General features: G+C 42.6%; 1 protein-coding gene across 1 annotated transcript; it reads left to right on the top strand.

Moving 5' to 3' along the window:
• Nucleotides 1-43,272: 43,272 nt before the first annotated feature.
• LOC147641520 (FAD/NAD(P)-binding oxidoreductase family protein) lies at nt 43,273-45,962 on the top strand. Its single transcript, XM_086785270.1, has 5 exons — nt 43,273-43,582; nt 43,651-43,949; nt 44,571-44,781; nt 45,223-45,747; nt 45,793-45,962. Exons 1-4 carry the CDS (start codon nt 43,331-43,333, stop codon nt 45,745-45,747), a joined length of 1,287 nt encoding a protein of 428 aa, XP_086641396.1. The 5' UTR covers nt 43,273-43,330; the 3' UTR covers nt 45,793-45,962.
• Nucleotides 45,963-72,089: the final 26,127 nt, after the last annotated feature.

Genomic DNA, 72,089 nt, shown 5'->3' with positions numbered 1-72,089 from the left:
GATTCTCCATCAACATGAGAATGTCCTGCAGAAATGTCAGGCATACCAAGGGGCTCAACCACTTTCTCTTTTCCTTTACGTGATATACTAATCACATTTGCAGGGCTGGTATTATGACGCAGCCTGCCACTCCATGGTCTATCAATAGACCCACTAGATGAGGACTCTCCTGGTCCACTCAAAGACTGTGATTGCTGCTGACCTGCATTCTGTGCAACCACACTTCCACTCACATCAGCCCCAACAGCTTCTTTTTCAGCAGCATACCAGCCGCTCATCTCATCAAAGACAACATCCCTGCTTACCCTCAACTCACGTGTAGCAGGGTTATAACACCTGTATCCCTTTTGCTCAAGGGAGTATCCAATAAACACACATTTTTCAGCTTTCGGATCCAGCTTAGTTCTCAGCTCATCTGGCACATGCACATATGCAATGCATCCAAAGACTTTCAGATGAGACAAATCTGGTTTTCTGCCAGTAAACCTCTCCTCTGGAGTTACATCATGTATGGCTGCAGTTGGAGTCCTGTTCATGATGTATACTGCTGTAGAAACAGCCTCAGCCCAATAGCAATGCGGCATATTCTTCTCTTCCATCAATGCTCGCGCAATCTCAGCAATGTGCCTATTTTTCCGCTCAGCAACTCCATTTTGCTGCGGAGTATATCTGCATGTAAACTGTCTCCGAATACCATTCTTCTTCAAGAATTCAGAGAACTCATTGGAGAAGTACTCTCCCCCTCCATCTGACCTTAGGCACTTTACATATTTCCCTGTTTGCTTTTCAACCAAAAATCTGAAATTCTGAAAGTGAGTGAACACCTCACTCTTCTCCTTCATGAAATATACCCACACTTTCCTTGTGTGGTCATCAATGAAAGTGACATAGTACCTGCAGCCTCCCATAGACACGGTCTTCGTAGGACCCCATACATCTGAATGCACAAGATCTAGTGCATTTCTGCTCACATATCTGTTACGTGGAAACACATGCTTTGTTTGCTTCCCAAATTGGCATGCTTCACATATTTTCTGCATACCTTCCACTTTAAATTTTGGCAGCCCTGTCACAATTCCTTTTGTCTGCATAGACTTCAATCTCTGCACATTTACATGACCAATCCTTTTATGCCATATGTCTGTGTCTGCAACAACTCCTGAACCATTTGCAAACATTGCAGCACTCATTTCAGGCATGTCTACATCCAACGTAAACATTCTGCCCACTCTGTTGCCTTTTGCAACCAACCTGCACTTGTCTTTAAAATCTTCAACATAACATCCATCAGGGTTAAACCGAACCTGCAAACCCTGCTCAATCATCTGGCCAACTGAAACCAGATTCTTTGTTATGTTTGGTACATGAAGTACATCTGCAAGGTACTTCACTTTGCCATCCTGCATAGACAATGGCACATCTCCAACGTGGGCAATTGGATGAGCAGTGTCATCCCCTGTTTCCACAAAACCTGGTCTTTCCGGGTTTTTCATCTCCTTGAACCACTCCCCATGACTCGTCATGTGGTTCGAAGCGCCTGAATCCACATACCATACATTATCTTTTTGTGCTGCATCAATATTTTCAGACATGGCGTTCACGACATGCTGCATAACAAACAACCTTTCATTATCCTCATTATTTCTGCTTGAGGATGCATAGTTATTTTGCTGCACTTTCCCATTTTGCATGTCAGCCTGCTTCTTATAACATTCTGACTGCACATGTCCTGGCTTCCCACAATAGTAGCATTCACGTGCATCATTATATTGCCTTTGCCAATTTCCACGGCCTCTTTGACTCCCCCTGCCTCTGAATTTGCCTCTTCCACCTGCGTGTTGTTGTTGTTGTTGATTCTGGGACTGTTGTTGTTGCTGCTGCTGCTGGCCATAATTCTGATTACCTGTTCGGCCACCTCCTTGACCGCGTCCACGGCCTCCTCTACCTCGTCCTCTTCCTGAACTCGTGTAGAAGGCCTGTTGCTCTGAACTGTTTTTGCTTTGTGAAGACTGTTGGTCTTCACCCAAGCTCTTCTCTTCGATAATCAGCATAGACACCAAATCTGTAAAGTTGGGAATGTTTTCCCGAGTCTGAATAGACGTCTTGAACGCCTTGTATTGTGGCCCGAGACCACGTAGACAGACTTCCACCTTGTCATCATCATCTACTGACACACCAATAGATGCAAGGGATTCCACAATACCCTTTATCTTCAACGCATAGTCATTCACAGACATGCTCTTTTTCTCCACAGTATGAAGTTCATTCTTCAACTGTATCTTACGTGCCTTGGTATTTGTTTCATACAGCTTTACCAAGGTGTCCCACGCCTCCTTGGGGGACTTGGCATCCTGAATGTGCCCAATCATGGTGTCCTGTATACTAATGGAAAGCCAATACATTACTTTCCTGGCTCCTTGGTTCCAGTCTTTAAACTCTTTCACATCTGCAGCAGTCGGATTTATATCCGGTATCTCCGGTGCCTCTTCATGTTCACCTTCTATGTAGTCCCAGTAGCCTTTTCCCATCAGGAAATTTGTTAACCTGAACCTCCAAGCATGGAAGTTATTCTTATCCAGCTTCTCAGCCACAATCTGTGTTATGCCATCATTAGACATCTTGCCAAACACACAATTTTACCAGAAAACTGCACTCTGGTTTTTTTCTGCACAACCTGCAGTATTTTCTGCACAGCGGTACTGTTGTACTCTCAAATGTCACAACCAGTGACTTCAATGCACATACATACACCCAATGGCAACTGTAGACCTCTTGCAGCACCCACAGTGTCTGCACAGTCAATCTGTCTTCCTGCAGTTCTTAAAACAGAGTTCTGCAGAGAATCGATGACTTACCCGCAGTGCTCGAAATCGCCTGCTTTCTGAAAAACGGAGGTCCAGACGCGCCCGAAACGCGTTTTCGGCCCGAAAAATTCAGTCCGTAGGACAGTCCGTAGGACTGTATAGTTGCCCTATAGCTTCACTCCCGCGAAGAAAGCTCCTCAATCAGAGACCGTTTGCCGGTGCCTCCCGTAGAGCTCCCGACAAGGGTGTAGTCACCAACACAATAGGGAAGAGTAGTTGAAGCTCTTACCCTTGTACCGCTTCCTGTGGTTCTCTTGCTTGCAGCTCAGCCCTTAGCACAAACCAGGCTCTGATACCATGAAAAGATGCAGGGGGGAAGAGAGCTTGAGCTCTTGCAAGCACACACACACACACTCACAAAACCCTAATAGAGAACACACAAGGTGAGAGGCTGAAAATCTTCTTCTTCTCTACTCAACACTCAACACACCATATACAAGAATAAGAGTACACATAATATGAAAGGTACTCAACCAATACATACACAGGTTCTCTATAGTGTGAACCCGACTAAATGAGCTGGCGCTATAACTATGCCAGTCTCTAGAATGGCTGTCACACAGCCTGTCATCCCACTGGCCGCATATCTCCCATGATCTCACCAACCATGCCAGTGGTGTAAGTGTGGGGCCTATCCCCCAGGCGGGTCATCAGTGGCCACCGCCTCACTAGACGAGCTCGATATCTCAACACCATGCGAATCTGGAATGGAGTTGGCTCTGCATTTCCGTGATTCCTAGCTTTTTGGTCCAGCTATCTAATATTATGTTCTTTCTTGATCCTCCATCCAGGATGACCCTCGCCACTGTCTCCTATCGGATCTTTATGGTCACCTCCGGGATCGATGTGTCACAGTCTTGGACTGTTTCCACATTCCCTCATTCTGCTACCGGATTCTCTATTTCTTGCACAAGCATCTGCACCAATCTCTCATTGGCCTGAAGCAGCTTTTGCATGTAGTTGGGAACTAGATTTAACATTTGGTCTAGTTGGTCTAGTGTGATGTTTAATTTCACAGAGTTGCTGCTTTTTTCCTTGTGTCAAGTGGGCATTCTCTAGCCTCTATACATTCTTTCTTCTTTCTCCATTGCTTTCCTTTCTTTTTCATGATATTCCCTCGTCATCTTTCCTATCTAGGCTTCTCCCGGATTTCTTTTCATTTCCTTCCTCTCAAGATACTTCCATTGCTCTGGGCTATAATTGGCTCCAGTTGGCACCTCAGCATCCTTTCTCTAGTTGCTCTATCATAACACACTGGCTTCCTTCCTGCTGCAATTTCTTCCCTCCTTTTAACCAAGCACGTCGTGTCTAGATCCTCATCAAAATGCTCTCCCAAGAGCGGGTTTTCCTGCATTTTTCGCCACACCATCCCTTGTGCACTCTGCACCAACTTGGGGATTTGCTCACGAACTCTCTGCTATCTTGCCCACTCTTCTGGCTTCTTCTTCTACTTCTGTTCCAGCTCAGGGTTCCTACCTATCGACGTCTTAACTAGCCCTTGTGATCTTGTCATAACCATCACTTCTCGTGGCTTTTCTTGTTCTTTTCCTGCCTCCTAGTCCACTTTTACCATGTTTATGTTGAAATATACAAGTGAATAGGGTGTGTGCGGGAACAAGCCCTTGGTTAGAGGCTGTAAAAGAGAATGTGTAAATGTGAAAGAACCTGTGAAAAGGTGAGAAGAATCTACTAGGAGAGAATAAAGGGTAGCATGAGAAGATTTAGGAAGTGTGGAGATATTCTGGGAGATATTCTGGGAAAAGTGGAGAGGTGGAGTGAATCAAGGAGAAATCAGTGGGATTTGATGCTTGGATGTAAACTCTATAAATTGAGGCATTGGCCTAATGAGAATTTGCTGGTTTTTTATTATCCATGCCTACATTAAGCTATTTTCTAATTACTCACTAATTCTCTCTTAATTATTTACTAATCACTTTGTTAATGATGTTGATTCTAGTATTTGATCCACCATAGCTCATCACATTGCTCTAATTTCAACATGGTATCAGAGCCATGCCTAGAATCCATCATTTTGTGAGCCCATTATCTTGCTAATTATTTTGCTAATTAGGATTAGTAGAAAATTATAATTTTTTCTCTTTTTTCAACTAGGCTTTGCACCCTCAGCTGGTGGAGGAGCTCTAGCTCCTTGCACACATCACATTAGGACAAACCCTTCTAGCCCAAGCTAGCTATCTTATTGCTCTTCAAGCTCATCAAATCAGCGCAACAAACCGCCGACGCGTTTAGGAGAAATCGCGATTTTCTCAGGCATCTATTTCTGGGAGAAATTTGCAGATCTCTTCTTCATCAGTTCAAATGGGTCTAATTCCTCTTAGCCCCAAGTGTTTTTAAGCATGCTCTACAAGCTGGTGAAGTCAGAATTCAATTTCATCAAGTTTACAGTGAGATCCAAGCTCTTCATCAAATCTGCAGGTGACTTTGGTAAAACAAAGATTAAGCTTTCAATATTTGATCAAATCTTGTGTTTATTGGCTTAATCCTCTACTAGACTCATTGCTATTGATGGCTTTGAAATCATTTGAGCTCATTTGAAGTCTAAGGCACCAGATCTGGACTCCCCGCATACTCTGTTTTTTGCACACAAACCAAAGGATTAATTTACTAATCAATGATTAATCAATGCTAATCATTGTATTTTGGTACAATTGAGGGTTCAAATTACCATTAGGTATCTGATACAGATCCCTAACTTCAGATTGTAATTCGGAGTTGGTTTGATACTCTAACCATTCCGTACAAATTGGTTATCCTTGATTTAATGTAATTTCTGGTGATTTTATGCTGATAAATTTGTTGTAATCATCTCTTAAACACCAGATTGAGTTGTAAAAGGGTAGACACTGCCCTTGAATCTTGAAATTGGATCAAGAGGTAAGACCCCCTTCACATCACCATGAGTACAGCATAAGAAATAGCCAAATTTAATGGGGAGCAGTTTTACACATGGCAAACAAAAACCATGTATTTGCTCATGAGGAAAAATCTGTGGGGGCTAGTTGAGGGAAGAGATGAATGTCCAGAGAGAGGGGAAAATGAGTGGAAGAGCATGAATGAAAAAGCATTGGAACTTATTGCACTCAATTTAAATGATGAAATCATTCATCACATCACAAGGATACAATGGGCAAAAGATGCATGGGATGAACTCAAAAAATTATTTGGCACACAAGCTAAAAATTCAAAGATAAATCTGTTAATGCAATTCTACAAATTGGACATAAAGGAAAGTGAACCTTTAATCACACACTTGAACAAATATAAAAGCATTAAGCAACAGCTGGCAGCTATTGGCAAAAAGGTAGAAGATGATGAGGCACTAGCAGTGCTTCTAAAGAGTGTGGACAAAGGTGAATATGAAAATATTGTAGCAACACTAAAGAATGTACCTGAATTGAAGCTACATGAGATAGAAGCAGCTCTACTAGAACAAGAGAGCAGAGGCAACGAGAAGAAATGGCTCGACTCAACAGCAGGAGAAGAAAAAGCATTCTTCACCCGAGGAGGATTCTCTTGAGGACAAGGACGAGGAAGAGGCAGAGTAGGAGGAAGGACCTTCACTTGCCACAAATGTGGAAAGCCAGGACACATGGCAAGAGACTACTACAGCAAACCCAGTGGAGAAGGAACGACATTGGCAACCTTCATGGAGGCTCCAAAGGAAGTGGAGTCGGATCATCTTTTCTGAGAGAGAGAGAGAGAGAGAGAGAGAGACCCCACAACCCAATGTAACCTGCCCCAACAAAGTAAAACCACCTCTGAGCCACCGATGATGTAGGCCACGTGGTAGATAGATGTATGTGTGAGCACTTTAGTCAAGGTCACGGGCAACTATAGTAAGCCTTGGACACATAGAGAGAGAGAGTGTCAAGGACTATGAGTTTAGGGACTTGAGGCACTAGTCGCGGGCTATCAAGTAAGAGAGAAACTTGGTATAGGGTCCAGGGGTGCTAAGTTAACTTGAGGGGAGGTGTGCTAAACACTGGTCGCGGACTATCAAATAAGAGGGAAACTTGGTATAGGGTCCAGGTGTGCTAGGAGTATTCACTTGAGGGGAGGTGTTGAAATATACAAGTGAATAGGGTGTGTGTGGGAACAAGCCCTTGGTTGTTAGAGGCTGTAAAAGAGAATGTGTAAATGTGAAAGAACAAGTGAAAAGGTGAGAAGAATCTACTGGGAGAGAATAAAGGGTAGCATGAGAAGATTTAGGAAGTGTGGAGATATTCTGGGAAAAGTGGAGAGGTGGAGTGAATCAAGGAGAAATCAGTGGGATTTGATGCTTGGATGTAAACTCTATAAATTGAGGCATTGGCCTAATGAGAATTTGCTGGTTTTTGATTATCCATGCCTACATTAAGCTATTACTCACTAATTATCTCTTAATTATTTACTAATCACTTTGTTAATGATGTTGGTTCTAGTATTTGATCCACCATAGCTCATCACATTGCTCTAATTTCAACAGTTTACAGCTGCATCAGCTCTTGTTGGGTTTGCCTCCATGTGTGGCCTTGCCTCTTGTAGTTCTTGCTATTGGTAATGATGGCACTGGAATATGGGGTAGTCATTTTGTCTATGCCCTGGTCCATCGCAATAAAATCAGGCTCCCCTCTACCCAAATCTTCCACATCCTCTTCCATATGGTCTATTGTTTTCAGGACTCGTTGGATAGCTCGGACTTGCTACTGCCTTTCCATCACTCTTGGATTCCTATTCCAAGTGTTGTAAAAACACATCTCTAAAATGTGGTTGTACCTTCTGCAGATAGTGCATAGCTACTGCGTGGTTTTCAATTGGCACTCCTCCTTTGTATAACCCTGATTTTTACACCTTGTGCACCAGACGTCCCCAGCCTGAGTCTAGATCCTACGTGTCCTCTAGGAGGGCGACCCTAAGTTCTTCTTAAACATCTACTGCCTGCTTCCTGCCTTTTATTTTCCAGGGCTTTCACTCTTCAACATCCGACTGCGAGACTGGATTCTGATTCTGAGGTGTCTTCTTCTTTGGAATCCAAATTGGAAGTTTCTTCCTCCTTCTTCTTCCTTTTATCCTTCTTTTTCTTCTTGGGGTCTTTGCTTGTTTTCTTCAAGATACCCTTAGCTCTTGGTTGCTCCCGCCACCACTTATTCAAAGGTGAGGGTATCCAAATCATACAAGGCCACTGCTATTTAGAGCTTTTCCCTTAGTCCTCTCAAAAATCACTGACTTAGAGTGGTTGGAGCAAGTCTATTAGGCTAATCCAGATGCATTAGCAGTGCTCAAAATTCATCTGCACAATCCTCTGTTGGCCTCTTCTTTTGAGTTAGCCTTTGCAGATTTTTTAGTACTTTTGTTATGGTCTTGTGTTTCTATCTTAGGCACTTCCAACTAGTTCATGAGCTTTGCAATTTCGTCTCGAGTTGGAATATCTCATGGCACCTGCCTGCTATCGTCTAGGTTAAATTTTTCATGCATTTTAGAGCAGTCTCCTTCCAGACGCCCATACTCTTTTGACCCATTTCTTCTTGGATTCTTTTCTGCAGGTCCTCCTTTGCCCTGTTTCCCTTTTTACCCAGCCTTGGAAGTCTTCTAACATTTTTCCCTTTGTCCGCACTTCTCTACGTACGCATTCCTCATGGCATCTATCCGGTCTATTCTTTTCTTGAGGTCAGCATTGGCTGTTGTTAGGCGACATTCAGTTCATTAATTGTCATTTTCCCCCCTTTTCCTCTTGTCACCCTTGTAGGCATAGCTTCCTCTACCTCCTTTTTCTTCAGGGCCTTTATCGTCTTTCCTCCCTTTTTTGTTGTGCACCCAAGCATGCCCTACACCCATCCTTTCACCAAAACAATGTCAGCAGGATCACTAGTGTGTCCGGTCAACACTTATGTGCTTCTAGACCACCCATAAGAGCAGCGACTAATGCAACTACGCCCCATGTAATAAGTCAATGCTAGGTTGTTGTGCTACCTGTCTACCTAAGCTCGGGGAGTTAATCACAATTACAAGTAGGTTAGTTTCAGAGTCTGTCCTGAATCTAGAAAGAGGAGTCCACATCCTGAATCAAAAAGAGGAGCCCACATCCTGACAGGACTACACTTAACACATGAATGCAAAATAGACAAGGATATGCAGAATGAAACAAAATCAAGACAAAGACCATCCCATGTGTCATTCTTGAGTAATAGTTTGAATCATACAGTACAATGCCTTAGCAAGAGCAGTTGGAGACAACACATGTTCTCCTATGATTTATCATTATATGGGCTACAATGGCAAAGGGCAAATATGTAGCCGTAGTGTGTAACTATGTGTGCACACTCTTTATGAGTGTAGTAGCTTATTTATGTGTGTTTGTGTGTGAATAGACTCTAAGGCTTGGATAAGATATTATGCAAGTCTAAGCTTGGATAAGATATTATGCAACTGTGCAAGTTTGTAGGATGCTTCTTTTGGGAAAAACTAGTCCAAGTTTGATTGAGTGAAAAGATAAGGCTTCATACCTATAAAAGTATGTATTTGGTGGAAGTTTGAATACCAATAAAATCCTTATTGAATCGTGCAATTTGCTTTTCCTTGAGTCTCTCTCTATAGGTCATTTTATATATAGAGAGATCATTTTATCTCTCTCTCTCTACCCACGATGGAGTTTCATCCTCCATAGCCTGTTCTTGTGCTAGCCTCACAAGCCTAGAATTGAGCAAGAGTTTGCACATCTTCCCTCTGCTGCCAGATGAGTTGTGGGCTCCCTTGACATTTGTAGATGCGCAATCCTACGCAGCTATTTTTACCAATTTTGAAAGAGAAACACAGTGTAGTAGGAGGTGACATAGCTCTCGTCACCGTCCTGTCTCCCCATTTCGCCAATCGCTAATGAAGCTATGGCCACCCCTACAAAATTAGCGTGCTGCTAAAGCTGTGATTGACATGCCCCTCAATCACAATTATCGCCAATTGTGCTGCGGCCTTCTGCCACCCCTGAAGCCGTCCACGACCACCGGATAACCGGCGCCCACATGACGTCGCATGAAAAAGGATAAGGTGTTTTTCTTTTAAAAATCTTTGTAAAGGTTAAAACCTTTGTGGTTTTGAAAGGTCTCTTTACATCCGCTTGGGGGTTTACTATATATAAAACTTCTATATCAAGTGAGTTCAACTTACTTTAAAAACCCCATTATCTGTGAATTTTTTATTAATAAAACACACCCTTTTTTAATTCAACCTATGAATAACCCTTTAAATGGTACCCTTATGTATGTAAAAAATGTGTTAAAAAGGATTTTAAAAACTCCTTCTGTTGAACCCACATGCTACGCTTACATATTTACGAGTGACTCCCCCTCCCCCTGGTGCACGCCCAACGAGTACACCCATAAGAGAAGGTTCACACGTTGCAACTCTTGGTATCCCATTCACATGCTACAACTCCTAGTGTTGTCCCTACAACTGTCACCTCTTATGCAGAGCCTTCACTATGCTCTTATCGTGGTAAGCCATTAAAAATATTTATAAAAACAAAACTCTTTGTAACCCATAAGCTACAATTAAAGCTTTTAAGGGGGGGCTCATTATTTCATCATCACGTGCATTTATGTTTTTAATGTAAATGGGATAGACACTGGCTATTAAGGCTAAGACCCCCATCAATCATTTGTATTTTCATAGATTTTTTAATCAAGGGGAGAAATTGTGTGAAGTGATCTAAAATTCTATAAAGGATTCAGACACTACTCTTGACCTATAAAGATTAAGAATTATCCTCATTCATTAATCACGGGCACTCAAGAAAAATTTGATAAATCTGAAGGAGAAGGCTTCCACACCTAGCAGGTGAAGGTCAAATTCGCCCTTATGAGAAAAGGGATATGGAATGCGACAAACGGAAAAGAGAAAAAGTCAACAACTTGAGAAGGAAAAGTTGCTTGGCTAGTCAAAGACAAGAAGGTCCTTGCTATCATAGCCTTAGGATTAAGTGACTCATTCATCCATCATATTGATGGGTGTGATACATTACATGAGGCTTGGATACATCTTGAAACTGTGTTTAGTACACAAGGAAAGTGCTCCAAGTTTAGCTTGCTAATAAAGTTTTTTGATCTGAAAATGAAACTAGGGGACTCTCTCTCCTTACATTTAAACTCCATGAAAAACATGCTAACACAATTGGCAAGTATCAAAGCTACCATAGACGAAGACATCACAATTGCAGTCTTACTCAAAAGTCTTCCAAATGAAGAGTATAGTAATATTATTACCACTCTTTGAAATCTACCGACATCAAAATTGGTAGATACTGAAGCTTCTCTCTTAGAGGAGGAAAGAAGGGTCAAGCAAAGAAGTTCCAGCTCTAACTACAATGAAGGGGGGGGGGGGGGTATTTCTCGAAGCATAAGAAAAAGTGCTACACTAGCACCAGGATTCTCCAAGGGCTTCACCAACAACAAAACCAATAATGGATGTGGATTTTGTGGTAAGAAGATTCATAAGGGAAAAAAATGTTTCTTGAAGCAAAAGACCAAAGCTTTGATTGTTGAAGATAATCAAGAAGAAGATCATAAAGTGGAGGCCTCACCAGAAGAGGCCAATCTTATGGTTGACTCAATGACCTCTTGGCCTGACATTTGACAAGCAACCTCCAACCAATCCCTAGGCATTAGAACATCTGTTGTAGGGTTGGACAACACATGTCCTCTTGCTATTTATCATTGTATGGGCTCCAATGTCAAAGGGCAAATATATAGCCATAGTGTGTAACTATGTGTGAACACTCCTATGAGTGTAGTAGCTTATTTATGTGTGTTTGTGTGTGAATGTCTTGGATAAGATATTATGAAATTGTGGAAGTGTGTAGGATGCTTCCTTGGAAAGAATGAGTCCAAGTTTGATTGAGTCAAAAGATAAGGCTTTATGCCTAGAAAAGTATGTATTTGGTGGATTTTTGAATATCAATTAAATCCTTATTGAATCGTGAAATTTGCTTTTCCTTGAGTCTCTCTCTATAGCTCATTCTCTCTCTCTCTCTCTCTCTCTCTCTCTCTCTCTCTCTCTCTCTCTAGAGTTTCCGCCTCCATAGCCTATGCTTGTGCTAGCCCCACAAGTCTAGAGGATCTTTGCTCATGAACTGCTCACTCAACTCTCCCATATTCCTATTCAGTTAGTACTATTCCTCTCATTCAGGCCCAAGTAGACCCACCTGCTGGTGCTCAAACTATCCAGGCGAAACACACTCTTGCTCTACAATCTCAACTGGGTAGACCAAGTCATCTCTATCCTCTAATCCCCTATCCAACTAATCCCCCTTTTCCCCTTTACAACTACATGGGTGCTACTTGTTCTTCAAGAAACTATTAAAAGTTTGTTTTACAAAACAAGAGGGCTGCAATCTTGGTGGGCCAAACGAGCTGATTGGCCACCAAGATTCAAGCTAGACTAGTTAAGGATAAGCTAGACTAGTTGTTAAGGATAACATGCAAGGTAGCATGTTATCCTTAACAACTAGGCCAAGTGAAACTCTCCGGACTCGACTCTTGCATGCATCTTTCTTCTCTTCTTTCTCTCTTGTGTGCAAGGTAGCATGACAAGCTAGACTAGTTGTTAAGGATAGCATGTTATCCTTAACAACTAGGCCAAGTGAAACTCTCCGGACTCGACTCTTGCATGCATCTTTCTTCTCTTCTTTCTCTCTTGTGTGCAAGGTAGCATGACAAGCTAGACTAGTTGTTAAGGATAACATGCTACCTTGCACACAAGAGAGAAAGAAGAGAAGAAAGATGCATGCAAGAGTCGAGTCCGGAGAGTTTCACTTGGCCTACCCTATGAGGGTTAACTTCTTGATGTGAAGCCACTAGGGGCTCACTCCACCTCTTCCTGTGTCATCCAAGAAGAGATCCAAATGCTAGAGAGCAAGGAGGGAGCTATGGAGAGCTTAACCTCTACTTCATGCAACTATCGCATACAAAAGGGACATAGTAGATAGAAACGATAAGGTCGAGAAGAGAAGAAAGGAGAGCATTACCATCCCTACCTACATGTACACCAACAATCTAACATGCAAGCAAGAAAGAACACAAGCGAACATGCAACTACAAGCTTAAATGAGAGAGAGAGAGAGAGAGAGAGAGAGAGAAGGCAAACTCAAGTGAGACAAATGGGATTGTCCCTCCTCATATTCTATAAAATGGTTTATATACATGAGCTCATATGTACAATGTTTGGCCGCCCATTTATAATTGGGGGTACAAAACTAGTCTTCCTAGTTTCTCTAGCTCTATGTTCATCTATTCCTCATCTCATGACCGACGTTACACAAGCCGTAAGCTCAGTTATCCCATGTCTCTTTTACAATCAACGCTTTGGGCAGTTCAAAAAGATAAATTTCAAAGGTGTAGCTATGTACAAGGTAATGTTAACTAGTGTGGTTAACATACCCCCCTCCTCAGCTGGCCGGATAGAGCAAACAGGTTCTGATGAAACCCCAGCGCAAAGTTGGAGTAGAGGACGCTCGATGGAAGACTTTGTAACTCATCCAAAAAGTGGTCTCCATCATATCTTCGAAAGTTTGTAGGCACCAAGCACGCATCCACATAATGCGCTCGTATAGTATCCAAATATTTGCTTGAGAGTGGGCTCTTATAACACGGCCCAATGTAATAAAGGAGCTTATGCTCCACCTTGTGATTGTTTTTCATCAGGGAATGCATAGTGTGCCCATTAACCTATTTCATGAGAGCTTCACCCAGATGAGAAAGCTGGGTTGGGTGCTTTGCGTACTCCTTGAAGCGGCCACCTGCAGGTCACCTTCTCCAGATAGAGGTGTGACGGAGAACCTCTGCAGAGGAGTTAGAAGAGTCAAGCATGGTGCTAGCTAGTGGGTGAGTGTGAAAGCTCAAGAGAAAAATTGGCAATAGTTTGGCTAGGGGAAGAGCTAAAAGTGAGGAAATGAGGGGGTGGGGTCCTTATTTATAGGTTTGGCAGAAGGGTACAATCATGGAAAATCCAGGGATTGGCCGTGGCACTTGCAAGGAATGGTTGTGGCAGTTGAACAGTGGAAGCAAATGGGCGTGGGGCAGGCTAGCAAACGATTGTGGCAATTCCAACGAACGACTGCGGGCTTCAGGAAACAAAAGAGGAATGGGCGTTCGCTCATGCAATCAGAAAGGAATGGCCACAGAAAGTCCAACGAACAGCCGTAGCATCAACAAATCAATTATTACGAATGGGCGTGGGATTCCAAAGTGAAGATGGGAACATGCGTTTGCTCATGAAATCAAAAGGAACGGTCGAGGGCTTCAACTTAGATTTGGAATGGCCGTGGCAAACTTCTAATAGTGTGACAAGTCTTGGGTAGGTTGGAGCAGTCGAGGCACTTCTGGAACGGCCATGGCACTTTTGAACCTACAAAGGAACGACTGTGGCAAACTTGGAATGCCCGTGGTATTTAACTTCCATACATTTGTTTTTTGTGTGGGCACCCTGGAGAACAGGTTTTATACCCAAAGGCTATGTTGCCAACACCCCATTATGGGTTTTATATTGACCAGTGACCACGTGCCCAATTTTCCAAAATAAGGAGTCGATTCCAATTAGGCGATGGAAAGGTAGTGGGTATCACTTCCTTGAGGGATTCTAAAGCAGTTGGTGTTGGAATTAGGGTTGCAGGAAAGCACACAAAGCTTGGAGAAGAAGAAGCAAGAATGCACACAACACAAAGTGTATTAGATTGTGTCAATGTACAAAAGATAAGTTAGCCCTAGAAGGATGGGCGTATATACAAGCCGGGGGAAAAAACCTCCTGAAGAGGGAAAAAGTGTCCCGGCGGTCCTAAGTGTGTTCACACACATCACTGCCTCTATATATATGGCAGTGATGTGTGTTCACACACATCACTGCCTATATATATATGGCAACAAATCCCCCCTGGGAGTGATGGTGTGAACGAGAGCTGGCCCTCATGTATAGGGGGGTGCCATGCCCGAAGTAGATCAGTCCACAAAGGGGAGCAAGCCCAAAGCTTTGTGGAAAGCTTCGAACTTTTCACGAGAAAGCGCCTTTGTGAAAAGATCGGCAAGGTTGTCCTGTGTTGGCACATAGGCCAAGCTGATCTCTCCTGCTGAGAGTCTCTCCCTGACATAGTGATAATGCACCTCAATGTGCTTTGTGCGAGCATGAAAAACTGGGTTTCTCGCAACTGCCAATGCGCTCTAACTGTCAGTGAAGATAGAGGTGGCAGACTCCTGTCCAACACCCAAGTCAGCCCCATAAGCCGTCTGAGCCACACACACTCAACCGTAGCTGTGAAAGCTGCCCTGTACTCAGCTTCACAACTAGAAGTGGCCACAGTAGGTTGCTTCTTGCTCAACCAAGATATGCATGAGCTACCGAGCATGAAACAAAAACCACTTGTGGACACTCTTGTGTCATAGCAACCAGCCCAATCTGAGTCCGAAAAAGCATGTAAATCTGGCGGCAACGATCCCCCCTTGGGATAAAACAACCCAAGATGTATGGTGCCACTCAAGTAGCGAAAGAGGCATTTAACTGCCTTCCAATGCTGAGACCCTGGGCTATGCATAAACCTGCTCACCTGTGAGACTGCAAACTGAATGTCCGCGGCCTCGTAATGCATACATAAATGAGGCAACCAACAGCTGTCTGATAGAGTGTGACATCAAAGTGATCTCCAGCATCGTGAAGACTCAACTTCAAACCTGTCTCCATTGGAGTAGCAATAGGCTTGAAGTCTTCAAGGCCAAATCTCCGCAACAATGTCTCAATATACTTTGTCTGACACAAAGCAATACCTCCATCACACTGCTTAAATTGTATCCCCAAATAATGATGCAAATGCCCCAAATCTGACATCTCAAAAGAGGCATTCAAATCAGCCTTAAAATCTGACATCTCAAAAGAGGCATTCAAATCAGTCTTAAAATCAGCAATATGACTCCCATTTGGTCCTGTGAGCAGCATGTCATCGACATAGAGAGCAATGATTAGATGTACACCATCCACACGTTTAACGTACAAAGTTCTTTCTGTTGGACTATTCTAAAACCCATGTGCAGTCAAATATGCATGTATCTATTCATACCAAGCTCGTGGAGCTTGCTTTAAACCATATAAAGCCTTTTTCAACCTGCACACTTTGTTTTCCTGCCCTCTTTGAACAAAACCACGAGGCTGCGATACATACACCTCCTCATGCAAATCTCCATTCAAGAACGCAGTCTTTATGTCCAGCTGATGTACATTCCAACCATTATGAGCTGCCAATGCACAAATGCTACGAATGGTAGTCATACGACAAGTGGGAGCAAAGGTCTCATCAAAATCAATGCCCTTTTCTTGAGCATAACCCTTTGCAACAAGTCTAGCCTTATAGCGATCAACACTGCCATCTGGCTTTCATTTCAACTTAAAAACCCACTTACATCCAATGGCCTTTTTACCAATAGGCAAATCACACAAAGACCATGTACCATTCTTCATTATAGCATCATATTCACTTTGCATTGCAGCCAACCAATTTTTTGAATTTTGTGCCTCATCAAATGAAAGAGGTTCTTCCTCTTCACACATACTAGACACAGCCAAAGCATAACAATCTGATGTATAAGAGGCATGCTGAAAACTTGAACGAGTACGACTAGTCATAGGTGCATCAATCTTACTATCATGCAAGGTTTGCACTAGCCATTTTGGCATACCTCTAGCCTGCTCATTTTCAGCCCTATCCTCATGAATTACATCCTGTAAATCTGCATCAGAAATAGACTGATCCATGATATCGTTTGAAATCTGCATAGGCTGAATATTTGCCTCATTAGGACTTACATTTGAATTTCCACCTGTAAAGAGAGGCAACAGCGTATCAAATACATCCCGTGAGCTCACACCTGTCTCTTTGGTACATGATAACAAAGGCTGCACAGCATCTTCCACAAAAACAACATCTCGACTAATCAAGATACGCTTTGACTGCGGATGATACAATCTGTAACCCTTGCTCTCAGCACTATAACCAACAAAAATGCATTTGACAGCCTTATCATCCAATTTTCTGCATTGTTGCACAGGCACTAAAGCATAGGCCAAGCAACCAAAGACACGCAAGTGACCAATAGAAGGCTTCCTACCATGCCAAGCTTCGTATGGAGTAATAGACTGCAAGGCCTTAGTGGGACACCTGTTGAGTACATATGCAGCACACATGACAGCCTCAAGCCAAAACGCATGTGGCAAAGCTTGGCTCTTGACCATACATCATGCCATCTCCATAAGTGACCTGTTTTTCCTCTCAGCAACACCATTTTGCTGAGGGGTATACGGCACTGTACATTGGTGTTTTATCCCACGACTAGCCAGAAATGCATCAAACTCTTTAGACATGTACTCCCCCCCTCGATCAGAACGGAGGGTGCCCACATTACAATTGGATACATTTTCAACCATAAGCAAAAACTGTTTGAAGCACAAAAACACTTCGGACTTTGCCTTCAGTGGATATACCCATGCATGCCTTGAGTAATCATCAATGAAAGTCACAAAGTATAAGTGTTTACCAAATGACGGAGTTTGCATAGGCCCACATACATCACTATGTACAAGTTGCAATTTGCGAGTGGCTCGCACAGAACCATTCTTTGGAAACGCAGAACGCTGCATTTTGCCCAAAATACAGCATTCACAAACATGTTTCAATGGTGCCTCAAGAGGGGGCAATGAAGCAACCATATCAAATTTCTGCAAACGCAGCAAACTAGCAAAGTTCAGATGACCAAAACGAGCATGCCATAGTTTTGCATCTGAAACTGCCTTTTCATCAGAAACTGCATTTGCTGAATCTTCCACACACTTGTCATAAGAATTGATCCTATATAGCCCACGAAACAAGGTGCCAGATACAATAATCGTATCACTAGAAGTCAAATCATGAACAGTACATCTGTCATCCACAAATTTGACTACAAGTCCAAGTCTAGCAAGCGCAGAGACAGACAATAGATTCATCTTTATCCCTGGCACATACAAAGCATCTGAAAGTGTGAAAGCGCTACCATTTGCAGCAGTAAGCATAATTTTACTAATGCCCTTCACTGGGTAAGAAGCATTATTGGCACATGTGATAGTATTCCCATTAGGGACAGCCTCAAGAGAAGTGAACATATCACGATGCGAGGTAATGTGCTTTGTAGCACCACTGTCAAAATACCATACATGAGAGTCAACAGAAACTGCCAAACATGCATCATGTACAGATGGGTCATACTGGCAATACACGCTAAATGCCCATTCTGTATCCTGCACAACATTTGCAGAATCTGCATTTGTAGAAGCATCCGCTATTGTGGCTGCATTTGACTCTTTCTTCTTTGCCTCTTTAGCCTTTAGCTTAGGGCAATTCTTAATGACATGATCATTTGCCTTACAATAGTTGCACACCTAGTCTTTTTCTTGCCTTTATCAAGAGCCTTCTCAGACTTATTGTTGCTACCTGTGGAAGGAGAAGAAGTTGCAGACCTACTAATAGGAGAAGAAACAGTGGAAGGGACTACCTTACCACTTCTTCTCTGCTGCTGGGCAGCAATAAATGCTTGATCAACTGCACGCTGCCTGGCCTTGTTTTGCCTGGACTGTGCTTCTTGCAAGAGCTTGTTGACTAAAGTATCATACTTGACAGCATCAGGTCTGTCAACACTATAGAGAACCCTAGTATGTACCTTTTCATGTGTGTACTCTTATCTTTGTATATGGTGTATTGAGTGTTGAGTGAAGAAGAAGAAGATTTTCAGCCTCTCACCTTGTGTGTGCTCTATTAGGGTTTTGTGAGTATGAGTGTGTGTGTGCTTACAAGAGCTCAAGCTCTCTTCTCCCCTCCATCTTTTCATGGTATCAGAGCTTGGTTCATGCTAAGGGCTGAGTTGCAAGCAAGAGAAGCACAGGAAGCGGTAAGAGGGTAAGAGCTTCAACTACTCTTCCCTATTTGTGTTGGCGACTACACCCTTGTCGAGAGCTCTACGAGAGGCATCGGCAAACGATCTCTGATTGAGGAGCTTTCTTCGCGGGAGTAAAGCTATAGGGAATCTATGATGTCCTATTGGACAAAATTTTTCGTTGGCGAAAACGCGTTTCGGGCACGTTACGACATCCGTTTTTCAAAAAGCATGCGATTTCGAGCACTGCGGGTAAGTCATCGATTCTCTGCAGAACTCTGTTTTAAGAATTACAGGAAGACAGATTTGTTGTCCAGACATTGTGTGTGCTGCAAGGAGGTCAACAGTTGCCATTGGGTGTATGTATACACATTGAGGTCACTGGTTGTTGTGACATTTGAGTGTACTATAGTACCGCTGTATAGAAAATATAGCAGTTTGTGCAGGACAAACCAGAATGCTGTTTCTAGTAAATTTGTGTGTCTAGCAAGATGTCAAATGATGGCATAAACGAGATTGTTGGTGAGAAGCTTGATAAGAACAACTTCCATGCTTGGAGGTTCAGGTTGACGAATTTCTTGATGGGAAAGGGTTATTGGGACTACATAGAAGGTGAGCATGAAGAGGCACCGGAGATACCGGAGATCAATTCGACTGCTGCACATGTGAAAGAGTTCAAGGAGCCAAAAAAGTTATGTATTGGCACTCTACCAGTATACAGGACACCATGATTAGTGGGCTCATACAGGATGCCAAGTCCCCCAAGGAGGCATGGGACATCTTGGTAAAACTCTATGAAACGAATACCAAGGCACGAAAGATACAATTGAAGAATGAACTTCATACTATGGAGAAAAAGAGTATGTCTGTGAATGACTACGCATTGAAGATCAAGGGTATTGTGGAATCCCTTGCATCTATTGGCATTTCAGTAGATGATGATGACAAGGTGGAAGTCTGTCTACATGGTCTTAAGCCACAATACAAGGCGTTCAAGACGTCTATTCAGACACAGAAAAACATTCCCAATTTCATAGATTTGGTATCTATGTTGATTATAGAAGAGAAGAGCTTGGGTGAAGACCAACAGTCTTCACAAAACAAAAACAGTTTAGAGCAACACGCCTTCTACACAAGTTCAGGAAGAATACGAGGTAGAGGAGGCCGTGGACGCATTCAAGGAGGTGGCCAAACAAGTAATCAAAATTATGGCCAGCAGCACCAACAGCAATAGTCCCAGAATTCATAACAACAACAACACGTAAGTGGAAGAGGCCAATTCAGAGGCAGGGAGAGTCAAAGAGGTCATGGAAATTAGCAAAGGAAGTATAATGATACACGTGGATGCTTTTATTGTGGTAAGCCTAGACATGTGCAGGCAGATTGTTATAAGAAGTAGGCTGACATGCAAAATGGAAAATTGCAGCAAAACAACTATGCATCCTCAAGCAAAAATAATGAGGATAATGAAAGGTTGTTTGTTATGCAGCATGTCATCAATGCCATGTCTGAAAATGTTGAAGCAGCACATAAAGATGATGTATGGTACGTCGATTCAGGTGTTTCGAACCACATGACGTCATGGGGAGTGGTTCAAGGGGATGAAAAACCTTGAAAGACCAGGTTTTGTGGAAACAGGGGATGACACTGCTCATCCGGTTGCCCATGTTGGAGATGTGCCATTGTCTATGCAAGATGGCAAAGTGAAGTACCTTACAAATGTACTTCATGTTTCGAACATAACAAAGAATCTGGTTTCAGTTGGCTAGATAATTGAGCAGGGTTTGCAGGTTCGGTTTGTTATGCAGCATGTCATCAATGCCATGTCTGAAAATGTTGAAGCAGCACATAAAGATGATGTATGGTACGTTGATTCAGGTGTTTGTTATGCAGCATGTCATCAATGCCATGTCTGAAAATGTTGAAGCAGCACATAATGAAAGGTTGTTTGTTATGCAGTATGTCATCAATGCCATGTCTGAAAATGTTGAAGCAGCACATAAAGATGATGTATGGTACGTTGATTCAGGTGTTTCGAACCACATGACGTCATGGGGAGTGGTTCAAGGAGATGAAAAACCTTGAAAGACCAGGTTTTGTGGAAACAGGGGATGACACTGCTCATCCGATTGCCCATGTTGGAGATGTGCCATTGTCTATGCAAGATGGCAAAGTGAAGTACCTTACAAATGTACTTCATGTTTCGAACATAACAAAGAATCTGGTTTCAGTTGGCTAGATGATTGAGCAGGGTTTGCAGGTTCGGTTTAACCCTGATGGTTGTTATGTTGAAGACTTTAAAGACAAGTGCAGGTTGGTTGCAAAAGGCAACAGAGTGGGCAGAATGTGCAGGTTCGGTTTAACCCTGATGGTTGTTATGTTGAAGACTTTAAAGACAAGTGCAGGTTGGTTGCAAAAGGCAACAGAGTGGGCAGAATGTTTACATTGAATGTAAACATGCCTGAAGTGAGTGCTGCGATGTTTGCAAATGGTTCAGGAATTGTTGCAGACACAGAAATTTGGCATAAAAGAATTGAACATGTGAATGTGCAGAGAATAAAGTCTATGCAGACTAAAGGAATTGTGACAGGGCTGCCAAATTTTAAAGTTGAAGGTATGCAGAGAATATGTGAAGCATGCCAATTTGGAAAGCAAACAAAGCATGTATTTCCACGTAACAGAAATGTGAGCAGAAATGCACTAGATGTTGTGCATTCAGATGTATGGGGTCCTACGAAGACCATGTCTATGGGAGGCTACAGGTATTATGTGACATTTATTAATGACCACACAAGGAAAGTGTGGGTATACTTCATGAAGGAGAAGGGTGAGGTGTTCACTCACTTTCAGAATTTCAGAGTTATGGTTGAAAAGCAAACAGGGAAATATGTAAAGTGCCTAAGGTCCGATGGAGGAGGAGAGTACTTCTCTGAATTTTTAAAGAAAAATGGTATTCGGAGAGACAGTTTACATGCAGATACACTCGGCAGCAAAATGGAGTTGTTGAGCAAAAAATAGGCACATTGCTGAGATTGCACGAGCATTGATGGAAGAGAAGAATATGCCGCATAGCTATTGGGTTAAGGCTGTTTCTACAGCAGTTTACATCATGAACAGGACTCCAACTGCAACCATACATGATGTAACTCCAGAGGAGAGGTTTACTGGCAGAAAACCTGATTTGTCTCATCTAAAAGTTTTTGGGTGGATGCATTGCATATGTGCATGTGCCAGATGAGCTGAGAACTAAGCTAGATACAAAAGCTGAAAAATGTGTGTTTATTGGATATTCCCTTGATCAAAAGGGATACAGGTGTTATAACCCTGCTACACGTGAATTGAGGGTAAGTAGGGATGTTGTTTTTGATGAGATGAGCAGCTGGTATGCTGCTGAAAAAGAAGCTATTGGGGCTGATGTGAGTGGAAGTGTGGTTGCACAGAATGCAAGTCAGCAATCACAGTCTTTGAGTGGATCAGGAGAGTCCTCATCTAGTGGTTCATTTGATAGACCATGGAGTGGCAGGCTGCATCATAATACCAATCCTGTAAATGTGATTAGTACATCACATAAAGGCAAAGAGAAAGTGGTTGAGCCCCTTAGTATGCCTAACATTTCTGCAAGGCATTCTCATGTTGATGGAGAGTCTAGTGCTCAGAGATGAGCCTTGATGAGGAGCTTGGGATCCCAACTATGAGAACACCTGGTGTAAAGAAGGCTATGGAAGCCATGAATGCAAAGCTGCGAAGATGAATCCTGTGTGCAGAGGTTTACCTATGATGGTTATGTGGCACATCACTATGCATACATGGCAAAAGTTGTACAGGTTGTAGAGCCACATGCATTGATGAGGTTGTTGGAAATGTGTGTTAGGAGAAAGCTATGGATGAGGAGATGGATACACTATATGGAAATGAGACTTGGGATTTAGTGCAATCGCCTGAAGGCAAGAAAGCCATTGGATGCAAGTGGGTATACAAAGTAAAACATAACAGTGATGGAAGCATAAGTAAGTACAAGGCATGATTGGTAGCCAAAGGATATGCGCAAACAGTTGATTATAAGGAAACTTTTAGCCTAGTTGCCAAGATGGCAACAGTGAGAGTTGTGATAGCAGTGGCTGCATCAAAGCAATGGTCTTTACATCAAATGGATGTAAAGAATGCATTCTTGCATGGGGATTTGCAGGAAGAGGTGTACATGTTGCAGCCACCTGGTTATGAGGATATGAGTCACCCCGAGCATGTTTGCAGGTTGAAGAAAGCCTTGTATGGCTTAAAACAAGCACCAAGAGCATGGTCTGACAAGATTTCTGAATATCTTGTCACTATTGGTTTGCTAGTGTACTGTGTTCATTGAGATCTGAGAAAGAAGGAAGCTTATAATTTCTGCAAAATAGAATGGGAATGATACGGAGTTGATTTCTTATGTAAGATCAAGTTCCTAGGGTGGTTAACTCCTCAATCACATCAGGGCCTCTCACTCGGGTTGCCCAACGGATATCCGGACAAAAGACTAGTCCCTCGATTCTTCCAAAACCGAACCCAAAAAAACTTCCCCTGCCCGGAAAGCAGGGGCGATTCCTCCAAAATATTTTTACTCTAACATAGTCAAGGTCATCACTGACCAAACTGATCTGACCAAACCTGTAAGTCACTTGGTCAGATCAAGGAAGAAACTTGCACTTGGATCATAGAGACCAATGCTTTTTTCCTCATTAAGAGGCACAACCGTTGATTCTTTTCCATAGAACAATTACTATCTGGGATTTACTTCATCTATCGTACCATAATAGAATTGAGTCTCATTTTAAGGATCCATCAGTCCAGCACCTAGCCCTATTTATTTCCATGAAAAGATGCAAGGGAGAAGAGAGCTTGAGCTCTTGCAAGCACACATACACTCACATGCACAAAACCCTAATAGAGGACACATAAGGTGAGAGGCTGAAAATCTTCTTCTTCTTCACTCAACACTCAATACACCATATACAAAGATAAGAGTATACACATATGAAAAGGTACTCAACCAAATACATACTAGGGTTCTCTATAGTGTGAACCCAACTAAATGAGCTGGCTCTATAACTATGCCAGTCTCTAGAATGGCTATCACACAGCCTGTCATCCCACTAGCCGCATATCACCCATGATCTCACCAACCATGCCAGTGGTGTAAGTGTGGGGCCTATCCCCTAGGCGGGTCATTAGTGTCCACCGCCTCATTAGATGAGCTTGATATCTCAACACTCCTCCTCGAGCTTAACTCCATCTCATATACACCAAGCGAAGCCCTGAATCTATGGAGCTTCTCTCTGTACCCAATGCTTTGGTGAAGATGTCAACTACCTGATCCTGTGTGCTGACATAAACAAGGTCAACGTATCCAGCCAAGACCTTCTCTCTGACAAAATGGTAGTGGACCTCTATATGCTTCGTGCGAGCATGAAAAACTGGATTCCTGGCCAACTGTATACTGTTAATATTGTCACAGAAAATGACAACTTGTCTATCCACTGATAGACCCAAATCTGCAAGTAGCTTTCTCAACCAAGCTACCTCACATGCTGCCATAGCAGCACCTCTGTACTCGTCCTCTGTACTGGATAGAGCAACCGTAGGCTGCTTCTTGCTGCTCCAAGTTACAGCAGCACTCCCAAAGAAAACATGAAGCCACTAGTAGATCTTCTATCTGAGATAATTCGTTAAGGAGAAATGGCATCAAGCTCTGGATCAAATTTGCAAAGAATCTGCTAATGCAATTCTACATACAAAGAATTCAAAGATAAATCTGCTAATGCGATTCTACAAACTTGACATGAAGGAAAGTAAACACTTGAACAAATACAAAAGCATCAAACATCAACTCGTAGCCATTGGAAAGAAAGTAGAAGATGATGAGGCACTAGCAGTGCTTCTAAAGAGTGTGGACAAGGGAGAGTATGAGAACATTGTGGCAACCTTAAAGAATGTAACAGATTTGAAGTTGCATGAGATAGAAGGAGCTCTATTAGAGCAAGAGAACAAGGTCAAAGAGAAAAGAGGATTAGACCCAACAAATTAGACCCAACAACTGGAGAGGAGAAAGCACTCTACACCCGAGGAGGCCTCGCACGAGGACGAGGACGAGGAAGAGGCAGAGGAGGAGGAAGGACCTTCACTTATCACACAACTGTGGGAAGCTAGGACACATGGCTAGAGACTGCTACGATAAACCAAATGAAGAAGGATCGACATCGAAAAACTTCATGGAGACTCCTAAAGTAGAGGAGTCAGAATATCTTCTCTGAGAGAGAAAGAGAGAAACCCTACAACCCAATGTAACTTGCCCCAATAGAGTAAAACCACCTGTGAGCCACCGATGATGTAGGCCATGTGGTAGATGTATGTGTGAGCACTTGTGGAAAAATAGAGAGAGAGGGTCAATGACTATGAGTTAGGGACTTGAGGCACTAGTCGTCGTCGCAGGCTACCAAGTAAGAGGGAAACTTGGTATAGGGTCCAGGTGTGCTAGAATTATTCACTTGAGAGGAGGTGTTGAAATATGCAAGTGAATGGGTGTGTGCAGGAACAAGCCCTTAGCTAGAGATTATAAAAGGGAATCTGTAATTGAGTGGGTAGTAGTGAAAAGGTGAGAAGAATCTACTGGATGAGAGAATCAAGGGTAGCATGAGTGAATAGAGGGGTATATCTGGTTTGCCTTCACACATAGATGATTCTTTATTTTCAAAATGCAAATTAACATTTTTTAAACATATTTATAATCAAATAAGAATTAATTACTCATGTTTAATTGTAAAGTTCTTTTTTCTTTTCCAAAGATAAACCCTTCACTTGTTTTTAAAGTAAGGGCTTCATAGAGTTAAGCTTGCTCCTCTTTCTTCTTATAAAAAGCCCATAATCATGTGCTAGGTAGAGGTTGGCGAGTCATGGACAATGACTCTCCTTTGTCTAATGTTCGGAAAAAGCATTACATGCATTGTTTTCACCCCATGGAGATTAAAGAGGCAATTTATAATTTCAAACAAGTATTTTATTCACACTTTGATCTAGCTAAATCTTGTTTTTTAAAAGATGTTTTTTTCCTTCTCACGTTAATTTGAGAAGACCTTTTTTTAATAGAAGATCCAAAAAAAAAGATTAAACAATCTCTAGGCAAGTAAAACTAGGGTAAGTGGGCTATTAAGGTGTGGTGTGTTGAGATATCAAGCTCATCTAGTGAGGCGGTGGACACTGATGACCCGCCTGGGGGATAGGCCCCACACTTACACCACTGGCATGGTTGGTGAGATCATGGGTGATATGCGGCTAGTGGGATGACAGGCTGTATGGCAACCATTCTAGAGACTGGCATAGTTATAGCGCCAGCTCATTTAGTTGGGTTCACACTATAGAGAACCCTAGTATGTATTTGGTTGAGTACCTTTTCATATGTGTGCTCTTATCTTTGTATATGGTGTGTTGAGTGTTGAGTAAATAAGAAGCAAAATTTCAGCCTCTCACCTTGTGTGTTCTCTTTTAGGGTTTTGTGAGTATGTGTGTGCTTGCAAGAGCTCAAGCTCTCTTCTCCCTTGCATCTTTTTATGGTATCAAAGCCTGGTTCATGCTAAAGGCTGAGCAACAGAAGCACAGGAAGCGGTACGAGGGTAAGAGCTTCAACTACTCTTCCCTATTTGTGTTGGCGACTACACCCTTGTCGGGAGCTCTACGAGAGAAATCGGCAAACGATCTCTGATTGAGGAGCTTTCTTCGTGGGAGTAAAGCTATAGGGCAACTATATTGTTCTATTGGATAGAAATTTTTTGTGCCGAAAACACGTCTCGGGAGCGTTAGGAACCTCCGCTTTCAGAAAGCAGGCGATTTCGAGCACTGCAGGTAAGTCATCGTTTGTATGCAGAACTCTGTTTTAAGAACTGCAGGAATACAGATTGACTGTGCAAACATTGTGTGTGCTGCAAGAAGGTCAACAGTTGCCATTGGATGTATGTATACACATTGAGGTCACTGGTTGTGACATTTGAGTGTAGTACAGTACCGCTGTAGAAAATACAGCAGTTTGTGTAGGACAAACTAGAGTGCTGTTTTTGGTAAATTTGTGTGTCTGGCAAGATACCAAATGATGGTATAAACGAGATTGTTGCTGAGAAGGCTTGATAAGAACAACTTCCATGCTTGGAGGTTCAGGTTGACAAATTTCCTAATGGGAAAGGGTTATTGGGACTACATAGAAGGTGAGCATGAAGAGGCATCGGAGATACCGGAGATCAATTCGACTGCTGCAGATGTGAAAGAGTTCAAGGAGCCAAAAAAGTTATGTATTGGCACTCTACCAGTATACAGGACACCATGATTGGGGCTCATACAGGATGCCAAGTCCCCCAAGGAGGCGTGGGATACCTTGGTAAAACTCTATGAAACGAATACCAAGGCACGAAAGATACAGTTGAAGAATGAACTTCATACTGTGGAGAAAAAGATTTTGTGGAGAAAAAGAGTACGTTTGTGAATGACTATGCATTGAAGATCAAGGGTATTGTGGAATCCCTTGCATCTATTGGCATTTCAGTAGATGATGATGATAAGGTCGAAGTCTGTCTACGTGGTCTCGGGCCACAATACAAGGCGTTCAAGACGTCTATTCAGACTCGAGAAAACATTCCCAATTTCACAGATTTGGTGTCTATGTTGATTATAGAAGAGAAGAGCTTGGGTGAAGACCAACAGCCTTCACAAAACAAAAACAGTTTCAGAGAAACAAGCCTTCTACACAAGTTCAGGAAGAGGAAGAGGTAGAGGAGGCCATGGACGCAGCCAAGGAGGTGGCCGAACAGGTAATCAGAATTATGGCCAGCAGCAACAACAACAACAGTCCCAGAATTCATAACAACAACAACATGCAGGTGGAACACACGTGAGTTGAGGGTAAGTAGGGATGTTGTTTTTGATGAGATGAGCAGCTGGTATGCTGTTGAAAAAGAAGCTCTTGGGGCTGTGAGTGGAAATGTGGTTGCATAGAATGCAAGTCAGCTCAATCACAGTCTTTGAGTGGACCAGGAGAGTCCCTATCTAGTGGTTCAGTTTTGATAGACCATGGAGTGGCAGGCTACGTCATAATACCAGACCTGCAAATGTGATTAGTACATCACATAAAGGCAAAGAGAAAGTGGTTGAGTCCCTTAGTATGCCTGACATTTCTGCAAGGCATTCTCATGTTGATGGAGAGTCTAGAGGAGATGAGCCTTGATAAGGATCTTGGGATACCAACTATGAGAACACCTGGTGTAAAGAAGGCTATGGAAGCCATGAATGCAAAGCTGCGAGACGAATATCTAGAAGAGTGAAGAATCCTGTGCAGAGGTTTACTTATAATGGTTATGTGGCACATCACTATGCATACATGGCAAAAGTTGTACAGGTTGTAGAACCCACATGCATTGATGAGGCTGTTTTGGAAATGTGTGTTGGGAGAAAGCTATGGATGAGGAGATGGATGCACTATATGGAAATGAGACTTGGGATTTAGTGCAATTGCCTGAAGGCAAGAAAGCCATTGGATGCAAGTGGGTGTTCAAAGTAAAACATAACATAAGTATAAGTAGGTATAAGGCTAGATTGGTAGCCAAAGGATATGAGCAGACATATGGCATTGATTATGAGGAAACTTTCAGCCCAGTTGCCAAGATGGCAACAGTGAGAGTTGTGCTGAAAGTTTATACATAATCAATTGTTGGCATTGATTATGAGGAGACTTTATGTGATAGCAGTGGCTGTGTCGAAGCAATGGTCTTTACATCAGATGGATGTAAAGAATGCATTCTTGCATGGGGATTTGCAGGAAGAGGTGTATATGTTGCAGCCACCTGGTTATGAGGATGTGACTCAACCCAAGCAATGTTTGCAGGTTGAAGAAAGACTTGTATGGCTTAAAACAAGCACCAAGAGCATGGTCTCACAAGATTTCTAAATATCTTGTCACTATTGGCTTTCATGTAGCCAATGCAGGTTTCTCACTGTATGTGAGACACAGTGATAGAGGGGTTGTGCTTGTTGTCATCTATGTAGATGACCTGATCATTACAGGGGACCATGATGCAGAGATCTTTGATGTAAAGATCTTGCTTAGACAGAAGTTTGAGATGAAGGATCTGGGGGAGCTCAGATATTTCTTGGGCATTGAGGTGATTAGGTCACCACATGGTATTGGATTACTACAGAGACAGTATGGCTTGGACATGTTGTCCAAATATGGTATGATAGGCTGTAAGCCTATCTCAGTGCCATTGCGCAGATTCAGGAGAGATTTTGGAGGATCCTACTATGTATAGGCGCATAGTAGGAAGCTTGATCTACATGACGATCACAGGCCAGATTTGAGCTATGCTATTGGGTTGGTGAGTCAGTTTATGCAGGTTCCTCGGAAGCTGCATTTGGATGCATTGAGACGCATACTGAGGTATGTGAGGTCTACTTTGCATTGTGGACTATTTTATGAAACTGGGACAGAGATATGTGTACATGGGTACACAGATGCTGATTGGGCTGGTAGTATCTCAAATAGATGCTGATTGGGTTGGTAGTATCTCAAATAGAAGATCTCCTAGTGGCTTCATGTTTTCTTTGGGCAGCAGTGGTGCTGTGACTTGGAGCAGCAAGAAGCAACCTACGGTTACTCTATCCAGAGGCCGACTATAGAGGTGCTGCTATGGCAACATGTGAGGTGGCTTGGTTGAGAAAGCTACTTGCAGATTTGGGTCTATCAGTGGATAGACAAGTTGTCATTTTCTGTGACAACATTAGCAGTATACAGTTGGCCAGGAACCCAGTTTTTCATGCTCGCACGAAGCATATAGAGGTCTACTACCATTTTGTCAGAGACAAGGTTTTGGCAGGAGATGTTGACCTTGTTTATGTCAGCACACAGGATCAGGTCGCTAACATCTTCACCAAAGCATTGGGTATAGAGAAGCTCTACAGATTCAGGGCTTCGCTTGGTGTACATGAGATGGAGTTGAGCTCGAGGGGGAGTGTTGAGATATCGAGCTCATCTAGTGAGGCGGTGGACACTGATGACTCGCCTTGGGGATAGGCCCCACACTTACACCACTGGCATGGTTGGTGAGATCATGGGTGATATGCGGCCAGTGGGATGACAGGCTATGTGACAGCCATTCTAGAGACTGGCATAGTTATAGCACCAGCTCATTTAGTTGGGTTCACACTATAGAGAACCCTAGTATGTATTTGGTTGAGTACCTTTTCATATGTGTGTACTCTTATCTTTGTATATGGTGTGTTGAGTGTTGAGTAAATAAGAAGAAGAATTTCAGCCTCTCACCTTGTGTGTTCTCTTTTAGGGTTTTGTGAGTATGGCTTACAAGAGATCAAGCTCTCTTCTCCCCTGCATCTTTTCACGGTGTGGGAAAGTTTTGAAAAGCAAAAAGCTCACGTGTGCTATTGTGATGCTACTTCAATATAGTTCTCTTGTCTTGTACAATTTGCCTTTCTTTTGGCTCCTCCTAAATAGCTCATTGCAGGAGTCAAATTGCTTGAAATTTTTGAAAATTACATCATCACAACATTGTGATGACAAAACGAGTGGAAAATATAAATTTCATTAATTAGACATTGCAATCTTTGAAGTTTTTATTTCTTTAATATTTTTGTTAGTGTTGGTGGATAGTTACGATGGTTGCATAGCAATCTATTTTCTAATCGATGCCGATAGGCTTTCCAATGACCCAAGAATCAAAAATATCTTTAACAAACGATACATCACATCCAAGATTAGATTGGTTCATGAACATATGGAAAAGTAATGAGAATGAAGTTGATGTTTTGAGGTATGCCTTTAATACAGATGAAATAGTATAGTAGAGAATGTATACAAGACAAATACGCAAACAATTGAAATAATGGAGGAAGAGGAAACACATAGACTTTGTGAAAGATAACAGCATTACTATAGATAGTGAAGGTGATGATAGTAGAACATCCATAAGATAGAATCTATTCCTTTGTGCAAAAGAAATACTGGTTTTTTTTCAAAGTAATGGCTATTTATATTAAGAAATTAGAAAAGATTTTTTCCAAAGTAATGGCTATTTATATTAAGAAATTAGAAAAGAGTTACATCAGATGGAGAGCTTGTTGGATAGGTGTCATCTCCAGATGGTGTCACGCTAGTGGCACACTCTTTAGCCTCTAGGCATTTTTGGGATTTATAGCATTCATTTCCATTTTTTCCTATTCACACACTTTTTGGGTGGAGGAAAGGGTGGAGGAACTTTCCTATATATATGAGGCATTGTAGTTCATTTTTAATGAAGTTGGCTAGTGGTTCATTGATGAGTTCTTGAGTACATTGTCTCTTCTCTCATGTCTTCTTTCTCACATGGTATCAGAGCAAGGTGGTGGCGCACATAGAGCCTCCTTATCCTTCTTCCTCTCTACCTCTAGTCCTCTTCAACAACCTCGTTTTCAATTGCATTTTTTCATTCTTGATTATCTGCTAAACGGATGCGTTTTTGAGGATTGTGCCCGTCACACCTACTGAAATCATCGTGGTCTACAACTTTGCAGAAGAAAGTTTTCGCAAATTCCTCACTGTTTTTGAGTTATTCTTCGCAGACTGCCAGCATACAGAATTTCTGCTTGCGTTTTTTGCAGAAGCCCTTACATGCTTGATTATTTGCTAAACGGATGCGTTTTTTAGGATTGTGCCTACAAGACCTACTGAAATCATCGTGGTCTATAACTTTACAGAAGAAAGTTTTTGCAAATTCCTCACCGTTTTTGAGTTATTCTTCGCAGACTGCCTGCATGCAGAATTTCTGCTTGCGTTTTTTGCAGAAGCCCTTACTCATCATCCTTGCACTCATTCAATGATACAAGAGGCTTCAAACCAGTCCCTTACCATCCTCTACAAGTGTGTTTTTAAAGCATTTCAATCCGACTCCTACAACTCTACTTGCGGTGAAAACATTGCCAACTAGTTTTCCTTACATGCGGTAGCGTTTTTTTGGAGGCTTCTTGTGGAGAGATTTCTTGGCTGCGTTTTCATCATCAACTTCAATCCTCTTCATGGTGTTTTGAGGTACATATTCATCCTCTTTTCTACACCTTTCTACTGGCTGAAAATTCCACTTTGCTACACACTTTGTGTTTGCATTTTTGTGGACAATCAACTTCTCCATACTCCTTCTACCTAAGGCTACATTCTCAGCCCTCTTTTGGTGGTTTCTACGGAGTCTATTGGTTCATATATCGGCTGCGTTTTCGCACTTTGTGCATATTTTGGAGATACTTCCTTGGTGGGACAGCCCATCTGCGTTTTTTGGAGGTACGACACTTCTTCCCTTGTGTTTTTCCACCCTCCACTCTGTTAGGGGTTAACTTTACCTAAGTGGGAATATCCGAATTCTATATATGTGAATGATCCTTTTGGGTAGTTGCTTAGGGATTCGTGAGAAAGAAGAGATATGAAGAGATGTAGTTAGTTGACAATGGGAAGGCGCATAACTGATTTTCAGAATTGTAGAAGAGGAGGAAGCGGAAATGTAATCCCTTGCATGATTATGATATCAATGAATTCTGATCATCTGTTCAGGATTACTGTGTGTAGTGGATTTTCTGCATGATGTTTCGTATTCCGTTTTACTGTTATGATTTTCTGCTAAAGGGAATGTCTTTGAGTTAGGGTTTGTTCTTTTTATGATATTTCCATTACCAAGTATCAGGCATTTAGTGCCCAGATACACATTGGCGATCCTGCGGTGTTCGCATACTCAGCATTGTCTTGTTCTGTTGGGTATGGGGTTGTTTTGCGCTGTGCTGTTTGTGTCTCGCCTGAATGTCAGATCGGGAGCGGCAAACTAGTCCCATTCATTTCACGAGGGCACAAGCCAGGAAGCGCAGATATGACAGGTCGGAAGCTTCTAGCAGTGGAAGCGGTGATGCTGCGGAAGGGCCACCTGTGGCGGTTACGTCGGTTTCTGCTGGCGTAATTGAGGGCCAGTTGGCGCAGACCGGCGTGGACGCGGCGGACGCTGTCAAGCATACGACACCACTTCCAGAAGGGCCGGGGCAGAATGTCGCTAGCCCGGAGCAAGCTCGGCGTCATTTGCATCAATTTGTTGGTGCCCTATTTCTGTCCAGACCGCCTGTTCGGAGTCAGAGACGGTTGCAATTTGATCCATTGAAAAATCTGCCACCAGCGAATCCACTACCAGGAGTTGTGAACATGGCTGCACCACCACCCAATCCAACGGTTAAGGCGGCCAAATTTAAGGCAAAGCCTAAGGAAGACCCAGACTGTCACGTGGCTCAATTCGAGACCCGATGGCAAGCCAGTGGGTACCCTGCCCATTTTGGAGATCCGGTGAAATTGCAGCAGTTTGCCGCAACCCTGGAGGGGGTAGCAATGAGTTGGTTTAGCCAATATGGCTTGGCCCACTTTGCAGATTTCAATGCTTTGAAGGATGCGTTTTTGGCCCGGTTCAGGAAGGAGAAAACTCCTACTGATATCGTCAAAAAGATCAAGGCCATGGAACAGAAGCATCTGTTAGTGGAGGATTATGCTCAGAAGTTTCGGGGATTGGCTGCCAGACTGCAGGGTAATGAAAGACCCTCGGATGAAATGCTTGCCAGTTACTTTGTCAAAGGATTGCGGAGGAACTTGAAGAGTGCTGTCGCAAATGTGGATATTGCCGGCGGCTTTGATAACCTCGTGACAGCTGCCTCTCGGGTGGAAAAGCGCCTGGGCATTCAGAAGGACAAACGGAAGGGCAGGAAGCAGGATGGCTCAGAGTCGGATAGTTCGACTGAGTCAGACTCGGATAGTGAGGCCGAGTCGGCATGCTCATCTGATGAATCGGAGGATGAGGGGCAAAGTGAGAAGAAAAAGGCCTCAAGGAAGGCTAAGCTGAAAAAAGATAAAGAGAAACAGGTTAGGGCGGAGAAGGAGAAAAAGCTTCTTCACAAACTTAAAGCCTTGGGGTATGCAGCTGTCTTGCCCAAGGAGAAACAGTACTGCCATATCTGTGAGAAGGACGGCCATCTTACGAGTGCCTGTTGGTACAACCCCAACTACAGAGGCAAGGTGCCACCCAATGTGGTTCAGCGAGCACCACCTCCGCAAGTTGCAGAGGCTAATCCGGTGGTTCCGACCGTTCCGCATGTTCCCTATAATCGGCCTCCAAGACCATATGCTCCAAGACCTAATTGGCAGGGGCAGCCAGGGTTTCAGAGGGGACCTCAGGGTGTGCCACTGTGTGATTACTGTGCAAAAGACGGGCATCGAATTGGTCCGGCCTGTGAATTATGGTGTAAGCATCGGGAGGAAAGAGGGAAACCTGTTATTCGATTCAATGAGGGGAATCGGGGTCAGGGACCTCCCCAGGACCAGCAGCAGCAGCGCCCTCCAGCTCAAGCAAATGCCATCCTGATAGAGATGGTGGGAGATCATGCAGGGGGGGCCAGCGCGGGGGTTTCCCATCTTCAGGGTGTGCCGCAGCAGTTCCACGTGCTGAACGCTTCTAGCTCTGTTGATGCGCAGGGGGAGTGCTCCACGGGTATGCCCGTTGGGGATTGTACGGGGCAAGATTTAGTGGACACTTTGGCTGTTACCCGTGCAAAGGGTAAGGGACCTATCAGTTGGGAGGACCAGGAGGTGGTTCGTAGAAAAGTTTCCAGTCAGGTTCAGAAACTCCAGCAGAAGCAGCTCCCGGTGGAACCAATGGAGCCACTGCTAAAGGCACAGTTGTCGGAGGAACCGATTCCAGCCCAGCCACCTTGTGATCCACTTCCAGGAAAGATTGCGGTGGTCCATTCCGATCCCGTTCCTAAGGTAACTGAAACAGTACCAGGTTCTGGGGATCTATTTGATGCACTCATGCATGCGCCTATTCAAATTTCCTTGGATCAGCTGTTGAGCATGGTTCCGGCTTTCCGGGAACAGCTGTTGGGGAAGCTGCAGGAGCCAGTTCCAGCCAAGATGGTGGAGGATCAAGCCCCGTTTGTGGGAGTTTCTCAAGCTGAGTCCGCAGATGTGGATTTTCAAGTCCCAGTGATTAAGGTGGCATTCCACGGGCACAAGTTTGAAGAGGTTTTACTGGACGGGGGTTCAGGAGTCAATATTCTACCGGAGACCGTTTACCTCCGTATGAAGTTGGGGGCGTTAGCACCAGCACCTTTTCAAGTACGGATGGCAGATCAGAGGCGACTTCAACCTTTGGGGATTCTTAAGAATCAATCTATTAAGGTGGGTGGTCTGTCGTTTCTTGTGAATTTTGTGGTGCTCCGGATGCAGGATAGCGGGTCTGCCTATGCCATGTTGCTAGGCCGCCCCTGGTTTAAAATTGCCCGTGTCAAGCAGGATTGGGAGGATAATACTGTGGTGATCAGGCAGGGCAAGAAGACAACTCGCTTGTCCATGTTATCTAAAGTTCTCTTGCCGCAGGGGCAGAAGCCTTTATGTGCTCAGGGCATTCATTTGGCCAGTGATGTAGGTGAAGATGAGGAGGAGGCATATATGCAAGCAAATCCAACGGTTGTACCGGTCTTTGATGTAGATGTGGAAGCTATTGTCACCCGATATCAGAATACTGGACAACCTGTCTCGGCAGTTCCGCAGAGTGTGGAGGGGGAGGCACCATCATCGGATAGTCCGACTGAAGACAGTGTGGTGCCCGAGCAGGAGATCCAGGTGGTTCCAGGCCAGATAATGGAAGGCAATATTTTACAGAGGGCTGTGGAAGAAGCTTTAGCTGCCAAGGCTCAGCAGGTGCATACTGTAACCGAGCAGGAAGCCATTATAGCAGCTGAACAGCAATATGAACGGCGTTTGCAGAAGTCCATCAGGGTGGAGGAAGATGAATTACAGGACATGAATTTAGGTACTGCATCCGATCCTAAGATGGTTCGAGTTAGTGTGCATGTTGAAGGTCAATTTAAGGAGGACTTGCAGAAACTGTTAGTGGAGTTTCGAGATGTGTTTGCTTGGGAGTATTCTGATATGAAGGGCATTGATCCAGCTTTACATCAGCACCGCATCAATTTGAAGAGTGATGCTGTTCCTGTTATCCAACAGCGGTATCGCATGAATCCAAATTTCGCCAAGCAGGTCAAGGAGGAGCTGGATAAGCTATTACGGGTAGGGTTTATCAAGCAGGTCAATGAGGTGACTTGGCTGTCTCCCATTGTGGTCGTGCCCAAGAAGAATGGCAAGATCAGGGTGTGTGTGGACTACAGGAAGTTGAATGCTGCCACAATTACTGACCCGTTTCCGTTACCGTTCTGTGATACCCTCCTTGATGCTGTGGCTGGTCATGAGATGTATAGTTTTTTGGATGGTTTCTCAGGGTATAATCAGATAAGGATGGCACCGGAGGATGTGGATAAGACGGCCTTTATCACTGAGTGGGGAGCATTTGCTTACACGGTGATGAGCTTTGGATTAAAGAATGGCCCACCATCATTTTCCTTTGTGGCTCAGAAGGCTTTTGAGCCATATCTGTTGGATTTTATGCGAGCCTTTCTTGATGATTTTAGTGTCTTTGGTAAAAAGGCTTTGCACTTACAGCACCTGAGGCTCTGTTTGGAGCGCTGTCGGATGTTCCGCATAGCTCTTAATCCCTTCAAATGTGCTATTGCAGTAAGGCGTGGGATTCTCTTGGGCCATGTGGTGTCCCAGGAAGGCATCTTGATTGATGCAAAGAAGATTGAGGCCATTCAGAAGGCTTCCGCACCACGTAATCTTAAGGAATTAAGCAGGTTTTTGGGGCAGGTTAAGTGGCATAGTAGGTTTTTGCGATATCTTTCAGATGTGTGTGCACCCCTTACTCATTTGACCAAGAAGGGCGTGGATTTTGTGTGGTCTCCAGTTCAAGAAAAGGCATTTCAAATTCTGAAGAAGATGTTGGTGGTGGCACCGATAGTGCTACCTCCTGATTGGGGGTTACCATTTCATGTTTTTGTAGATGCTTCGGACATTGCCGTAGGGGCTGTACTCATGCAGGAGAAGGTTAAGGGTTGGTTTCGACCAGTGTACTATGCTAGCAAGATGTTGACAAGTGCTGAAAGGAATTATGCCGTTACGGAGAGGGAAGCTTTGGGGATGGTGTATTCTCTTCACAAGTTCCGGCATTATCTGTTGAGCAATAAGCTGGTTTTCCATGTAGATCATCAGGCCTTATTGTATCTGGTCAAGAAACCACACTTGACGGGTAGGTTAGCTCGGTGGATGCTTCTACTCCAGGAGTTTGACTTTCTGATCCTACATACCCCGGGAAAGGAGCATGCTGTAGCGGATTATTTAATTAGGTTGGAGATTGGGGAAGTAGCTGAGGGGGTGGATGATAATTTACCTGATTCGGTTTTGTTTTTAGCTACTGTGGCGATATTGGATTCTTGGTATGATCAGATGTTGAGTTTCTTGACAGATGGCACCCTGCCAGTGGAATTCTCCACTGATCAACGGAGAAAGCTGGTACTCCGGAGTAAACCTTTTTTGGTGATTGCAGGTGCTCTGTACAAGAGGGGGATAGATCAGATTATCCGTCGCTGTGTCCCAGAATTTGAGCAATCAGCAGTTCTCCAAGAGGCTCATGGTGGCATTGCAGGTGGGCATTTTTCTGGAGACATTACCGGTAAGAAGATTCTTCAATCTGGGCTTTGGTGGCCTACCGTGCTGAAGGATGCACACAATTATGCTCGGAGTTGCTTGGTTTGTCAACAGTTGGGGCAGCCCGGAGCTTCAGACCGCATGGCGGATAATCCGATTCTGCCCTTAGATCCTTTTCAGAAGTGGGGTTTGGATTTTGTTGGGCCAATCAAGCCTAAGTCCAAGCGGACAGGTTGCCGTTATATCTTGGTGGCTACTGATTATTGTACGAAGTGGGTGGAAGCTGTTGCTTTGAAAGATAATACTGCCAACAGTGTGGCCAGGTTTCTCTATCACAACATTATGACCAGGTTTGGGTGCCCAGTGGAATTGGTTAGTGATCGGGGTACTCATTTTCTCAATGCTGTCATTGCTGAGTTGACCAAGACTCATTTGATTATGCATAAGAAGTCTACTGCCTATCATCCTCAAGCCAATGGTCAAGCAGAGAGCTCCAACAAGATCTTGGTGAAGATTTTGAAGAAGATAGTAGCAGAGAATCGGGATGACTGGGATGTGAAGCTTGATTCTGCTCTATGGTCATTCCGTACAGCTTTTAAAGTTACTACAGGTCTGACACCCTTCAAGCTGGTGTATGGTTTGGAGGCGGTGGTTCCGATGGAGTATGTAGTTCCTAGTTTGCGGGTGGCTATTGCTGATCGGTTATCACCGGAAGAATCTGTTCAGTTCCGACAGCAGATGCTGTGTCAGCTCGAAGAGGATAGGATTGTTAGTGGGTATATCACAGAGGTGATTCAGCAAAGGCGGAGGGCTTGGGTAAGTAGACAGATCAAATTCAAAGTTTTTCAGGTTGGGGATTGGGTTTTGCTGTATAATTCGAAGCTTGGTCCTCATCCGGGTAAATTAAAGCTGAGGTACATAGGGCCGTACAAAATCATGGAGGATTGTGGTCAGGGTACTTTCCGACTTGCTGATATGTTTGGGACTCTGGTTGAGAAACCGATTAATGGTTTCCGATTGAAGAAGTTTGTGGGTCAGCCACCAGTGGTCGGAGTAACCGCAGAGGTCGGAGTTTTAGCAGATGGAGGGATATCCGCATTAGTGAGCAACTTAGGTGACGGTGTAAGTGCGGATGTGTTCGAAAATTTGGGGATGACCGCTAGTGTACAAGTGGAGGATCTTGATAGGAAGTCGGGCATGTGTGGTAGATTTGGCCGACTGGGTGACGTTGTGTTTTATATCACCACGTGTGGGGGTTTTGTCATGCACATTTCAATTTTGGCATGCTTGGAGGAGACCTTTTGCATGAATAACGCAGAGCGCTTAGCAAAGCTGAATTCCCTGCGTCAAGCGCTGGCTGAGATGGGGCGTTCAATGCCGCTTAAGGTGGTTCCTGTGGAGCGCTCTTCTCCCCGGCGACTGCGTCAACAACCCGCCGCCAGTAAGGAGCTTTCTGTTCGTGCGTCTGTGGAGGCTGATGAAGATTTCGAGCCTGAGGATGCGCTGTCTGCAGAGGTAGGGGGGTTGGAAGCTAATACTTTGCAGGCTTTAATGGATCCTTTCTTGGATTTTTCTGTTCATCTGGATTTGTCAGAGGAGGCGACTACTCAGTGGTTGCAGACCATTGGATTATGGGAGTTTGCATCTTTGCCGTGGGACAGATGGCGGGAGAATGTTTATGCCAAAACGCAGTTGGAGGTGATTCGTAAGAGGAATGGTTACCTCTCTGCGACTGTGGGTTTGACACCTCAATTGATAGCAGAAGTGTTTCATCTCCATTATGAAGAAACTGTGGCTGTGGCAAAGTGTTCGGATGTGGCCATGAGGAAGGAATTTGGGCTTCCACAGGGGTCTCGAGCCTATTACATGGTGAAGAATGTCGCTGAACCCCGTCGTCAGCATTTAAGATGGTACCTTGAACGCATTTGTCAGGTAATCAAATTGGAATACATGTCAAAAGACAATTTTGCACCTTTGCTGTATGCTGAGAAAGGGGGAAAAGTTAGTTGGGCTTCTTTGGTGCACGCTCGAATTCTGCAGGAGGTGGAAATCACTGATAAGAGGAAGTCTCAAGTCACTTCTCGGCTGTCGGCGTTCTTAGCAACTTTGTTTGAGCAGGTTCCTATGATTTCTGCCAGCAAATTGACTCTTTTGCCGACTCAACCAGTGCATGGTGGTCTTGAAGAACCGGGTCAGGATGACGTTGTCCCGGACGGAGCAGTGGATTCTCCATTAGGATTTGAGCATCAGCCTGACAAGATGAATGTGTTTAAGGATTTGATGGAAGCAGGCTATACTCGTTCCGAAGCCAAGGAGGTGTTGGTCTCACCTGATGTTCCGAAAGGGTTAGATTTGTTGCATCAGGCCACAGAGTCTGTGGGTACTGATCCATCCTTAGTTTCAGTGGGTAAGAAATTCACTTTTAGCAAGAAGAGAAAATTGGATGTGGATTCATCTGCGATCCAAGATGTGGTAAAGACGATGGATTTTACACCTGTTAAGTCAAATCAGTGGGATTCTGTTATAGTCATAGCTAAGGAAGCAGAACAGAGTGTTCAGAGTGGAGAGTTGCAGGATGTGCTCTGGTCTTTGAATAAGGTCCAAGAGTATGTTCGGAAGCAGGAGAGTAGTATTGCAGATTGGAAACAGCAGGTTCGGGTTATCCAGGAGCAGTCGAGATCAGAAGCTACTTATCAGCTTAAAGTCAAGCATCAAGAGGAGGAGTTAGTGAAAACTAAGATGTTGTTAGTTCAGGCTCAGGAGGCAGTGGTTAAAGAGAAAGACCAGGCAGCAGAGTGTCAGAGAAATTTGGTGAAGACAAAGATGTCGTTGGGATTGTTTCACGAATGGACAAATCAATTGCAGGAGAAGATGCATAAAGAGTTGGAAGTGTTGTCTGAGCAAAATGTGGGTTTGCAGGTGGAGAATCAGATGTTAGTTCAACGTATTCAACCATTGTTGGCTATTGAAAGACAGATGCTATCTCAGAGTAATGAAGATGTAGAGGGAGTGTTAGTTTCAGAGTCTGATTTAGCAGTGATTAGGAGGAGCTTAACTGAGGTGGGAGTCAAATTGTGGCAAGGTATCCGAGATCGGATTGAAGCCTGGGTGATGAAGCCATTTCATACATTAAGTGGAGCTTTCATTTCTGAATCTGAGCAGATATTGTTGGATCAAGTAGCAGGGTTACAGTCGGAAAAGGATGCTTTGATGTTGAAATTGTTGGAGTTTGAGAAGCAAGTTCAAGCCATGTGTTTTATGGAGTTGCCTAATGAGGGACAGTTGGATACAGAGCAGGCTACTGTGGGGGATCATGAACAAACTGTGGAGATTATGTCGGATGTTGACAAGGAAGCAGTTGGCCAGGCTGAAGTCATTCAGATGGTGTCACAGGATGTAATGCTTGCAGATCAGATTACTGTTCCAGTCGTCAATCTGGAGCCGGTGGAAGATTCAACGATTAAAGATGATCCGCCGAAGCCATTGGAGCCGGTGGTGTTACCTTAGTAATTTATGCTTTTCTAGTGTTTTAGGATTTCTAGTTTAGTAGGATTTTGCTTTCAGTTTGTAGTTCTGTTTTCTTTTTGAAGCAATGTAAAGACAATGGATGGTTTGATCAGGGATTTATGGGTCCGAGTCGGGTTTTCTCGAAAACCCAACCACCGGGCTGTGCCATGTGTTAGGGGTTAACTTTACCTAAGTGGGAATATCCGAATTCTATATATGTGAATGATCCTTTTGGGTAGTTGCTTAGGGATTCGTGAGAAAGAAGAGATATGAAGAGATGTAGTTAGTTGACAATGGGAAGGCGCATAACTGATTTTCAGAATTGTAGAAGAGGAGGAAGCGGAAATGTAATCCCTTGCATGATTATGATATCAATGAATTCTGATCATCTGTTCAGGATTACTGTGTGTAGTGGATTTTCTGCATGATGTTTCGTATTCCGTTTTACTGTTATGATTTTCTGCTAAAGGGAATGTCTTTGAGTTAGGGTTTGTTCTTTTTATGATATTTCCATTACCAAGTATCAGGCATTTAGTGCCCAGATACACACTCCCTATGGGATCTCGGAAGTCCTCTACTCCAAAAGACAAAGGCAAACTTGAAGATACTATGGATCTTACATCTCCTACGACGGCTGGACCAGCAACTACTACAACGGAAGTTGGTGCAATTCCTTCTTCGGTAGGTGCTTCTACTTTCTCTTTTCCGTCGTATCCATTACCTTCTACGGATCCATACACTCTTTCTTCTTTGTCCTTTATGCCTTCCTATCCACATACTTCTATGCCCTCTATGGTATATCCCCCTACATCATCTATGCCTTTTATGGCAACTTCATCTACTATGATTCCTCCTTCTACTACTTCCACTACTGCTCCTCTCCCCACTCAATCATATCAGCCCTTTAACCCATTCACTCAATCTTTGAGCCTTCCAAGTCTTTCCGATTCACAAAAGCTTACCCCAAACAACTACCACACTTGGTCCTTGTTTATGCAACTTCTTTTGGAAGCGCCGGGATGTGGTCTATAATCACTTCTCCTCATATGGTGCCTTCTCAATATCAAACCTATATGGATACACGGGCCAAAGCTTTACTTGTGCATGGCATGTCTACATCGGTTGTGTCTCAATTTCTCTCTACAAGGAGTACGGCTCAACAATTATGGCACGCTATACAAATGCAATATGGAAGACTTTCAACGGCTAAGATGGCTAAGTTGGAAGAAGATTTGGATAAGCTTTCTATCTCCGAATCCGACAACATAGTGGAGAAGCTTGGAGAATTCAATCGAATCAAGCGGCAACTTGAAGAGTTTGGTACATTGGTAAGCAATCCGGTCCACAAGCTACTTGGTAAATTGCCTTCTTCTTTTGAATCGTTCAAAGATAACATCTTTCTTCGAGTTCCTTTCCCTTCCTTTGAAGAGACTATGGGTCTTAAGCTTATTCATGCTGATCTTGCAGGACCTATGGAAGTACAATCGCTTAGTGGATCCAAGTATTATATGCTTCTTGTGGGCTTCTCTCGCAAATCATGGGTTTATTTCTTACCTAAGAAGTTTGATGCTCTTTCTCAAATTCTGAATCACCTTGGATGTTCATCTACTCTGACACTCATTTACTCAAATTCACAGAATGCTATTGCTTTAGCCAAAAATTGAGGACGATCCAAATACATTGATGTTCATTTTCATTTTGTTCGTGATTGGATTTCTGAAGGTCGCATTCAGCTTGAGTATTGTCCTACCAAAGATAATGTTGCTGATTTGTTTACTAAGCCTCTTCCTCGACCTCCCTTGGATTATCTTCTTCAGCGCGTTGGCGTTGGTCCTCTCATCTGGACCTGAAGAGGAGGTGTTGGATAGGTGTCATCTCCAGATGGTGTCACGCTAGTGGCACACTCTTTAGCCTCTAGGCATTTTTGGGATTTATAGCATTCATTTCCATTTTTTCCTATTTACACACTTTTTGGGTGGAGGAAAGGGTGGAGGAACTTTCCTATATATATGAGGTATTGTAGTTCATTTCTAATGAAGTTGGCTAGTGATTCATTAATGAGTTCTTGAGTACATTGTCTCTTCTCTCATCTCTTCTTTCTCACAGAGCTTTTACCAAAGTAGTATCCTTGGTGTGGTATTGTACTCACATGATGGAAGTGCAATAAATGACACTTTTAATATTTTTTTATCCATGGGAATTTTGGTCATCATAAATAAAATAAAAAATATCTATGTTTTGTTTTTGATTTGTCTTTCTGAATTGAGTAGAGATGATTTTTTTTTTCGAAGAATAGAGGCATATGACCTATCGAAAATATGTGATTGAAAATTGAAACAATTGAAGAAAAGCCAACTGCGGGCGGCTACTAGAATACAAAAAGTTTTAACGAGGAGGAGGAGGAGGAGGTCATGGAATCTGAGGGTTCAAGTGAACGCCGTCCGCTATCCGTGCTGGTGGTGGGCGGCAGCGTCGGCGGCCTGAGCTGCGCGCACGCGCTGCTGAGAGCGGGCTGCACGGTGCAGGTCTTTGAGAAAGCAAGAGCTATTGCGCCCTTGGGCGCCGGACTGGCCCTGGACGAGGTTGAATGCTGCCCAGCCCTGCGCGAATGGGGCTTAGGGGACGCCCTCCGGCAGAACGCCATTCCCTTGGCCGTAGAGGAGGTAAGCAAAATCACTCAAATCCTCTAAGCTTCTGGGGTGATGTCCTAATATTGTTTTGGTCTTTGCAGAACCGCCTGGTGGATGAGGAGACCAAAGCCCTGCACACCCTGGTGGTGAACCCCCTGCACAACTGCCAAGCGATGCACTGGGGCGACCTTCACAAGATTCTCTACGATGCCCTGCCGCCGGGGGTCGTGCGGTGGGGCCACCGAGTCATCGCCTTTGAGGAGATCGAGAATGGCAGCAAAGTGAGGATCGTGGTAGAGGATGGCAACAACACCCTGGAATTCCAAGGGGACTTGTTGGTCGCTGCAGATGGCTGCAATTCCTCCATCCGCTCACACTTTCTTCCGGACGAAAAGAGAAGGTTAGAATCTGCAAAATTACAGCTAAGTCAATTGAAAGCCACACACATACGGGCGAATCTCCGACCCTCCGCAACTTTTAGCTACAGAAGGAATGCCAAAGTGAGACATGCTAGCTTGACGAGCAGCAGCAAAAGACATATGATGGTGGTGCCTATACAGTTAGTTTATGAGACATGCTAGCTGCATGTGACAGATGATGCTGCCTATACAGTTAGTTTAGAAAGCAGAAGAGAGCAGTCATAAGGCTGGCAGTGCTTCCTCTCTCTCTCTCTCTCTCTCTGGTTAGCATAACGAATGATACGTCAAGCTCTTAATCAAGAGATACAAGGTTTCAGCCCCATTTGTTGCACTTTGATGATGTAGTATTTAGATCAGATATGGCCCTTTGGGTATGATAGAATCACGTCTCTCTTCTTTTTTTTCGTAATCACCTCTCTCTCTCTCTCTCTCACGTGCACGCGCACGCTCGCTCATGTACTCTCTCTCTCTCTCTCTCTCTCTCTCTCTCTCTCTCTCTCTCTAATGAAGGCATGGTATATAGCCTAATGAAGGCCCTTCCTTAGTTTGTTTCAAAACAAAATTTAATGTATACTTGTTTTTTAGTAGTACATTTGATGCAGATACTCAGGTTATTGTGCTTGGAGAGGAGTTGTAAACAAATCAGATGAAGGTAGCAAGGATGTCATGATGGCAATGCGTGAACGGTACCCCGATATTGGCAACACTGTCTATGTCGAGATGACAAGGGAGTCTCACTCTGCTGTGTTTGAGATACCTGGAGGAAGGCTGAATTGGCTTTGGTATGTCAATCAACCGGAGCCTGTGTTCAAGGTAATCACAGTAACCGCATGAGGCACATGAGAAAGAATGCATGTGTGAAAGGAGGCTCTACTATTTTGTTGTAATGAGTACTAGGTAAATACATATATATGGACTTTTAAGTGGGGGAAAAAAACATACGATTTATTAAGCATTATAGATAGCTGCATATTCCATTCAGTTGATGAGAATTTCACCATATCGAACATGCAAAAGCCATCTAGAAATTGATACATATTGTAAGGAGTCACACTTACTGAAAAGATGAGCATTAGGAGAGATGATTGGATCCACAAGTTAAGTGCACATTTCTTGATGTTGAATGATATCTAAATTTTACTATATGTAAGGGAGCGCAAATTGCTCATAATTGTGCTCGCCATTTGTATGAAGTCATACTCACATGCTTTAGAAGAGGCCCATGATGATATCTCATGTTTGGTTTGGAAGCAGGGTGTGTCCTTGACATCGAGAGCGGAAGATGATGCCATAGCCAAGATGAGTAAGGAGGCAAATAAATTTTTGACACCAGAGATGACAATGCTACTGAGGGCAACAAAGGCCCCATTTTTGCAGGCAATATGTGATAGGGAGCCACTGAGGAGGATGGTGTGGGCAAGGGTGGTACTGTTGGGTGAGGCAGCACATCCCACTACTCCCCATGCTGCTCGAAGCACCAACATGTCGATCATGGATGCTGTTACACTTGGCCGTTGCATCGCCTCCTCTAACTCCACCACAACTGTGACCTCCCCTAACAAAGCACCGTCCCCTCCCCTTTTTGTTGCCTTGGCTGAATACGAATCTCTCCGCTTGCGGGCCACAACCCGACAACTTCTCTTTTCGCGCTTCCTTGGTCAACTTAAGCAAGGCCATTTACACCCCAAAGGTTTTTCTTGGCTACAAGCCTCACCAATAGAGTGTCAAAAGCTTGTGCAAGCACATTGGAATACTTTTGATCCTTCCATATTTGATTAGGTGCCCATTCAATGGAATACTTTTGATCCTTCCATATTTGATTAGGTGCCCATTCAATGTAGATGCTTTGAGATACTCCTCACATGTGGCTAGATGCATCCATGCAGAGGCTAGTGCAAGAGTTTGCACAAGCATATGATCCACTCCCTTTCTCTTCATATCCCTCATATCTCATTATAATTTCCATGTTATCAGAGAACTTTCTTTTTTGTTAACCAATTGATGAGACAGAGAGAGAGAGGGAGAGAGAGAGAGAGAGAGAGAGGGAGAGAGATCATGGAAGTTAAAAATAACCTATGGGACCAATTGCAATGCATGGACAAAGAAAAGTTCATCACTGAAATGAAAATGAAGACAGGCCTATCTACAATCTGAACAAAGATGAGTTTACGTGTCATGCTGAGGCTAAGATTCTACTTGCTTTGGCACTTTTAATTCCTACTATGGGGTTACCCCTCCTTTTATTTCTACCTTCTTCTTTGTCCTCCTCTATGAGGTTCGGTCATATGAGCACCTCAAATATTCAAATGGTTGTTGCCTTTTGATGTTTGGATTATTTGAGGATTGGAGCTCTTAGCTCTAGTGTGGCTACAATTGTGTGAAAGGCTCTAAAGTTTGCTTCTCTCCCTCTTACGTCAATGGCACCATACTTCACCTTAGCTTCTCAGCGCTTTACTTGATCATTGAGCTTTACTTGATCATTGGTGACGAGCATTAACGGCACCATGCTTCACCATATCTTCTCAGCTCTACTCGATCATTGCTGATGAGCTTAATGCTGCACGTTAGAGCGTGCGTGAGGGAAGTACGTGAGCTGACTTCTCTACAGTCCCTCTCGCAGGCCACAACGGCAACCATGCTTCACCTTAGCTTCTCAGCTCTGCTTGATCATTGTTGATGGGCGCAACGCCGCTTCTTCTTCAACATCGTGCTTAGTATTGTCCACTGCTGCTCGCCGCGCTACGTCCAGCAGCAGCAACGCAATCGGTTGGCCCCTTCTCTATCCTTAGCTCTGCTTGATCATTGTTGTCGAGCTTAATGCTCAGCTTCTCTATCCTTAGCTTCTTAGCTCCGCTTGATCATATCTGACGAGCTTAATGCTGCACGTTAGAGCCACTTCTCCTCTTTTACAGCAGCGAAATTAGTTCTCTATCCTTAGCTTCTTAGCTCTGCTTGATCATTGCTGACGAGCTTTATGCTGTACGTTAGAGCCACTTCTCCGCTTTGGACACCATGCTTACTATTGTCCATTGCTGTACTGCTGCCACACGACCTGGTTAGGCTCTTGCTTATCCAGCAGTAGCAGAATGACTGCCTCCTCCTCCAAACTTTTGAATCTCTTTGTGGGGCGTAACTCCACCACTTCTCAAGTATCTTGGAAGAACTCTTGAACATAGTCTTCATCAACACTTCAACCCAAGTTCTTTACAAACACAGTTTTGCTGCCACTCCCACAGGCACCACTTGGAGAAAGTGTAGTAGGCCTGGCAGAATTCGCCTTCTCTTCCACCTTAGCATCTTCATCTTCACCGTCATCCTCGTTAACATCTTCATTGCCATCTTCGCTGCTACCATCACTATTGATGATACTTGCGCATAAGTTTCTCTATCTTAGTTTTTTGATTTTTTCTGTTGCAGTTCTTAGTCTGACACTGATTCTTTCATCAGAGCTCTCTTCCTCGTAATTGCTTTCAATCTTATTAGCTTTGCAGAACGGCTTTTTCCATGTTTTCTTCTGACTTGCATCACCAACCAACCTCTATCATGAGGTTTACATAACCATCAATAGGGCTATCTTGGCTCACCATTGAGCTTACAACATGCAAGCTTTCTCATTTTGCATGCCAAATCTTCAGAAGGGTGCTCTTCATAGGTTTCCTTTATGAAACCATAGGTGCATACCATCATGAAAGCCATCAATACCTTCCAGACTAGTTTGTTTGCATCACTACCTCTTTCTTTTGGAGTGCTTAAGATGGGCTCCTTCCTCACCCCATGACTCCTTATCCCTAGCTTGGAGAACCTTGCACCACTTCATGTTTCTTGCAAAATAATAATGCAAAGAACCATTCTCATAACTCATCACGTAGCATGTCTTCTTCAAATTGAGCATCATCTATGCTCAAACCAACACTCCATGATGCGAGAACCAAAAACTAACCTTTTTAGAAACTTGTTGGTAGCTTATTTGTGGATGTAGACTCCATTCTTGAAATCTTCACTTGCTTACTCTATGGGAAACTTTAAGGAACCTTCAATCCTTTCATTGAACCATTGAAAAAGGCGTTCTCAACAAATAATCTCTCCTTAAGGTAATGAGTGTACTAATTTACCAATACTTAAAAACAAAATGCATAAAACTCTAATAATATGAACCAATGTGTAGATTTACTCTAAAATCTCAACCAAATCTTAAGAACCTAGCATGGTTTGGATACCATGATGAGAATCTAATGTGTTAGGGATAGGTTTGGTAGAGTGGTGTAGATAAGAGAGATTAGATTAGGGAGACTCAAAATAATCAAGATAATCCATGATTAAGAGATGTGGACACCAATGAGCACACTCAATGTATTGTAATATGCTTTCAACCATACAATGGGAGGTTTCTAATATAGATAGCCTCTAGCCAAGAATCTTTGATATGTGGCATCCTTATCCCTCTATAAGATGTCACCTTTCATATCATATGTCCAGACTCTACAATCTACACTCTACACTCTACACTTATGATATGTGGCATCCTTATCCCTCTATAAGTTGTCACCTTTCATATCATATGTCCACACTCTACACTCTCCACTTTTCACTTGACTTTAGTATCCACATGTTTATCCGTATAATTTTGCATTGCACTAAATGTATATTTTCTCTCTCAATATTCCCTCTTAATGTGCTAAATTGAGAGGAGATACTACATGCACATTATTCCCAATCACTTATGAGTATCATGATTTGCTACTAAACTTCGAGGACCTCTTTAGACAGTGACTCCCAAAGTGAGTTGACAAATAGTTTGAGTCATGCCTTTAAGTGGTCAAAGGACTTTGTTGTGGCAGTAATAAATGTTGATGTTGAAGTCTTGACTTATAGCTCTTTACATTTTGATGCATCTGAAGTTAACGAGGTGATTTGTTACATATCCTTGTTGTTCAAAGTGCAAGTAGGTTCTTGTAGATTCTTGTAGTTTCTCCATTGTTGGGAGAGGGTTCTTATGGTCTCCTTGCTTTTTCTTTGGTCGCCACACCCTTCGAGACATGGGTATACTTCGTGACACATAAGTTGGTGGTGAGGCTATTCTTTCTTTGATGGATTTGGGCACCCGGATAGTACCATCATAATATGAGTAGGTATATACGTACATTTCTTTAGAATAATCCACACATTTTCATTACCTTCATAGAATCCTTGTGGTTATAATAATTTCTTGGGAATCCATAAATGATGAGTTAGAAGAAGATCTTATCGGGTTCTTTTGAGTTTTTGTTGCGGAAGAGGTTGATGGGTCCTCTGTTTTCTAGGCTTCGAGATTTATGTTGAATGCTTTTGTGTAAGTGCATGGGTTGGTGAGTTGGCCAAATTGGATTGCCACCTTCATAGTAGCTCGGGGGTCCACTACTAAGAAACCCTATGTATCACGTGCGTTCAAGGGAATCCATAAATGATGAGTTAGAAGATCTTATTGGGTTCTTTTGAGTTTTTGTTGCGGAAGAGGTTAACGTGTCGTTTGTTTTCTAGGATTTGAGATTTATGTTAAGTGTTTCCGTGTGAGTGCTTGGGTTGGTGAGTTAGCCAAATTAGATTGCCACCTTCATAGTAGCTCGAGGGGTGTATTACTAAGAAACCCTATATATCACGTGCGTTCAAGGAGTATTAAAAAAAAAACCCTTATTTATGAATTTTTTTATGAATAAAATGATCTTTTTTTAAAAAAAATAGACTTACAAGTTTTTTTTAAATTGATTAAAAAAACTCCTTCTGTGAATGTATTTATGTAAATTTATCTTAAAATTTTAAATTAAAAAATCCTTTCATTTGAACTCACGTGGTACACTTACTTATTTTTAGGTGGACCTCCCAAGTATAGTAGCCTTGAGATACTAATGTTTGCTTTTCTACCCACCTTTTAACACCATGAAGGTATCTTAACATTGGTTTATACAGTGGACATACCTTCTTAAAATTGATTTATGTGGTGGATTCACCTTTTGTGGAATTAAAGGTTTGGTACCTTTCTTGGCATGGAGTAGGGACAATTGTTGGGTTGGACACACTATCGATGATGCGGCTTGGTTGTTCATGAGGGGCTGCCAATGGAGAGGTTACTTGGATGCATTTACCTTTGTTATCTATAGTGAGATGACCTTCAGTGTCGTTCTTCTCTTGATGATTTAGGATTGTTTTAAAGAGAGGTCGTCGATAGTTTTGTGATAGAAGCATTTGACTCCTTTGGCAATGTTGGCAAAGAGGGGCTCTCAGAGTAGAAGCATCATTACGAGGTTATGCTAATATAGAAGTAGTCACCGATTTGAGAACACTTGAGCCTTGCAAGGTAGGGAGAGGAAGAGGAGAATGTAAGGGTCTTACCGGTTTGCACCTCTAGCCACTCTTGGTGGTAGAGTAACCCTCTCTTGTGGAGAGCTAGGGTCCTTAACCTTGCCTCCATTGTTGTCACTACAAAAGGAGCTTTACAAATGGGTGGGGATTAAAGAGAGAGAGAGTTATGAAAAGCTTAACCACTATCTCGATGCCATGGTGGTGAGTGAGAGTACGAAAGAGTAGATAAGAGAAAGAGAGAAGGAGAAGATTACATATATCAACATCACTCACCCACACAATTTCTAAGCATGTATGCAAGAAGAAGAAGAAGAAGAGAAAGCGTACAAGCTACTTCAATCACAAGAGCAAGAAAACTCAAACTCAATTGTGAGAATGGGATTATGTATTTTCTCATCAGTCCAATTGCCTTATAAAAAGACTCATTTGTACAAATGCCCAACCGATCAAATAATGTCCAGGGCCCAATAAGTTAGGCTAGGCTAATTTCCTAGTCTAAGTGTACATTATCAGTATTACACAAGTCATAAGCTTAGTATTTGATTACCTTTCAACATTACACAAATCGTAAGCTCGAATATTTTCCATAATTATTTTACGTAAGGCACATTGCGTGGTACAAAAAAATATGACTTGAAAGTGCTACCGTGCATTCAAAGTAATGTTAGCTAATGTCTCCTTGATGTCGTCCTCAAAATTGACAATGAAGCTCGATGGGAGATTAGTGGTAGAAGCAATTGAGTTCTAGTAGAAGTCAAAGCGGGATTTTGTGTATTGGGTAGTTCGATGAAAGGCTTTGTAAGATGTCAAGAAGGTTGTTTCTTTGAATGTGAGCATTCGTCAGCTTTGCATCTACTATACTTGCTTGTAGAAGCTGAGTATCTAAAAAAGAGTTAGGCCCTTGTTGATTTCAAAGGCAATGTCTTGGATGGCATTCTGGAATCTCCATCAAAAGGATGATAATGAGCCAAAAAAAGCAAATGGTAAATGACCATGTCGGGGTCAAGCACTGTATCATAATCTCGTACAAACTTGCACATTGTGAGAAGCATCTATTCTTCATGCAGAAGAAGGAGTTGAGATGGAGGTATCCATGGGAAATTGAACTATAGCTTCGGGTTCTTCTCTAGCTCTTGCTCGTGAATAGGTCCTAGTCTCATCTACATTCAATTGGGAAATGAATAGGGCTGATCTTGAGGTACCTTGGAGAACAATAGTACTCTTTCCAATACTTGGCTTGGAGAAGGTATGGTCACCTACTACCACATAGTTTTGTCACCCATGAGGTCATACATTATTAGGGATGCCTTGTTATGGTGTTTTGTATCCCCCTTAGTCCCTCTTGCAATGTGATTTAGACCACTGATTGAACTTGTGTTCTAGATAAAGCCCTGATGCGTGGTGCATTTGTTACTGCTGGTTGCTCTTCGACGACGACAGGGGGGTGTTAGGATCTCACCTTCTTCTAGGACCTGATGGGAGAGAGACATGATTAGCTTGCAAAGTTGAGGCTTTGGTGGTGAGTCCCTTTAAGACGTCTCCCAAGAGAGGTAAGTGGTGGGGGTGGCTTAGGAGACGAGAGGGGTCCCGTTGTTTATTTAGCTTTTGTCTGTGAATGTACGTACAAGGGTGAAATGTGGAAATGTGCATGCGTAGATGAAACGTGGAAACATGCATGCGTAGATATGAATATATATGTATGCACAAATGAAACGAGGAAATGTTTAAACTCACAACTAATGAGATATTTTCATCTCTCCTCTCTCCTGCTTCAACTAGATCCAAAAAGTAAGCTAAACTGACCTAAAAATGGTAAAAAATTGACCAAACTGATCTGGAAAATTCTAGAATCAGTTTTCTTGGTTAGAGGCTCACTTTTTCCTATAGATAAAGCCTCCCCCTTTGTAAATGGTTAATAGTGTTTTATGCACTGTTACTCTACTCCTTCCCAGAGCCAAAAACAGTGAATTTATTGATAATTCATTAGTTTTTGACCATTTCCTCTTCAAAAGAATTGGTAGCCACTCTTGTTGCAAACAAGAGTAGATCCCTCAAACCATCAAGCCAAAGGAAAGCTCACAAAAATTCATGTAAGCTAGAAATCTTACTTTTTCTTTATTCCATTTAATGGTTTTCTAATTTTTGTTTTCTTTAAAATGAAAAATAGTGCTATGCCTTGTTGGAAAGGCTTTCCCCCTCTCTTCATTATTGAATTCAGCCTTTCTTTATCCTAGATGTGTAATCGAATTGTTAGAATTAAACTTTTTATATTGTATGCATAAATAGATGCATAAAAGAATTTTTTATTATAAAAATGTTACTTTCATCAAAATTGATTTTTATGCATGAATAGATGCATAAAAGAATTTTTTATTATAAAAGTGTTACTTTCATTAAAATTGAATTTATGCATAAATAGATGCATAAAAGAATTTTTTTATTATAAAAGTGTTACTTTCATCAAATTTTGATTTTATGCATAGAAAGATGCATAAGTTATTTTTTTAATTTCAAAAGAGTTATTCTCATCAAATTTTGATTTTATGCATATAGAAAGATGCATGAAGAAATTTATTTTTATTTTAAAAGAGTTATTCTCATCAATTTTGATTTTTTGCATAGAAAGATGTATAAAAGAATTTATTTTTATTTCAAAAGAGTTATTCTCATTGATTTTGATTTTATGCATAGAAAGATGCATAAAGGAATTTATTTTTGTTTCAAAAGAGTTATTCATATTAAAATTGACTTTATGCATAGAAAGATGTATAAAAGATTGATTTTTATTTCGAAAGTGTTATTCTCCTTAAAATTGAATTTATGCATAAATAGATGCATAAACGGATTTTTATAAAAGTGTTATTTTTCACTGAAGTTGTTCTTATGCATAAGTAGATGCGTAAAGAATCTTTATATCAAAAATAAGAATTCTCTTACATTCTATAAATAGATGTGATATATGAATCAGATAGATGGGAAAGAATGGATGGATAGATGGATGTGATGAGAATATAAGTGATGAGAGGTAAATAGATGTGATGAGAATGAGAGGTAAATAGATGTGATGAGATGTGATGCGAATCAGATAGATGGGAATGAATGGATGGATGGATGCCATGAGAATAGGAGTGACGAGAATATGAGGTGAATAGATGTAAAGATGTAATGTGAATCAGATAGATGGGAAAGAATGGATGGATGGATGTGATGAGAATGAAAGGTAAATAGATATGATGATATGTGTTGCGAATCAGATAAATGTGAGTGAATAGATGAGAAGTGATGTCATGTGAATCAGGATATAAATGAATGATATAGGATGTGAATGAATGTGATAACATGTGAATCGGGACGTGAATGAACGATAAGGTACGTGAATGAATGTGTTAGCATGTGAATCGGGATGTGAATGAATGAGATGTGATGTGAAATGGATGTGATAAGATGCCATGTAAACTGGATAGATGTTAATGTATGTGAAGTGATGAGATGTATGGGTAGATGCAAGTAGATGTGATCTGATAAGGATAAATGAGGAAATCAGTGATGAGATAGAAAAATATGTAATTAGATGAGAATGGGAATACTTATGAAATGAATGTGGATTGATGTGTGGGTAATGTGGATTGATGTGGATGGATAAGTGGATAATGTGGATGGATGTAGGGATGATGTGGAATGATGTGTGGGTAATGTGGATTAATGTGGATGGATGAGTGGATAATGTGGATTGATGTGGATGATGTGGATGGATGTAGGGATGATATGGAATGATGTGTGGGTAATGTGGATTGATGTGGATGGATGAGTGGATAATGTGGATTGATGTGGATGGATGTAGGGATGACGTGTGGGTAATGTGGATTGATGTGGATTAATGTGTGGATGGATGTAGGGATGACGTGTGGGTAATGTGGATTGATGTGGATGGATGTATGGATGATGTGGATTAATGTGTGGGTAATGTGGATTGATTTGGATGGATGAGTGGATAATGTGGATTAATGTGTATGATGTGGATGGATGTGGGGATGACGTGGAATGATGTGTGGGTAATGTGGATTGATGTGGATGGATGAGTGGATAATGTGGATTAATGTGGATGATGTGGATGGATGTAGGGATGATGTGGATTGATGTGTGGGTAATGTGGATTGATGTGGATGGATGTGTGGATGATGTGGATTGATATGTGGGTAATGTGGATTGACGTGTGGATTGATGAGTGGATAATGTGGATTGATGTGGATGGATGTATGGTCATGTGGATTGACATGTGGATTGATGTGAATGGATGTATGAAAGATGTGGATGGATGTGTGGATAATGTGGATTGATGTGGATGGATGTATGGATGATGTGGATTGATGTGGATGATGTGGATGGATGTATGGATGATGTGGATTGATGTGTGGATGATGCGATTGGATGTGGGAATGATGTGATGTGATAGGGATCGATGAAAAAAAAAATTATGGGAAGATGAGAAAAGATGGGGACTAATGTGAAAGGATGTGGAGTGATGAGAAAAGATGGAAATATTGTTGGAACTGTATTTGTATGTGAAATCTGTTCTTAAATGATTGTTGTATGTCAAGAATGCTGGGGAAGCATTTTGATCGTCTTGTGAATGAGGTCATGGAGACCTATCTGTTAAAGTTACAACAACTGCTGATGGAGAGTTAACGGAGGACGTCTCGCATAGCAAGGTCGGCCTTGACTAGCCTCGGTTTGATTTAAATGGTGAGCTTCCGGTACAGTGGATGAGGGACAAAGGAAGTGGCCTATGAGTGAAGCGCTAGGTGACATGCGAAAGATCCTAGAGGGTGCTGACCATACGGTGCTCGGGCTATAGGTCGCCGAAGATACCCACATGTACGTCGGGGAAGATATTGGAACAAGGAGTAAGAGATGTTTTCTGAATTCGGGCACGAATCTGCTTGATTGACTTTGTTGGTCCTCAACAACAGATGAGTCCATGGCTCTTTTATTGGATCCGTTGTGATTGATCTTGCTGATCTTCAATGGAGATTCCATTTTGATATGTGAATATATTGCCGGTTATTATGAGATAGGAACTATCAAAAAGGCCCCTGAGTGGACAGGTGGTGAGCGTTCTATTTGCCAATGATGCCATAGGTACACCGAATGAAGGAATGATTGGAAATAAGGATTCAACCGGAGATTTTGAGGATTATGATCAGTGACACAATGGTTTTATTAAAAGATTATTTTTAGAAGATGCTGATTCTGTGAAAAAGGCAATTTCATATTGGGTGTGTAAGTGGTGTGACTAGTTTTAAGTTTGCATGCATATCTGGCTAGGGGGCCTGGGAACTCTTTTCCCTGGTACCTAGGACAAAACCTAACCAAATTCTTAATTGGATCCCATCACTACAGTGGTTGGGCGGTTGGCTAACCCACGGGACTGGATGGGGTTAGGTTGGACTGATGGATCCTTAAATTGAGACTCAATTCTGTTATGGTACGATAGATGAAGTAGATCCCGGACAAAAATTATTCTATGGAAAAGAATCAACGGCGGTTGTGCCTCTCAATGAAGAAAAAAGCGTTGGTCTCTATGATCCAAGTGCAATCTTTTCCCTGATTTGACTTGGATTTTTTTATATTAAAAGTATGATTTTCATCATAAAAGATTTTTATGCATAAACATATGCATAGAAGATATTTTTTAATATTAAAAGTGTGATTTTCATCATAAAAGATTTTTATGCATAAACATATGCATAGAAGATTTTTTTATGTATTAAAAGTGTGATTTTCATCATAAAAGATTTTTATGCATAAACATATGCATAGATATATATTTTTATATTAAAAGTGTGATTTTCATCATAAAATATTTTTAAGCATAAACATATGCATAGAAGATATTTTTTTATATTAAAAGTGTGATTTTCATCATAAAAGATTTTTATGCATAAACATATGCATATAAGATTTTTTTTATATTAAAAGTGTGATTTTCATCATAAAAGATTTTTATGCATAAACATATGCATAGAAGATATTGTTTTATATTAAAAGTGGGTGTCTACCTACTTCAAGCTCAAACCCATGAGCTTAGAGCTCCAAACTTGCATAATATTAAAGTAGAATCTTTTTTGGAGAAAGGGTGCCATCATTGCTTCACATTAGTCACATAACCATTATACTAATTCTATGTTTTTTTGAAAAAATGCCATAGAAGACACCAAAAGGTGGTATAATGTCTTCTATTTTCAAGTCTCCTTAAAAACATATACAGCTTTATAATTAGTTTTGGTTATCATCAAGTCATCAAGGACTTATTATAAAATAACCAAAATAAATATTAAATATTATCTTTTTCAAACTCCATGGTTGGTTAGGTCACGATATGTAGATCATCTTTCCTTTTTATATGCATGCAATCCAAACTATGGTTTGAGAGATAAGATCATTGTGTCATTACCAGGACCCTTTTGCTATCAAACTAGTTTTTAAAGATATTGAAAGTCTATTTTACATGTAAAGTTACATGGTTAGAGAGCGGGTTTGGTCAGATCAGTTCAGTTAGATATAAGGCTTTTGACTACGTTAGAGAAAAGTTATCCTCGAGGAATCACCTGTGCTTTCCGGGCAAGGGAAGTTTTTCCGGGATCGGTTTTGGAAGAACCGATGGATTAGTCTCTTGTCCGGATATCCATGGGCGAGGCCCCGAGTGTGAGACCTTGCCCCACGCAAGAAGTGCTACTTTCGCTGCTAGAACCCTTGAATTCGTTGCACGGTGGGGATAGGGACCTCACATCAACTTTATGGGCATTCTGCAAAGCATATATAGTCTTGACCAAAATAATCCCATTCAAACTAGTACATGGCACAGATGTAGTCGTACCAATGGAATTCCTAGTGTCGAGCCTCCAAATTTCTATTGGAGAGAAGTTAATGAAAAGATGCAGGGGAGAAGAGAGCTTGAGCTCTTGCAAGCACACACACACTCACAAAACCCTAAAAGAGAACACACAAGGTGAGAGGCTGAAAATCTTCTTCTTCTTCACACAACACTCAACACACCATATACAAAGATAGGAGTACACACTATGAAAAGGTACTCAAAAACCAAATACATACTAGGGTTCTCTATAGTGTGAACCCAACTAAATCAGTTGGCGCTATAACTATGCAAGTCTCTAGAATGGCTGTCACACAGCTTGTCATCCCATTGGCCATATGTCATCCCATTGGCCGTATATCACCCATGATCTCACCAACCATGCCAGTGGTGTAAGTGTGGGGCCACATACTAGGGTTCTCTATAGAGTGAACCCAACTAAATGAGTTGGCGCTATAACTATGCCAGTCTCTAGAATGGCTGTCACACAGCCTGTCATCCCACTAGCTGCATATCACCCATGATCTCACCAACCATGCCAGTGGTGTAAGTGTGGGGCCTATCCCCCAAGCGGGTCATCAATGTCCACCGCCTCACTAGATGAGCTCGATATCTCAACACTCCCCCTCGAGCTCAACTCCATCTCATGTACACCAAGCGAAGCCCTGAATCTGCGGAGCTTCTCTGTACCCAATGCCTTGGTGAAGATGTCAGCGACCTGATCCTGTGTGTGCTGACATAAACTAGGTCAACGTCTCCTACCAAAACCTTCTCTCTGACAAAATGGTAGTGGACCTCTATATGCTTTGTGCAAGCATGAAAAATTGGGTTCTTGGCTAACTGTATACTGGTAATGTTGTCATAAAAAATGACAACTTGTCTATCCAGTGATAGACCCAAATCTACAAGTAGCTTTCTAAACCAAGCTACCTCACATGCTGCCATAGCAGCACCTCTGTACTCGGCCTCTATATTGGATAGAGCAACCGTAGGTTGCTTCTTGCTGCTCCAAGTCACAACAACACTCCCCAAAGAAAACATGAAGCCACTAGTAGATCTTTTATCTGAGACTACCAGCCCAATCAGCATCTGTGTACCCATGTACACATATCTCTGTCCCAGTTTCATAAAATAGTCCATAATGCAAAGTAGACCTCACATACCTCAGTATGCGTCTCAATGCATTCAAATGCGGCTTCTGAAGAACCTACATAAATTGACTCACCAACCCAACAGCATAGCTCAAATCTGGCCTGGTGATCGTCATGTAGATCAAGCTTCCTACTATGTGTCTATACATAGTAGGATCCTCCAAAATCTCTCCTGAATCTGCACTAAACTTGCCATTATGATCCAATGGCACTGAGATAGGCTTACAGCTTGTCATACCATACTTGGACAACATGTCCAAGCCATACTGTCTCTGCAGTAATCCAATACCATGTGGTGACCTAATCATCTCAATGCCCAAGAAGTATCTGAGCTCCCCTAGATCCTTCATCTCAAACTTCTGTCTAAGCAAGATCTTTACATCAAAGATCTCTACATCATGGTCCCCCGTAATGATCAGGTTATCTACATAGATGACAACAAGCACAACCCCTCTATCAGTGTGTCTCACATACAGCGAGAAATCTACATTGGCTACATGAAAGCCAATAGCGACAAGATATTCAGAAATCTTTTCAGACCATGCTTTTGGTGCTTGTTTTAAGCCATACAAGGCTTTCTTCAACCTACAAACATGCTCGGGGTGACTCACATCCTCATAACAAACGAGGTGGCTGCAACATATACACCTCTTGAATCCTGCAAATCCCCATGCAAGAATGCATTCTTTACATCCATCTAATGTAAAGACCATTGCTTTGACGTAGCCACTGCTATCACAACTCTCACTGTTGCCATCTTGGCAAACTGGGCTGGAAGTTTTCTCATAATCAATGCCATATGTCTGCACATATCTTTTGGCTACCAATCTAGTCTTGTACCTGCTTATGCTTCCATCACTGTTATGTTTTACTTTGTACACCCACTTGCATCCAGCTTTCTTGCCTTCAGGGAATTGCACTAAATCCCAAGTCTCATTTCCATATAGTGCATCCATCTCCTCATCCATAGCTTTCTCCCAACATACATTTCCAATAGCCTCATCAATGCATGTGGGCTTTACAACCTGCTCAACTTTTGCCATGTATGCATAGTGATGTGCCACATAACCATCATAGGTAAACCTCTGCATAGGATTCTTTACTCTCCCTGATCTTTGTAGCCTTCTTTACACAAAGTGTTCTCATAGCTGCTGGTATCCCAAGATCCTTATCAAGACTCATCTTTGAGCCACTAGACTCTCCACCAAAATGAGAATGCCCTGTAGAAATGTCAGGCATACTAAGGGGCTCAACCACTTTCTCTTTGCCTTTATGTGATGTAATAATCACATTTGTAGGACTGGTATTATGATGAGCCTGGCACTCTATGGTCTATCAACTGAACCACTAGATGTTGACTCTCCTGGTCCACTCAAAGATCGCACCCTGTGCGGACAATATGACCGCATCCCGGGGCGGATGCGGCGATCTTGCGGCGCCAGGCCTTCCACACCACTTGGCGCAACGGCCCCTTCTATACGCTACACGCGGGAGTCCCCCGCTAGCATTACAGGCCACCTGTTTGGCTTTTCCCCCCTCCTATTGTATGATATAGCTCTCAGTTTTTTGTACTGATCTTTGTACCCTCTTTGCACCTAGGGAGAATCTCCCTAGCTGCCTTGATTGGATCTCTGCTCTGCCTTCTTATGAGCAAGAGAGGTTTTTTTGTAGCCCAGTGGTGGGCGGTTTTTTTTAAACTAATGAAAGGATCTTTTCTTGGGGGAAAAAAAAGAGCCATGAACTCATCCGTTTTGAAGACCAGCAAGGCCAATCAACTAGATCCATGCCCGTGTTGAGAAAATAGTTCCAAGTCATTTTTCTTCCTCGTCGCTCGCACGCGTGGGTATCTTGGGTGACCCAGAGCCCGAGCACCTATGGTCAGCACCCTCTAGGTTCCTTCGCAGGTCACCTAGCGCTTCACTCATAGGCTGCTTCCTTGGTCCCTCATCCACCGTACTGGATGCTCAGCATTTTAATCGAATCGAGGCTAGTCAAGACCTCGATCGATCTTGCCACGCGAGACGTCCAGCATTCTTGACATAAAACAATCTTTAAAAACAGGTCTCAATTACAGTTTCCAACAAACTCCCATCTTTCCACATCATTCCACATCATTTATCATCATTCCACATTCTTCTACATCAATTCACATCGCATCATTCCACATCCATTTACATCATTCCACATCCATTTACATCGTTCTACATCGTTCTACATCCATTCACATCCATTTAATCATTCCACATCCATTCACATCCATTTACATCATTCCACATCCATTCACATCCATTCTCATCATCCTACATCCATTCACATCCATTCGCATCCATTCACATCATTCCTACATCCAATCACATCCATTCGCATCCATTCACATTATTCCTACATCAAATCACATCCATTCACATCATATCACATCCATTCACATCATCCTACATCCATTCACATCATATCTACATCCATTCACATCATTCCTACATCCATTCACATCCATTCACATTATTCCTACATCCATTCACATCATTCACATCCATTCACATCTATTCACATCATTCCTACATCCATTTATATCATTCCTACATCCATTCATACTCATTCACATCATTCCTACATCTATTCACATTCATTCGCATCCATTCATCTAAATGAATCATTTCTATAATTCTCATAAATTGAATGATTCTAGAAAAATTGTGCATAACCTTCTTTATTTTTCTGACAATTGAATAATGCTCAAGACCACTTTTAGCATAAAATTTATTATGCAAAAATTCATTCTCTAATGATATTATTTTTTCCATAGCTTCCCTATATTTTCTAAGAAATGATAATACTCAAAATTCCACTTTTAAATAAATAAAAATACCCATATTTTGAAATATGCCAAAAATTCCTCTTCTAATATTAAAATATTTGTACCTAGAATATCATGGGAATTCCCCTTATTTTCTTGTATTCAAAAATAGGGGATGATTACAAAAACTGAAGGGGAGGTTCTTACACCTTTACATCTCCAACGCTGGAGAGAGGAATCTTATAGGCACGCTGGATGCTATTACTGTAGGATTTTACTTTCCATATCCAGCACACTCCGGGGAAAGAGCATGCAGTAGAGCTGATTTCTTATCTTGGCTAGAGTCCGACGAAGATTTGGTTGGTGTCTCGGATCAGTTCCTAGACACTGATTTGGTGTCTCGGATTAGTTCCTAGACACTGATTTGTTTAAAATTGACACCTCCATTGATTGGTATGACAACATGCTTGTACTCTTGGTCAAAGGCACCTTTTTGGCGGTGACATTCAAAAAAGACCAGCGGAAGAAGTTAGCCTTAAGGAGTAAGATGTTTATAGTGTAGCCAGACAACTTTATATAATGGGGGTAGCTCAGGAATGTGATGTCTACCAATGACTTGGCCAACCTGCAGAGCAGCAGTAGATTGAACGCCTCATATCCCAGTGCTTACCTTAGACCCTTTCCAAATTAGGGGCTAGATTTTGTGGGACCCTTCAACAGCCTGGTTTACTGAAAATCAATGCATCATTGTGGCGACGAGTTATTGCACAAAGTGGGTGGAAGCACGAGCTCTTTGTGACAATCGAGTAGTAGAATTAGTAGCTAAGTTTCTGTATAAGATGATCATCACCCACTTTGGATGCCCTATTGAATTGGTTAGTGACCAAGGGAGACACTTTATGAATAAAGTTATCCAGAGTCTAACAAAGCATCATATGATTATTCATAATAAGTCTATAATATATTACCCCCAGGCTAATGGTCAGACGGAATCCACCCACCACAAGGTGCTGTAGAAAATATTGAAGGTGGTGAATGAGCATCGCACCGATTGTGGGATCAAAAACTGCACTCGGTGTTATGGGCTTTTGAGATAGCCTATAAGGTAGATACAGGTCTTATGCCCTTCTCTCTTTTATATGGGCTAGAGGAAGTTGTACCCATGGAGTTCATCATGAACGCTTTGCTCTAGAGGACTCCTTGGCTCATTAGCTAAATCAACTTATGGTGTTGGATGAGCAATGCAGAGCTCTTGGAGTGTCAAAGTTATCGAACATAGATGGAAGCTTTGGGTGCATCATAATATAAATAAAAAATCTTTGATATAGGTGATCTGGTCTTGCTTTTTCACTCCTAGATGGGGCCCCACCGTGGAAAACTCAAATTATGCTAGATCGGTCCTTACCGAATTGTGGCAAAGTTGGGCAATGGTACATTTGTTTTGGTTACCACCATTGATGGCATGACCCTGCCAAAGCCAATCAATGGATTTTGGCTCAAGCCTTACTATGGGCCTATGCCGGTTTCTACTGAATGGGAGGAAGTTGTATATGGACGAAACACGTAAACTTGTGATCCAGATCATCGCTTAGTCTAGAATGGTCTAGCGTCCGACAAGGTCTGAGGTTTTTTGGATGCAGCGGCGGATAGTGTGGTAGTTTGCTAGGTGGCAGTTTCCAGTGACATATTTGTCATACCTTCTATGTTAGCTTCTTTTGCTATGTCATGCTTTCGGTGGCTTGCATAGGCTTCTTAGGCAGTTGCCTGCCAACAATGGTTTATACCACTGCAGTTGAGGTAGTTTTTTGAAGGGCGGCCACGTGTTAGTTGAAAAGATGCAAGGGAGAAGAGAGCTTGAGCTCTTGCAAGAACACAGACTCACATAAAAGCTTAGTGTGTGTGTGTGATTTCTTTGAGTCATAAGATAAGGCTCCAAGCCTACAAAAGCATGTCTTGGTGAAGATTTCAAATATTGTTACATTCATCATTGAGTTGTGCAACTTTGCTATTTGCAATGTTTTCATTGTTAACATGTCTCTCCTATGCTCTACACACCCGCTATCACTATTCCTTGCCATATAATTCCAATATGGTATTAGAGAAGGCGGACATACCCATTTGCCTGTCTGCTTTCCGGTCATCCACTTTTAGCCACATTTATAGGGACACATGGCACACATTTCTTGGACCCATTTTGAGCCCTTTGTTTTAGGTGTTACACACCTTTTGTTAATGATTACTCTCTCACCATAGAACACACAAGGTGAGAGGCTGAAAATGCTTCTTCTTCTTCACACAACAAAAGAGGTCTACAAAGAAGATAAAGTGACTATCACACATAATAAATTATAGCCAAGCGGTCCAAAATGTGAACATGCTGAGTGGAGTGGGTAGGTGTGGACTAGTCAGTGTAGTCCAGCTGTAGAATCTCTGGCGAAGATATGTCGGTGTCAGCTACCAAACCCGCTAGTGATGTAGATGTCGAACGGTGATGCAAGCACCTCGTGAGTGTCAGCTCATGTTGAGCTTGACATCTTAACACTCCCCCTCAAGCTCAACTTCAGCTCATGAACTCCAAACATATCTCAAAATTTGTGGAGCTTCTCAGCTCCCAAGGCCTTCGTGAAGATGTTAGCAACCTGATCCTGTGTGCTGACGTAGGCTAAGTCGATGTCACCTGAGACTCTCTCCCTCATAAAGTGGTAATTTACCTCAATGTGTTTCATCCGCACCACATGGAACACTGGGTTCCTAGCCAATTGCATATTGCTAAGATTGTCACAATATATGACAACCTTTCTCTCCACATGCAAGCCCAAATCAGCAACAACAAGTAGCTTGTGTAACCAAGCTACCTCACACGCTGCCCCGTCGCTCCTCTGTACTCTGCCTCTGTGCGCTGCCTCTGTGCTCGACAAGGTAACTATGGGCTGCTTCTTGCTGCTCCATGTCAAAGCAACACTCCCCAATGAAAACATAAATCCACTGGTAGATCTCCTATCTGAGATGCTACATGGCCAATCTGCATTTATGCACCCATATAGCTCCAATGGTACACCTGCTGCATAAAACAATGCATAACCAACAGTGGCCCTCAAATATTGAAGTGTGTTTTGCACATTGTCAAGCTGTGATTTGCGTGGAACTTACATAAACTGGCTCTCTAAGACAACAATGTAACTCAAATCTGGCCCGTTGATCATGATATAGATCAAACTCCCCACAATCTTCATGTACATAGTGGGATCCTCCAACACATAACTTGCATCCGCACTAAGCTTGCCGTCTTGATCTAATGGAATCAAGATTGGCTTACAATTAGCCATCCTATACTTGGACAACATGTCCGATACATACCATCTCTGTGATAGCCAAATACCCTTAGGTGTGCGAATGACCTCAATTCCCAAAAAGTAGTGCAGATCTCCCAAATCCTTCATCTCAAACTTCCTTTTGAAGAAGAGTTTTCACATGATTGGAGAATAGCACCACTTCAATGATAGAGGGTCCTAAACCTCTACATTCTAATAGGGAAAAGTGGAGAATGACAATCGCTCTCAAAACCAAGTTAAGGATTTGGGAGAACAACACCCTCGACTAGTCTCCCCTATGACAGTGGACAGACCAGTCTATACATTTTAAATTTATATGTTTTATATAATGTTATCCAACCCTTAACAATAAGGTCATCCAATGAGAAGAATGGCACCATGACCATTTATTAAACTATTTGAATGTGACTATTGTAGAACAACACTTCTTAGATCTAATATTTTGATGGTGTTTATAAACACCACAAAGACTCTTGAGATGATGACAGCTCATGCTACCAAAAATTGTATTTCATAGTGGGTGTACCTAAACCAATTTTTTAATAAGGATTATACATAGGTTCAAGAACAGTTGCAAGAAACCATTTTGTATTTTCTAAGCCCCTTACCAAAATTGAGGAAGAATGGCACCACTACCATTTTCCCTTAATTCAAAAAACAATTTGTAAAAAACTATTTTGTTTTTTTAAGTCCCTTGATAAATGCCAATTGTGTCATTTTGGGACTATAAATCTCAATGTGACAAGTATAATATCTTCATTCCCCATGGGAGGAGTATGGTAATGTGTGTGCATGTAGCTTTCTTACTTAATATTGGGGGAATTTGATTAGGTTTTACATCACAAATTAACTAATTTGCATGCTTTAATGTCCAAACATGTAGTTATGTATGCCATAAATCCTTAAACATTGCCATTTTGGGAATTGGGATTTTTTTGAATTACCTAATACAAACTTAATGCCGCTACAATCTCAGACCCCTTCCCTTTGCTATTCACATCCCTGCTAGATGCAATAGCTAGCCATGAGATGTATTCATTCTTGGATGGAGTCAGTGGCTACAATCAAGTCCAAATGGCACTAGAAGATCAAGAAAAGACGGCCTTCATCACCGAATGGGGAGCCTTTGCTAATGTAATGACCTTCGGCCTCAAGAATGCTCCGGCAACATTCCAGCAGATGGTTCAGGAGTTTTTTTTCGAGTATTTGACAAGCTTTATGTATGTGTTCATTGATGACTTCAGTGTCGGGGACTCATGCCAACATGTAATGCACTTGTAGATGTGCTTGTCCAAATGCTGAGGTTCCATACTAAGCCTGAATCTTGATAAATGTGCCTTTTCTATCCAAACGAGTATTCTATCCAAAACAGTATTCTACCCAAAAACGAGTATTCTATCCAAAACAGTATGCTCCTTGTCCACATAGTATCTCAAGAAGGTATTGTAGTAGACCCGGCCAAGGTGGAGGTGATTTAGAAAGCTCCAATCCTGACCAGTGTAAAGGAGCTAAGAAGGTTCTCGAGGAAAGTCAGATGGCATAGCCAAATGCTCCGCCATCATCTAGCACATGTAGCAGTTCCCGTCCTAAACCACCAAATGTCACAAATAAAAATTCCATTGAACTAGCAATTGAGGCAATAAAACCTTGAATGGACGAAGGAATGCGACATTGCATTCAGGCGACTCAAGCTCATGCTGTTCGAAGCACCTAATTGGGAATTGCCATTCCATGTCTTCGTGGATGCCTCCTCAGATGTGGCAATAGGGAGTGTTCGAATGTAGGAGGTTGAAAAAAATGGTTCCGACCCATCTACTGCGCCAGAAAAAGAGTATCAGATGCCGAGCGGAATTACTCCACCACTCACAAGGAAGAACTTGGCATGATCTACTCAGTCAACAAGTTTTACCTATTTTCTCGGCAATAAGTTCACCTTCCATGTGGATCATTCTACCTTTCTTTTCCTTGTTGATCCAACAAATCTTGGCAGGCAAGATGGCTTGGTGGATGTTGATCCTTCAAAAATTCCAGTTTAGCATTGTGCATACCCCAAGAGAAGCAAGCCATACAGTGGGGCGGACTACCTGTCGTCTTGACTAGAGTCTAGCGAAGCCCCGATCGGAGTGGGGCATGATCTACCCGATGTGGAGCTATTCACAACATAAGCAGTCATGCCAATACCTCAGACCTGGTACTATGAAATGTTGGCATTTGTGGGGCCACAAGTGTGATGGAGGCAGCAGAGAAAGCAGATAGCTGTTTGAAGCCTTTTTTTCCAAGTAATATCCAGATAGCTATATAAAAAGGGCATTGATCAGATCCTTTAGAGGTGCATTCCACCTCATGAACAAGAAGTTGTCCTCAGAGAAGCCCAACAAGGAATCAGCGGGGCAGTCACTTCACAGAGGAAGTAACAAGAAGGAAGATCCTCCAAGCCCGATCTCTGGTGGCCATCTGTAAAATTGGTGATGCCTACAAATGGGTCAAACAATGTGATGTGTGCAAGAAAAATGGGCAACCTACTAATAGAGATCAGATGCCTCATAATCTAATCCTTCCCTTAGAACCATTCCAAAAATGGTGCCTTGACTTCGTAGGTCCATTCAAGTTGCTAGCCTGATTCACTGGTAACAAAAACTGGTTCCAAAAATGGGGCCTTGACTTCATAAGTCCATGAAAGCTGCTAGCCCAATTCACCGATAAAAATATATATCCTGGTTACAACCAAGTGGATGGAAGCTAGAGCCCTCTGGGATAACATGGCCAAGTCCACCACCAAATTTCTTTATGAGATGATCATCAATCGGTTTGGCTACTCGATCAAGTTGATCTGTGAGTGACTAGGGTAAACACTTTGTGCATGATGTCATCTGGTAGCTGGTTACTCAAAACCTCATCATCCCATAAGAGATCCACACTCTATTATCCATAGGCCAACGGTCAGGGGGAGTCCACCAACAAGATACTAAAGCGCATCCTCAAGAAGCTAGTTAATGAGAATCACATCGATTAGGATGAGAAGCTATATTTGCCACTATGGGAATTCCACATAGACTATAAGGTTTCCACATAGATGACTTTGTTCAGACTAGTGTATGGCACTGAAGTTGTCGTGCCCATGGAGTTCTTAGTGTGGAGTCTTCAGATAGCCATAGCCGAGAAGCTAAGCCCCAAGGAATGCCTATAACATCATCTGGATCAGCTCCTCCAACACTGGGTAAAGATAGATTCAAGAGCTTCTTTGTATCTATAGTGATCCAAAAACGGAGGAAGTGGGTCGACTCTAGCATTCCAGGTTTTGACTGTTCAAAGAATAAGATCTAGTCCTCTTGTTCTAATCATTGTTCACGGATGGGTCCACATACGAGGAAGCTAAAGCTAAGGTGAACTAGACCCTTTTGGATCGTGGAAAAATTCTATGATGACATAACATTTCTCCTCGGTATGCTCACAAAAGTGAGCGCTTCCACAACAGCTATACTGCTTAGGACCATACAATAGGTTGATGCCACCTAATCCATTCATTTACAAGGTGACACCACTAATCTACTATATGGGAATCCATCACATTAATATGGGCACACCTCCAAGAACAATCATTGCAGATTTTCTTGGGAAGTCAAACGATTTGATACCCCTTCATCATGGTTATTCAATGGTTGCATGGAAATCATGCACGCTACAACATACGATAACTATTTTTAGTTTATCGCACATAATGTTTTTATGGTATCTATTTTTTTGAATGTAGCCCATCTTCTCGCTTGAAGCTACGACCCTATGCTTGTGCAAGCCTTTGCCTCACCTGCAACTATGGTCTCTCTTTGTTCTCGTGCAACACATGCTTTCTTTATACCCATGGTGATCTTTGAGCCATTCAATAGCATAGCCACAGACAATGTTGATATGCAGTACTAGCTAGGAATCAGCCACCTAGCTGAATTCCTTAACATGTGTTGGCACATGATCCTTGTGCATCTTGAAGCTGAGAACTTGGTGAGGCTACTGTGGATAGGCACCACCATCAACCTACACGGCATCAAAACAAAGCTCACAAAGGCTTTGGTGTGGCCAAGCGATTTCCCCTGACGGCTTGACAGATCTTGCCCCGGCCAAGCACAAGTATATGGTTAGGCACTTCAGTGAGACTGTGTCATTGGGGCAAGCATAAGCTGGGCAACCATAAGAACACCACCACCATTCTTTATTAAAGGATGTTCTTGGAAACCCTGTGGCTATAGAACAAGACACAACACATCTTGACAGTAGCCATGGAATGGATCTGTAGAAAGGGGAAGATATAAGCTAGGCCACCCTCTGCTTCGCTAAGTTGCAACAAAGAGAAGCCACCCGCCACTAGAAGAGCAACACACACACACCAAGATGGGCCAACTGTTCATAGTGTTGTTCCCATTTGGTGAGAGGCGAATACAACAACCACCCTAGGCCACCGAAGTGCTAAGCCTGTTCCAACCTATCAAAGTGCAAAACCCTCCAAAACCCCATCTGGAGCCCAAATTGCCCAAAACCCATCGAGGTGGCCAATTCTAAGAGAACTATTAGCCTTAACATCGAGATGGCATGCATCCGATCCTTAGCCATGGTGTCCTAGGTGTACTTCATACAAGCTTCTTCTGACACAGAAGCCTTTACTCACACAACCATACAAACACGATGGCTTGGATTTACTGCCAAGGGAATTCAACCACAGCCTCACCGCCTCTGGAATTACAACCTTGCGTCTGACAACCAAGCCTTTTCCACCACCACAACCACATCCACACTTTAACCTGTTATTGCCAAGGATACATCACATCCTCCATCGGCACATGAAACAATGCATCTGCCCACAGTCAGCTTTTTCTCTGCTCTTTCTCTCCTCTGTGCTTCCAGATCTGCCCCTTTACTTCCTCTCTGCCTGCGTGCTCCACGACCCTCAACCCATCTTACTGCTCTGTAGTACTGGTTGCGCTAGCAAAACCCAAGCAACTCCTTCTGTCTCGTATCTAGCATCCAGTGCCAGCAACAAAACAAACACAAGCCTTCTATCATCCATTCTCCTTCTTCAGAGGCGGCCACCCTCACGCGCCAGCCTCACCTCTTTGTCATCGCCAGCCATAGCCATCACCAAAACCCTTACCCAAGGCTACTTTTTCTTTTCGCTCCAGTCATCGCCAACTCGACCACCAATGCACCAGCTGCTCCTTATGACCAACGCAACCTTTCTCTAGTTGCCAGAGGCGGCTCACATCCCATCGCTAGTAGCTGCAGTCAACACCTGTTTACGGAAGCGGCTTCTTCTAGCCGGCCCACACTCCACGCCAAATAGCCATCTCCGACAGTCAGAAACAAACCCTAGGCGGCTCTCTCGGCTCCCTCTATCCTGGACTCTCTTCAGCTACCAGCCACCGCAATCCACTTCAAGCCTGTCGCCAGCTTCTCTGTTGCCACCAGCTGTCACATCTCCCTCCACGTCGCTAGCCACTATTAGCCCATCAAAAACCAGGGACCCTGCTCCCTCTCACCTTTCCTCCATGTTCACCTTTTGCGCCCCCATCGCTAGCTCCAAAGGTGGCCTCCTTTGTTGACGTCCCCTGGCTACAGCTCCTCGCCAGCTTTACACACCTTCCAGAAGAACCTGCCAGCTTGCCTTTGACCTTTTTTCTGGAAGGATTCGCCACCTATACAAATTGGCATCCTTACTTTTTTTCGAATTTTTCTTACACCACATTCCTCCTTACCATTTACACATCCATTACTTTCCTTTTTGCTTCCCCTTCCAAAACCATCTAATGCACCATTCAATTAGCATCCCAACAACTAAATGCCCACATGCTCTCTGCACCTTCGAATACAACCCACGAGTGCCCACTTTATTTTGGGGACGCACACACATTCAGAGCGACCGAACAATAGATATCATCTACAACGGACCACGTTCCGGACAAACCTATACAAGCCTACTACCAAGCCATCCACCTTGTACATCTGCCAGGGCATTCCAGGGCAAAGCTTTATACATGCCATGCATTCCATATGTACACAAGCCCAAAACACCTTTCAAAATTTTGCCTAACACCGCCAACACAAATAGGGAAGAGTAGTTGAAGCTCTTACCCTCGTACCGCTTCCTGTGCTTCTCTTACTTGCAGCTCAGCCCTTAGCATGAACCAGGCTCTGATACCATGAAAAGATGCAGGGGAGAAGAGAGCTTGAGCTCTTGCAAGCACACACACACTCACAAAATCCTAAAAGAGAACACAAAAGGTGAGAGGCTGAAAATCTTCTTCTTCTTCACACAACACTCAACACACCATATACAAAGATAAGAGGACACACACTATAAAAAGGTACTCAACCAAATACATACTAGGGTTCTCTAGAGTGTGAACCTAACTAAATGAGCTGGCGCTATAACTATGCCAGTCTCTAGAATGGTTATCACACAGCCTGTCATCCCACTGGCCGCATATTACCCTAAAAGAAAACACACAAGGTGAGAGGCTGAAAATCTTCTTCTTCTTCACACAACACTCAACACACCATATACAAAGATAAGACACTATGAAAAGGTACTCAACCAAATACATACTAGGGTTCTCTATAGTGTGAACCCAACTAAATGAGTTGGCGCTATAACTATGTGAGTCTCTAGAATGGCTGTCACACAGCCTGTCATCCCACTGGCTGCATATCACCCATGATCTCACCAACCATGCCAGTGGTGTAAGTATCTCAACACATCTCGCGTAGCAAAGTCGGCCGAGGTCTTGATGAGCCTCTGTTCGATTTAAATGGTGAGCTTCCAGTACGGTGGATGAGGGACCAAGGAAGCGACCTATGAGTGAAGTGCTAGGTGACCTGCAAAGGATCCTAGAGGGTGCTGACCATACGATGCTCAGGCTCTGGGTCGCCAAGAAGATACCCACACGTGCATCATGGAAGATATTGGAACAAGGAGTAAGAGTTGTTTTCTGAATTCGAGCATGGATCTGGTTGAATGACTTTGCTGGTCCCCTCAACGGATGAGTCCATGGCTCTTTTATATGGATCCGTTGGTTGATCTTGCTGATCTTCAAGACGGAGATTCCATTTTGATATGTGAATATATTGCCAAGTACTATGAGCTAAGAACCACCGAAAAGGCCCCTGAGTGGACAAGTGGTGAGCATTCTAGTTGCCCATGATGCCATAGGTACTCCGATGAAGGAATGATCGAAAATAAGGATTCAACTGGAGATTTTGAGGATTATGATCAGTGACACTATGATTTCATTAAATGATTGTTTTAAAGACAACTGAATCTGTGAAAAAAGCAATTTCATATTGGGTGTGTAAGTGGTGTGACTAGTTTTACGTTTGTATGAAAATCTAGCTAGGGGACTTGGGAACTCTTTTCCCTGGTACCCGGGACAAAACCTAACCAAATTCGTAATTGGATCCCATCACTACAGTGGTTGGTGGACGGTTGGCTGACCCATGGGATGGGGTTAGGCTGGATTGATGGATCTCTAAAATGAGACTCAATTTTGTTATGGTATGATAGATGAAGTAAATCTCGATAAAAATTGTTCTATGGAAAAGAATCAACTATGGGACTTACGGGTTCAGTCAGATCAGTTCAATTAGTTAAG

The sequence above is a fragment of the Cibotium barometz genome, chromosome 1 (assembly GCF_041138505.1).
Source record: "Cibotium barometz isolate CiBa-2024 chromosome 1, ASM4113850v1, whole genome shotgun sequence".
NCBI lineage: Eukaryota > Viridiplantae > Streptophyta > Polypodiopsida > Cyatheales > Cibotiaceae > Cibotium > Cibotium barometz.
Note: the sequence above shows the minus strand (reverse complement) of the source record. Positions and strands in the feature narration are given on the sequence as shown.

Bases quoted from the DNA above. Each gene is read 5' to 3' on its own strand.
- LOC147641520 (XM_086785270.1), top strand. From the start codon at position 43,331: ATGGAATCTGAGGGTTCAAGTGAACGCCGTCCGCTATCCGTGCTGGTG. The intron at 43,583-43,650 runs GTAAGCAAAATC...TGGTCTTTGCAG, and splicing joins TTCCCTTGGCCGTAGAGGAG to AACCGCCTGGTGGATGAGGA. The intron at 44,782-45,222 runs GTAATCACAGTA...GTTTGGAAGCAG, and splicing joins AACCGGAGCCTGTGTTCAAG to GGTGTGTCCTTGACATCGAG.